The 67,289-nt window shown below is 36.0% G+C and overlaps 7 protein-coding genes and 1 long non-coding RNA gene across 14 annotated transcripts; 3 read left to right on the top strand and 5 right to left on the bottom strand.

The window, feature by feature from the left end:
* Positions 1 to 771: 771 nt before the first annotated feature.
* Positions 772 to 4,932, bottom strand: LOC105974111 (GTP 3',8-cyclase). 5 transcript variants are annotated; one of them, XR_016033460.1, is made up of 9 exons: positions 4,690 to 4,924; positions 4,191 to 4,249; positions 3,959 to 4,080; positions 3,037 to 3,657; positions 2,734 to 2,906; positions 2,426 to 2,617; positions 1,598 to 1,666; positions 1,321 to 1,413; positions 772 to 1,054 (listed from the first exon to the last, which is right to left on the bottom strand). XR_016033460.1 is itself a non-coding variant. In XM_088822922.1 (9 exons), the coding sequence occupies exons 3-8, from the start codon at positions 4,016 to 4,018 to the stop codon at positions 1,330 to 1,332; spliced, it is 1,194 nt and encodes a 397-aa protein (XP_088679048.1). In that variant the 5' UTR covers positions 4,019 to 4,080; positions 4,191 to 4,249; positions 4,690 to 4,932; the 3' UTR covers positions 772 to 1,054; positions 1,321 to 1,329. The 5 variants fall into 5 exon arrangements, 3 of the variants coding, with proteins under 3 accessions (XP_088679048.1, XP_088679049.1, XP_088679050.1); XR_016033461.1 differs by having other exon boundaries at positions 2,426 to 2,601; positions 2,739 to 2,906; XM_088822922.1 differs by having other exon boundaries at positions 2,739 to 2,906; positions 4,690 to 4,932.
* Positions 4,933 to 25,863: 20,931 nt separating this feature from the next.
* Positions 25,864 to 31,853, bottom strand: LOC105974117 (CBS domain-containing protein CBSCBSPB1). Its single transcript, XM_012999182.2, has 15 exons — positions 31,662 to 31,853; positions 31,341 to 31,495; positions 29,930 to 30,098; positions 29,701 to 29,833; positions 29,436 to 29,606; positions 29,186 to 29,264; positions 28,961 to 29,074; positions 28,769 to 28,835; positions 28,473 to 28,578; positions 28,337 to 28,395; positions 27,305 to 27,411; positions 27,086 to 27,219; positions 26,751 to 26,836; positions 26,571 to 26,660; positions 25,864 to 26,363 (listed from the first exon to the last, which is right to left on the bottom strand). The coding sequence occupies exons 2-15, from the start codon at positions 31,493 to 31,495 to the stop codon at positions 26,184 to 26,186; spliced, it is 1,650 nt and encodes a 549-aa protein (XP_012854636.2). The 5' UTR covers positions 31,662 to 31,853; the 3' UTR covers positions 25,864 to 26,183.
* A 4,819-nt stretch (positions 31,854 to 36,672) lies between these two features.
* Positions 36,673 to 39,073, top strand: LOC105974085 (nuclear transcription factor Y subunit C-1). 2 transcript variants are annotated; one of them, XM_012999144.2, is made up of 2 exons: positions 36,673 to 37,494; positions 38,727 to 39,073. In XM_012999144.2, exons 1-2 carry the CDS (start codon positions 36,821 to 36,823, stop codon positions 38,728 to 38,730), a joined length of 678 nt encoding a protein of 225 aa, XP_012854598.2. In that variant the 5' UTR covers positions 36,673 to 36,820; the 3' UTR covers positions 38,731 to 39,073. The 2 variants fall into 2 exon arrangements, with proteins under 2 accessions (XP_012854598.2, XP_088679047.1); XM_088822921.1 differs by lacking the exon at positions 38,727 to 39,073 and having other exon boundaries at positions 36,779 to 37,498.
* Positions 38,972 to 40,148, bottom strand: LOC105973992 (glucuronoxylan 4-O-methyltransferase-like protein (DUF579)). The gene has a single exon (XM_012999036.2). The coding sequence runs from the start codon at positions 40,045 to 40,047 to the stop codon at positions 39,124 to 39,126; it is 924 nt and encodes a 307-aa protein (XP_012854490.1). The 5' UTR covers positions 40,048 to 40,148; the 3' UTR covers positions 38,972 to 39,123.
* Positions 40,149 to 45,451: 5,303 nt separating this feature from the next.
* LOC105974027 (uncharacterized) lies at positions 45,452 to 47,181 on the top strand. 2 transcript variants are annotated; one of them, XM_012999066.2, is made up of 2 exons: positions 45,452 to 45,633; positions 46,403 to 47,181. In XM_012999066.2, exon 2 carries the CDS (start codon positions 46,429 to 46,431, stop codon positions 47,095 to 47,097), a length of 669 nt encoding a protein of 222 aa, XP_012854520.1. In that variant the 5' UTR covers positions 45,452 to 45,633; positions 46,403 to 46,428; the 3' UTR covers positions 47,098 to 47,181. The 2 variants fall into 2 exon arrangements, with proteins under 2 accessions (XP_012854520.1, XP_012854522.1); XM_012999068.2 differs by having other exon boundaries at positions 45,452 to 45,647.
* Positions 47,182 to 50,070: 2,889 nt separating this feature from the next.
* On the bottom strand, positions 50,071 to 50,853 carry LOC148768129 (uncharacterized). Its single transcript, XR_016033459.1, has 2 exons — positions 50,714 to 50,853; positions 50,071 to 50,362 (listed from the first exon to the last, which is right to left on the bottom strand). It is a non-coding gene; the product is annotated as an uncharacterized LOC148768129 (long non-coding RNA).
* Positions 50,128 to 51,694, top strand: LOC105974069 (uncharacterized). Its single transcript, XM_012999121.2, has 3 exons — positions 50,128 to 50,446; positions 50,548 to 50,640; positions 50,753 to 51,694. The coding sequence occupies exons 1-3, from the start codon at positions 50,369 to 50,371 to the stop codon at positions 51,692 to 51,694; spliced, it is 1,113 nt and encodes a 370-aa protein (XP_012854575.2). The 5' UTR covers positions 50,128 to 50,368.
* A 671-nt stretch (positions 51,695 to 52,365) lies between these two features.
* LOC105974068 (acetolactate synthase 2, chloroplastic) lies at positions 52,366 to 54,831 on the bottom strand. Its single transcript, XM_012999120.2, has one exon. The coding sequence runs from the start codon at positions 54,560 to 54,562 to the stop codon at positions 52,586 to 52,588; it is 1,977 nt and encodes a 658-aa protein (XP_012854574.2). The 5' UTR covers positions 54,563 to 54,831; the 3' UTR covers positions 52,366 to 52,585.
* Positions 54,832 to 67,289: the final 12,458 nt, after the last annotated feature.

Here is a 67,289-nt window from a genome sequence, read left to right as displayed (position 1 = left end):
TTCTTCTTCTTCAAATCAACAAAATAAATTTTTAATTAGAAATTAATAGCAAATCAATCAAATAAATTTTAATTAGAAATTAGTAAATTTAAAATATATTACTCCTCCATCATCAATTTGAGGGTGAGGAGAGGATGGTCTGCCTCTACGCCACCAGAAATCGAATCAATTGATGGAAATTTGGGGAAGAGGGATGGAATCATTAATTCTTGTGCGTGTGATGTGCGGAGGAGGGATGTAAATTATACAGTAGAACCTCGATAAATTAATACTCAGTACATTAATAATCTCGCTTAAATAATAATTTCTCCCAGTCCCGAGTTGGTAAAAATGTATTAAATTATTAACTCGATAACTTAATATTCCGCTAAATTAATAAAATTATTAATAAAATTTTGCTAGTCCCGACTGTATTAATTTATAGAGGTTTAACTGTATTTTTTTATGAGAAAGTTTGACTATTAACTATTCTTTTAATTTATATTTTTAGTTGATTATGAAGGGTAGTAAAGTAATTTAAATAAAGTACGATGTGTGTACGAAATATTTTTACTATATCGTACTTTAATTTATTAATTTTCAGGGTTGTACTAGGTCGTACTCAGATCGTACTCAAGATCAACGGCTATAATTATTTAGATAATATTTTCAACGCACCAAATTCAATCGTTTATGGTCCGAGAAGTACAGCCCCCTCGGACCCTAGACAACCCCATGTAAAATACCATTGAAAATTGAATACATTTATAAATAGGGGAGATACTCAAACTATTGAAAAACTGTTTGGCCTTTGGAATAAGTGATCATAACAAGTTACAGTTACATAAACATTACAATGAAAATAATATATGAGAAAATTAAAATTGTAACCATGCAAAATACATTAATGTGATAATATACAACCTTGAGAATAAATGGAAAAAAAAAAACATGGCTTTTGTATCAAATGTCTCTATTTCTTCAGCACTTGCCCTTTTCTCTTTATTCGGTGTGTGTGATGCGACGGTCAACCAAAACTAAAGAACCAAAGCGTACGCTAAAATTAAACTTGCTCCTGACAGAGAGAAAAAAATTACAAAAATTGTGAGTAAAATCTGAGTAATAAGATCGATATTGTGCATGAAGAATAAGGTTGTAGCAGTCGTTTTAATTCAAAGCAGAAGTTCGCCACTAAATGTTACTAATCAGTAAAATTAGTACCTACCCACGCGCGCGATTGAATTTTGTAGGAAGATACTTAAAAAGAAAAAAATATGATTTTACCCCTAAAAGAAAATGCTATTGATAAATGAGTATTGCGTTTTCCGCAAAGGGATATACCGTATATCCCTAGCCACCGATATGAATCATTGGTCTGTTTGGAGTCTTTGCAATGTCGAACATCCCAGCATGAGACGCCTTCTTTCTTTTGACCTGGTTTTATTGGCAATAAATGTTTACAGCTGTAAAATTCCTACGTAGAGCTACACAAATATCCAAAGTGGTAATTCTCGGAATTGTTAAATATAACTCATCCGCCAGTAACATCGAAAAAGGCTGTAAAAAACTGGCGTTTGAAACTGTATTATCAAGAAAATAAGAGCTACGTTGTACATACCGCTGCTCCAATAATCTCCCTAAGCTCGTTATCACCAGCACCACTGCGCAGCGGGTCCCTCAAGCTAACCTGAAATGAACCGCGTATCCTCGTGAGAATGAGATAAAAATGTTTTTATAGTTTATACTTATCATAGAAGTGGAAAAATGCACAAGTTCAATCAGATACTAAAAACAATTTGAAAATGATAATTACACATATTGTGCCATTAACCAAAAAAAAAACTATTTAACTTAATATTCCATTGAGTCCGGTTGTATGTCGATTCAAGTGAAATAATATTAATATATATTTTACTCATTTTGTGCAAAAATGCAGTTTCTGATGCATCACCGCAATCTAATGGGGGTAAAATGAGTACAAACTGGAAAATATTCCACATAATCTAGAAGATTCCACTAAATTTGACACAGCAAGGGTGGACATGTAAGAAGATTCATAGTTGAGGGATGGTTGTAATTATCCAAACACGAGGGGTTTTTTCGTAATTTGACCTTACTTCGGGGTGTGGCCGTAACTAACCCTAAAAACAATGATCAGGCAAACATGACCTTGCATAAATGACTAGCCTAAAAATGGACAAATACTTCTAAATGATTTGGAAGGTTTAAAATAGTTTTGGAAAAAAGGTAAAAAAAAAAAAAAAAAAAATTGGAAATGAAAATGAAAATCAATAGAACTGATAAAATATAAATTGTTAAACAAGCTTCTTTATCAGAATTTATCTCTATCTCAGCCTGTATTTTCTCTAAGAATTAGTGTTTCACCTATGAGTGGGCCTCGTAAGAAATACATTGCCAGTGAGTGATAGCAAAGAGGAAGCTTTACCTCTGAAGGACCGAAAAGGCAAACCTTAAAGTTCCCGTCAGCAAGAAGTCTCAATCTATTACAACCTGCACAAAAATGCTCAGTCATCGATGTAATGAAAGAAACTGTACCGCGATGCCCATCGATCCTAAAATTTTTAGCTGTCTCTGTCGGATCATCCTTAATCCTTTCAAGTCCTGTAAATTGTTTAACCTGCTCAGTAAGATAGTAAAATTGACACACTCAGAGAAATGTATAATAACACATATAGATACATTATATATATATATATATATATTATTATTAAGAAGCCAAATACAGAATTTTACTTTACCACAATATCCATCATTTCAGAGTAAGGTACGAGTTTCTTTACTTTCCAGACATTTCCATCAAAAGGCATGAACTCAATAAACCGTATATTGATCGGCTTCTCACGTGTCAACTCAACAAAATCGTATATTTCATCATCATTGAATCCGCGCATTACAACACAATTTACCTGACACAAATTAAATCCAAGAACATATACTTGATTTTCTCTCTCGTAAAAAAATCTCGACAGTGAAGGAGAAGTAATCAATACTACTCTTATTGAATGTAATAACATAAGTCGTAGGTAAAAAACATACTTTGACGGGATTATAACCCAGCTCTATAGCAGCATCAATGGCTTTCATCACTCTGTCGTGCCCTTTTCGCCTGCTCATAAACTCAAACTTTGCAGGAACCAACGTGTCTAAACTTATATTCAACAAACTAAGTCCGCATTCTTTTAGCCTCGGAAGTTTATTCGCAAGGGTGATTCCGTTAGTAGTCATCGCAAGTGTCTTTAAGCCACTCAAACTCGACAGCTGTAAGCAAATTTCTTCGATATCTTTCCTTATAGTTGGCTCACCACCAGTTAGACGGATTTTACTAACCCCAGAACTGACAAATAGATTTGCCAGTCGAACAATCTCGTTCGGTGACAGAAGTTGAGGAGTGGGAGTAAGCTCTACACCTTCAGCGGGCATACAGTACTGACATCGCAAATTACAGCGTTCAGACAGTGAAATCCTCAAATAAGTATGTTGCCTACCGAATGAATCGAATAGCATATCAGAAACAGGATTGTCTTTATGGGTGTCCGCTGGAGATTTTTCACATGAAGTAGCGTACATCTTCGACATTGTTCTATCCATATGACTGCTACTTAAGTTCGATCCGTTACTGCTTTCGTGTAGAATGAGAGACGTGACTTTGCAATTAGCCTGAAAATTAAATTTGATTTTGTCACTATCGAACTACGACTTAAACTAATTTTGCAGGATTCGATTTTCAATTATAATCTATTAACTAATATCACTCTCTGCTTCACAAATATTTGTACCTCATTTTCAACTCTAATCAAGAACAAACAGTTTCGACTCGAAAAAACAACGAATCGAGCTCAAAGCATATGCTTGTCTGAAGCATGAAAAACATAAATAATCATCAATATTCAAAATTGATAAATCGCAATTACAGATTGAGTTGAACAAATTCCATAAAAAAAATCGAAAAAAAATGTACCGAACTAAAATTCCTCAGACGCGAATGCCATTTGGCAATACTGGATATGCAGGGGTGCATGGTACCCAATTTTTTCTCCGTGAATTGGTGTTCCAAAATAGAATTGGATGCTGAATTTGTATCTGCAAAAATAGTGAATTGGAATAAACGATGTTGAAAGAAACAAAAAGGGGTTCGATTGATTTCCGAACAAGGATTTGACGGCCGGTGATAGAAATTTGTACTGTAATACCACTGGAGAAAGAAAAGGGACCGCCGGTCAACCGCCACGGATAAGGAGAGTTATGCCTCCTACGTTGAGCCAAAGGTCAACACTATAGTCGCTAATTGATTAAAAAAAATACTAGAATCGCTAATTGATTAAAAAAAAAAAAAAAAAAACACTAGAGCCGCAATCTCCATTTTATAATTGAAGAATTAAATTGGGATTGGGATATCCAATTTATCCCAATTTCAATCAGAAAATTCCAATTCTTTATACCTAAAAAAATTATTACTCAATAATATTTTGGAATATATATTTTTTATATTAATTTCCCAAAATTTTATCACAATGGAATTTGTATAAGTATTTTAGTTTCGTAAAATTTTTTTGGATGTTTTCTGAAAGTGTTAATTATCAATCTCTATTTATTATATAATTCATAGTAAATCCCCTATTCGTTTCAATTAGATTTGTCAATTTAAATTTTCAATAAAATATTAAGAAAAAAGATTGAAGGAAGAAAAACCTCAGACTCCGGCAATGGCGCGCTCATCTTGCTTTAATCTCTTGTATCAGATCCACCGTTGTTGAGTCCGGCGCCCCAGCCAGATACACCTTAAAACCTAGACCAAGATTCACGGGACTGTAGATGTAAAAGTAGAGAGAGAAAAAAAGAAGAGAGAGAAAACTCGCGAAGAGTGCGAGCGGAGGAAGATGGTGGAACCGAGGGGAGAGAGAGAATCAAACGCAATTATCTATCTGCTTTTTTATTCATTTTGCCGACGTGTTATATTATTTATTTATTTATTTATTATCATTAGTAGTTTTAATTTCCTCCTCCTATTGTTTATTTATATTTATAAATTGAGTTTTAGAGTTTATTAAAATTAACAATTTACATATGTGAAAGAGTATGTCAATTGAGATTAAAAAAAAATTAAGAAACCTATTATGAAGGTGTTGTTTGCAAAAGCTTTTTAAAAGTGATTATGAGTTTTTTTTCCTCATAATCTTGTTTTATTGTGTTTGTAAAATTAATTTCTGCTTTTGCTTCTCTTAAAATTATCTGCTTTAAGCTATTTTTCTTAAACACACCCATAATCCTACTTTTTCTATTTAAGTTTATTTTCCGAAAAATTTGCATACACCCCCAACTTTTAGAAATAAGCACTTAAAACTGACTTAACTCACAATCACTAACTTCTGATTTTAAATAATCATTTGCAAACACCATCGTAGTAACCTCATCATATAATTTTATTTTATTTTTTGAAAATAATGCATTTAAAATTTTGTAAACTAATTTTATTTATAAAATAATCTAAAATTGGTATGACTTATTTATTTCTTCAAATAAAAATCTATGTAATGTTTTGTAAACTTACTATGTGTTGAACATTTTGATATATTTTCTCTGTATTATGTTTTATTATTGGAATATGTTATTTTGGTTTTGATTTGCACTACTTTGAATTATTTTCCTCGTTTTTGGTTTATATATTTTTCCCACCTTTTCTAATATATATATTTGTCTCATATTATTTTGTGTGAGGGAAAATCGTTCACTTCATTTATTTTGTATTATTGTAATATTGGTTATATATGTACATTTCACCCCTTAAGGCAGTCTACAAATTTTTATTTGTATATATTAAATTATATTTTGATTATTTACTGCAAAATTTAGGTCTATTTACACTTGATCACGGTTCCAATTCCCAACCGCCGAGTCCAGTTTCGATTTTGGAAAAACTGGAACCTAACCGAATATTTATGGTTTGAAACTGTTCGAAAATCGTCAGTTTCCGGTTCCGGTTCTAACCGGCGGTTCAACCGGTTCTGAAACTTTTTTTTTTTTTAAATTCAACCGTTTGAGGCCGCCACTAAATTAGTGTAATCCACTGTTAAATTAGTGTAATCCATTACATGTTCAACCAAAACCACTATTAACAAATGTAGACAAACAACGACATCATTTTGGATGCTCAAGAACCTGAACCAAAGAAGAAGAAAAAAGGTACTTGTCAGTTTAATTCATTCAAAAAATTTATTTCAAAAGCAAGAATTTAAAATCAACTACAAATTCATCGAAATTCACTACATAATTATTTTTATACAATTTTTTACAAAAATTATTGAAAACCACTATAGTTTTTGTACAAATTTTTATAGTGATTTATGTAAATTATTGAAAACCACTATAAAAATTTGTACATAATTATTGAAAACCACTATAAAAATTTGTACATAATTATTGAAAACCACTATAAAATTCTGTAAATAATTATTGAAAACCACTCCACCTTTCGAGTCATTAGTTTCTGCTAGATCTGAGGCTAACACAGACTTGAAACCTCATATTGCTCAATCGATCCAACACAACCCTTTGAGAAAACTTTCGTAATCCCACGGACACAATTGTGATTGGCCAAGAGCTTCGTGCAAAAACGGTACTAATGATTTCACTCTTCCGACAAAGGGGCAGACCGACAACTGGAGAATCTGAAACCGCGTGGCGGCGTCCTTGACCTGCACATAAGCCGCCTCCGCCGCATCGATGGGGGAGGATCACTTGCCACGGCGCAGAGTGACCGCCGATTTTCTGTAACGGAAACGCTACGAAATCGCAATTGAATATGCAGGCTTTGATTTCCGGCAAAGCTCCCGAGAAGTTGGATTTCGTCACTTGCTTCAACAACCATTGTTTGCCGTGGTGGCGGCGGGGCAGCATGTGTATGGTCTGTGTAGAAACGGAAGAATGACAGATCTATGGTTTGGGTATGGAACTTAACACATGAATGGAGAAAAACTGAATATAAAATATAAAATATAAAGAAATGTGATAAGAAAAAATGTTATAATTGCCAAATTATATTAACTTTTATTAATTTTAAATGTTTTGAATTTAACTCAAAAATAAGAAAAATATTTGGACTCATTATAATTACAGGAGGCTAACGAGGGAGTTTGTCAAATTATCCCAATTAAGAAACACTAAAAAGTAAAAACTCACCGACGCAATAAAATGTTGTTCGCTTTTGAAAAAAATCTTGAAACACGTGGATTATTTCCACATTTTGTTTTTAACTTTCTTATTTTCTAACTAAATTTTAGTTATGGAATAAGTAGTGCTTAGTGGGTTAAGTATATGGCTTAGTGGGCTAAGTATATTACTTAGTGGACTAAGTAGTGTTTAGTGGGTTAAATTGTGGATATTATTCTAACTACTAAACTAACCCACTAACCCATGTTCTCGAGTGCTCTTGTAGTTGGTTTTCTTGCAGATCATGGGCTGAGGAGTGGAAGCTTGGAATGTCTATAAATACCGACTTCAAGACTCAAGGAATTTTATCGATTCCAAGAAATAAACACCGAGAGCTGAAAAGAATACATGAGTGTTTTAGTGAGTTTTTAGAATCGGTTGTTTGTACTCCTCATGAGTACAATCTTTGTAGTCTAGATTGTTTAGTATATATGTTTCTAGACTTGGTTGTAAGAATGATCAAGATAGTGATTCATTCATAAGAAAGAAGTTCTTTACGTACTCCTCACGAGTACATTCTTTGAAATCTAGAATTTTTAATATTTATCTTTTTGTTTTCTAGATTTGAATGTAAGAATGATCATGTTAATGATTCATTCATAAGGAAGAAGTTTTCGTACATCTTCTGTTTGTATTCTTGGAATACTGTTTTAATATAATTTTTCCGTCCTGTAAAGGGCAAGTTCACAAGTTATTACTTGTGAACATTTTTAGATCTGAGTATTGTCTTTATATCTTTATATTTCCGCTGCATGTTTTCTCAAGTGTCATAACACTTAAGATAACATCTCTGTATTAAACGAATTCGGGACCATAAATTCTTTCAATTGGCATCATGAGCCAACACTTGACGTATACTAAGTGTTTGTTCCTATTTTTTCAGAAACGAATTCGTGATGGATACTCAGATGACTGCTTCTATGCGACCTCCTGTACTTGATGGCACGAACTACACCTACTAGAAAGTCAAGATGAGGGCGTACATCAAAGCCATTGATGAGAGAGCCTGAAGATCTATTCTTACTGGATGGAAGCCACCAACTATCACAGATGCGGATGGGGATGTATTTCCAACACCAGAATTACGGTGGACAGCAGACGATCTATCAAATGCCAATCAAAACTCGAAGGCGTTAAATACAATCTTTAATTCAGTAGATTTAACAATGTTTAAATTGATTTCAGTGTGCACTTCTGCGAAGGATGCATGGGAGGTTCTTCAGCTACATTGTGAAGAATCAGACAGTGTTAGAAGAACTAAGCTCAGATTACTCTCTTCCAAATTTCAGAGACTAAGGATGGAAGAAACTGAAACAATTTCTCAATACAATGAGAAATTGATTGACTTAGCTAATGAATTTCAATCCTTAGGTGGTCCTTTGAGCAATGAGACATTGGTGAATTAGGTATTGAGAACTCTTCAAAAAAGATTCAGCATGACAGTTACTGCAATTGAGGAGGCCAAAGACACATCATCTCTACGTCTGGACGACCTAATTGGTAGCTTAAAATCTAGAGAGATGAACTTTGAAGATCAAAGAAAGCAGAAAGGTAAGGCTATCTCAAATGCACTCCAGGCAGAACTAGAAAAGGAAGAAGTTGCTACGGAATATGATGATGATGCAGAGGAATGTCTCAACAATGTGGCATTCCAGATTCAGAAATTCAATAAGGCATACAGACGAAGTGGAATCAAGCCCAGACAGTTATTTCCAGATGGCTCTCCACAAAATCAACAAACTCAGCCCCGGAACAGATCTATTCCACATAGAACATTTCCTCAAACATCTTCTCAAAACACTTTAAAAAATTCTTCATTTATTCGTTCAAATTCTGAACCACCTAACTTGGATCATATTAAATGCAGGGCCTATTCAGGATTTGGACATTATGCTAATGAATGTGCAAATACCCTGAGAAGAAGAGGAATGAGTCTGATTTGTGCTGTCAGTGATGAGGAGGAAGAGCAACCTGAACAGACAGAGGAGCAGCAATCCACTAAACAAGCTCTTTCTGTCAGATATATCACTGAAAATTCTTCTGAAACAGAATCACAAGGAGTTTCTCTAGATGCTGCAACACTTTCTGAAACACTTTCAGTAACAGAAATTTCTGAGTTAGATGATAATCATTATACATGTTTAAACTCTATTTCTTTGAATGCAGCAGAATCCAGTAAAGAAGCAGTTAGAGATGAGGAAGAAATGTGTAAGAAATTGTTCAGCGACTTGGAGAAGAAGACTCAAACTTTAGATGCAGCCAACAAAGAAAATTCTTCCCTTCAAGAAACAATCACACATTTGGATGTTGGTATCACCAAGAAGGATCTTGGACTGGCAAAGGTGAAAGATGAACTCAAAGAAGCAACTCTAGCAATCAAGAGGATGAATACCGGCACAACTAAACTCGAAGAGATTGTGTCACTGGAAAAGTACAACAAAAATGAAGGTCTAAGGTTCAAAAAACAAGTGAAGAAACACAAGCCAGTAAAGAAGAAAGAAATTGTCTTTGTAAAAGAGAATGGTTCAAAGGGAAAAGAATCCAGGAATTTCACAGTCACCACTTCAGAGTCCAGAATAAGGGGATACATTTGTCATTACTATTTCTCACCAGGACATATTCGTCCATTTTGTGAAAAACTCAGTAGTGACAAAATGTTGTACAGGATGAATCACAACACTCTAGGGAACACCTCAAAGAAAAAAGGTAGAATTTACCAAAAATGAGTGTAGAATATGTGCAAAGCAGTATACACTTCTTTAAATGCTAACATTTCAGGTTCATGGTACTTTGATAGTGGATGCTCTAGGTACATGACTAAAACTAAAGAATTTCTATCAAACTACCATACACTCAATGGTGGACGTGTAACCTATGGAGGAGGAGCTAAAGGCAAAGTGATTGGACGTGGAACACTCAATATTGAGGGACTTCCAAAACTTTCAAATGTCTTACATGTTGAAGGATTGGGGTCAAATCTCATCAGTATTAGTCAATTGTGTGATGATGATCTACGTGTTAAATTTGATAAGTACTGTTGTTCTGTGTTTGATAATCAAAATAATTGTATAGTGACAGGTTCCAGGTCAATGGATAATTGTTATCAAACAGGTGACACCATCTCATGCAAGAGCTCAAGAGTAAGTGAAGTAGAGTTGTGGCACCAGAAACTAGGGCACACAAACTTCAAAAATCTGAAGCTGCTCAACAAGTACAATGCCATAAGAGGAATTCCAGATCTCAAGATCAAGGACATCCCTATATGTGGAATGTGCCAGAAGGGAAAGCAAACTAGAGTGCCACACAAAGTGTTACAACACGTTGGTATTCATGTTGGAAGAAGTGGAGGATTGAATAAATGTGAATTTGAAGCACTATTGTCTAGATGTATAAACAATTGTCTTTTGATTTTCCTAAGTATTAAATTAGAATTAAAAGAGTTGTTAGTGTATGAGTTATTTTGTAATTTATTAGTAGATTAATGTACTCCTCACTATAAATATGGAGTGCTAGAGATCATTGTAAGCAAGACAAGAAAAACAAAAAGAGAAGTAATTTTTTCATCCACAAAACACTTGTATTTTACTTTCTCTACTCAAAAATATTATTTTTTCAAGTCTTCACAAAATCACTAAAATCCAAAATTCGGGATTAATCATTTTTATCCTATCCTGGTGCCTACAAATTGGCATCAGAGCCATCTTAAAAATGTCCACGAACCTTGCTTCTCTTATACCTCGTTTCAATGGAGAAAAATTCTATTATTGGAGTAATCTTATGAAGCTTTGTCTTGAATCTCAAGACATTTGGAGCGTTGTTGAAGATGGTGTTCAGACTCCCGAAAATGAGGATCAATTGACGAATGCACAAAAGCAAACTTTGAGAACAGAAAGGCAAAAAGATCGAAAAGCTCTTTTCCAAATATATCAAGCCATCGAAATTCCCGTCTATGAAAGACTAACCAAGGCGAGTAGTTCCGTGGAGGCATGGGAAATTCTACAAACAACCTATGCCGGGAAAAATGAAGTAAAGAAGGTTCGTTTGCAATCTTTGAGGGCTGAATTCGAAAAATTGGAGATGAAAGAAAACGAAAAAATTGTTGAATATTTTACAAGAATCACCTCTCTTGTAAATCAAATGGCGACAAATGGCGAAGTCATGGAAACCCAAAGGGTTGTCGAAAAAATTATGCGAAGCTTGCCGGTGAAATTTGATCATGTTGTTGTGGCTATCGAAGAGTCACAAGATCTTTCATCAACGGCATTGGAGAGTCTACAAGGACGATTGGAGGCACACGAAGCAAGGATCCTTCAAAGAAATCCTCAAATTTCTTCTCCGGATCAAGCATTAAAATCCCGAGTTACATTCACGGGAGGCCGTGACTCGTTCCATGGTCGTGGCCGAGGTCGTGGCCAAATAAGAGGAGGAAGAAACTCTTACAACAATTACCGTGGACAAGTCAAATCAAATGATGAGGCGAAAGAGGAGGAGAAATATTTTCCGAACAATTTTCAAAGAGGAAAAGGCCGAGGCCGAGGATCATATAAAGGTACAAGGCCTTACGTTGAGTGTCATTATTGTCATAAACCGGGACACAAAATCAATGATTGTTGGGAAAAATATCCAGAAAAAAGGCAAGAAGTTGGTTATTTGCATGAAAATAAAGTCGAAAATATGGAGACTTTATTGATTGCATCTAACGGTAGCTTTGAAAATACTTGGTATTTGGATAGTGGTGCGAGCAAGTACATGACGGGGAATAAAAAATTATTCTCAAATCTTGTCGAAGCTAGCCATGGGACAGTTACGCTTGGAGATGGATACACCTACGCATTAGAAGGTGTTGGAGAAATTGTCTTCAAAACAAAATCCGGAAAAGTCGAAACAATGTCCGATGTTTACTATGTACCTAACTTGGCAAGTAATTTGCTAAGTGTTGGTCACTTGATGAGGAAAGGTTTCAACATGTTTTTCGACGACTTCACTTGCGTTTTGAAAAAGAAGGATCAACACATTGCAAATATCGGTATGACCGGAAATAATATTTTTCCGATCAAACTTGGTAATTTTGAAGCCTCTTGCCATTTAACTGTGAAGGACGATGTTTCAAAGTTGTGGCATGACCGGTTCGGGCATCTTAATTTCCAAAGTTTGAAGGAGTTATCAAACAAGCAAATTGTTCAAGGATTGCCGAACATGAAAGCCATGGACAAAATTTGTGAAGAATGCCAATTGGGGAAGCAACATCGAGAGCCATTTCCTTCCAAATCAAATTGGAAATCACAATCACCATTGGAGCTCATTCATAGTGACCTTTGTGGACCATTTCAAGTTCCCTCTCTCGGTGGTAATCGGTATTTCTTGTTATTTATTGATGATTTTACAAGAAAAGTTTGGGCTTATTTTGTGAAAGAAAAATCCGAAACTTTTTCATGCTTCAAAGATTTTAAAATCCAAGTTGAGAAATTTTTCGGTTTCAAAATAAAAAATTTGAGGAGTGATCGTGGTGGAGAATATTTATCTTCTTTATTTGAAGAATTTTGTCGAATCCATGGGATTAGACATGAATTGACGGCCCGGTATACACCGCAACAAAATGGCATGGTTGAGCGAAAGAATCGAACAATCATGGATATGGTTCGGTGTATGTTGAAAAAGAAGAATATTCCATCGGAGTTTTGGGCTGAAGCGGTCGCTTGTGCCGTTTATTTGATCAACCGATCACCGACGAAGAGCTTGGAGAATTCTACTCCAAATGAGGTGTGGTATGGTAAGAAGCCAAATGTTAGTCATCTTAAAACATTTGGTTGTCTTGCATATTCACATATTCCAAATGCTATGAGGACCAAACTCGACGATAAAGCCGAAAAATGCATTTTCATTGGGTATAGTGAGAGGTCAAAAGCTTACAAGCTTTACAATCCTCAAACGAAAAAAATTGTGATAAATCGGGATGTTCGTTTTGATGAAAAATCCTCTTATGATTTTTCAAAAAATTCAGAATCATTAACTTGGCCGACCCTTGGAGACGAAGAAGGCTATTCTCAAGCAATGCAACCAAACAATGGTGAAAATGAATCTCCACAAAATTCACCATCACCCCCGCCAAGAAAAACGAGGAGTTTGAGAGAACTCTATGATGAAACGGAGGAGGTGAATGCAACAAATTCTATTTTCTTTGCATTCTTTGCCGGGGAGGATCCAATCTTTTTTGAAGAAGCCTCAAAAGAAGAAAAGTGGAATCAAGCGATGAAAGAAGAAATCAAGGCGATTGAAAAAAATGAAACTTGGGAGCTCACACCTTTACCTTCACACAAATCTCCTATTGGTGTGAAATGGGTGTTCAAAACAAAAATCAATCTTGATGGTTCCATCAACAAATACAAGGCGATGCTTGTTGCCAAAGGATACAAGCAAAAAGAAGGAGAAGACTTCAATGAGGTATTTGCTCCCGTCTCAAGACTTGATACAATTCGCTTAATTATCTCTCTTGCGGAAATTTTCATGAAGCCCCTTGAAGGTCCCATTTTTCTCGAAAAATGTTGAAGGTTTGGGAATCAAAAGTAAATTAAATTTACGGGAGGCAATGTTGGAATAAATTGAATTAATGTGAATTCAATATTGGAATTAGGGGCAATTCAATATTGGAAGAAGTGGACATTCATGTTGGAAGAAGTGGGCATTCATGTTGGAAGAACTGGAGGATTGAATAAATGTGAATTTGAAGCACTATTGTCTAGATGTATAGACAATTGTCTTTTGATTTTCCTAAGTATTAAATTAGAATTAAAAGAGTTGTTAGTGTATGAGTTATTTTGTAATTTATTAGTAGATTAATGTACTCCTCACTATAAATATGGAGTGCTAGAGATCATTGTAAGCAAGACAAGAAAAACAAAAAGAGAAGTAATTTTTTCATCCACAAAACACTTGTATTTTACTTTCTCTACTCAAAAATATTATTTTTTCAAATCTTCACAAAATCACTAAAATCCAAAATTCGGGATTAATCATTTTTATCCTATCCTGGTGCCTACAACTTGTACATATGGATCTTATGGGTCCTATAGAGGTAGAAAGTCTAGGTGGTAAAAAAATATGTATTTGTGTGTGTTGAAACTCTTTATGGTAAGAAACCTAATCTAGAATACATGCATGTGTTTGGATGTGTTTGCTATGTCCTAAATGACAGAGATCATCTAGCTAAATTTGATTCAAAAAGTGATTTGAGTTTATTTGTGGGATACTCTAATAACAGTTATGCATATAGAGTATTATAACTTAAGAACTCGAACCATTGTTGAATCTGTAAATGTGGTATTTGATGATTTTGCTGATCTCCGCAGTAAAACAGCTGAAGTAGATGACCTGATTGCTGAAGGAGAAACAACCGGAGGAGACACTACTGCCACAGATGCTCTAGATATAAACAGTCCAGTTTCAAGAGAAGAGGGTGTTGAGCCAAGTGTTACCACATCTGACTCAATACATCCTACTGAGAGCACATAAGCTGAATTGTAGCCAACTCATGATGTCTGCAGAAAGGAACCATCAAGTAGAATTCAGAAAAATCACCCCTCTACTCAAGTTGTGGGAGATATCTTTGATGGGATAAGGACCAGAAGAAAATAGAGAGTGAATTACAGAGATATGGTAAGATTTGCAAATTTATCTTCTGAATGTGCCCTAACTGGAACTACTTGCTTTATATCTTCAGTCGAACCAAGGAATATTGCAGAAGCACTGAAGGATGAGTTTTGGATTAATGCAATGCATGAAGAGCTGAATCAGTTCATCAGGAATGATGTTTGGTACTTAGTTCCTAGACCAAGTCATGTAAATATGATAGGAACTAAGTGGATCTTCAAAAACAAAACTGATGAAAAAGGTACAGTTGTTAGAAATAAGGCTAGGTTAGTAGCACAAGGTTATACTCAGATTGAAGGTATAGATTTTGATGAAACCTTTGCTCCAGTAGCTAGAATTGAATCTATTAGGTTACTTCTTGCTATAGCCTGTTTTCTTAAAATCAAATTGTATCAGATGGATATCAAAAATGCATTTCTAAATGGTGTTTTAAATGAGGAAGCATATGTAGAGCAACCCAAGGGTTTTGAAGATTCTGCCAAGCCTAATCATGTTTTCAAGCTTAAGAAGGCTCTGTATGGCCTTAAACAAGCTCCTAGAGTTTGGTATCAAAGACTCACTGACTTCTTACTTGAAATACAGTTTAACAGAGGAGAGGCAGACAGAACTCTATTTGTTAGAAGAACAAATAACCATATCATTATTGTACAGATATATGTTGATGATATTGTTTTTGGTTCTACTTGTGCTAACCTTTTACAGTCTTTTGTAGATTCTATGTCTCACACTTTTGAAATGAGCATGGTAGGAGAGTTGAATTACTTCCTAGGACTCCAAATCAAACAGACAGGTGAAGGAATTTTTGTAAATCAAAAGAAGTATGCTCTCAATCTGGTCAAAAGGTTTGAGTTGATGTCAGCCAAGCACATGAAAACTCCAATGGGTTCAAGTCAAAAACTGTCCAAGGACGATGTTGCTGAAGATGTTGACAGCACCCTATACAGAAGCATGATTGGAAGCCTTCTGTATCTAACTGCAAGCAGACCTGATATTATGTTTAGTGTTTTTGTGTGTGCCAGGTATCAAGCTAATCCCAAAGTCACTCATCTTAAAGCTGTGAAGAGGATTATTAGGTATGTTGCAGGTACAGTAGACTTAGGTATTCAGTTTTTCAAAGACACTAATACTAATTTGATAGGTTTTAGTGATTTTGATTGGGCTGGGGATATTAGTGACAGAAAAAGCACATCAGGTGCATGTTTCTTTTTGGGGAATAATATGGTTTCATGGTTTAGTAGAAAACAAAATTGTGTATCACTTTCAACAGCTGAATCAGAATATGTAGCTGCTGGAGGATGTTGTGGTCAACTAATTTGGATGAAACAAATGTTGGGGGATTATGGGTTAACCAATGACACCCTGACCATATATTGTGATAATTCAAGTGCTATTGATATTTCAAAAAATCCTGTTCAACACTCACGAACTAAACACATAGATATTAAACATCATTGTATTCGTGATATAGTTGAGAAAAATATAGTGTGCTTAAAGTACATTCCTACAGAAGATCAGCTGGCTGACATCTTTACAAAGGCATTAGATTATGAGAGGTTTTCTAAACTTAGAAAATCTCTCGGGATGTGTACTCAATAAACATGTCCTGAAATATGTTTCAGCACCTCATCCAATATCTTAAGCTGCAACATAATTTACTGAAGCTTAGCTTCTTTAAATAATCACTTCACTGTGATGGATTATTCTCTAAATAAGTAACTGGAAGTCTTTCACCTTGAAACGTGATCATGCTTCATGTAAACATTCAGAGAACAATTATAATCACATAAGTCAAACTCCTCTATCTGAATAGTCATATCTTAGTAACTGAGGAACTTTCAAACTGAACACTTGATCATGTTCCATGTGAATTGTTTGACTTGAAAATAAGAGTTAAAAAAAACAAATTATATATATATACATGCCTGTTAGCCAATTTTTCTCACACTATTAATCATTAAAAGATGTGTTTATTATTTAAGTGTAAATTTCGTGAGTGCTTTTATTTTTATTACTATTAGTTTTATTATTATTGAATTATCACTATTTATATGGGTCATGGGGTACATGGGTTAGTCTTTTATCTTCCACTGAGTCCACTCCTTATTGTGCCATGTGTCACGTTTTGTTTTAAACTGCCACATAGACCTTTTATTCTCCTTAATCACACTTTCTCCAAGATAAACGCACACCACTTCTTCACCTTCTCCACTTCAATTTTTTTATCTCTGCAAAAATTAGGGCTTATAATTTCTTGCTTCTTTTTTCGAAAATTCACACTCAAAAATCAAAAGCACAAGAAGCAATTTTTTTCTCTCTACTGTACCATGGCATCTCCTCCTAGAAATCCTCTTCCAGCCGTTAGTGATGTCCACAACGATGCTGCACCACCTGAACCAGCAGACCTTAATCTAGCCATCATCGTTCATCCTGTCAACCTTGAAGCTATGCCGATCAGCTTTATTGAGCCCGGAGACGAGCTGAATCCGATTGACCCAGACAACTTCCAGAACCTGGGTCCCTCTTCCACTGCATGAAGGTTTCCTACTCGCCGGTCCAAGCACATGAATCCCTTCCCAGATCTGAATGCTACTGGGTCACAACGTCGAAGGGGAGAAAATTCTCCCAGCAGAGGCGGCAGAGGTGGAAGAAGAGGCGGCAGAGGTGGTCGTACTCCAGTTAGGCCAAACCCACCAAGAGGCCTTCATTTGGTTGATGAAGAAATGGATGATGAAGAAGAAGATCCTACCTTTGCAGAACCAGAAGCCCAAGCTCTCTCCTCAAGCTCCACTGAGTCATCCTCCAAAGACTCGACTCCACCAGCATCAACTCGGGGGGAGACACTTCAGCATAACTCTTCTCAACATCCTGTTTTCCGAAGATGTTGTTGCACATGTTCCTGAAAATGCTGCTGCACCTACTGTCTTAGACAATGCCCCTCAGAGTGCTGCTGAAGATGCTGCTCCACCTGTTGCATCACCTGAGCCAGCATACATCCCAGATGAACTTGAACACTCAGAAGAAGAGGAATCTTCTGAGGAAGAAGAGCTGGACTTGGATGGGAAGGATCTGTCAACTCCTTTTGAGGTAAACAATGCTTTCAGTACTACTTTTTATTTTGAATCTGATTCAAATTTGAGTCCTCAAATCATGAATTGCCAATTCATTGAGGAAAAGAATATTTCCAAGGATGAGTTTGATAGACATAGGATCACTGATTTTCTTGATCAAAGAAAAATCCTTAGTCTAGTTGAGATTGCCTGTCCTTATGATCCCTGTATTGTGAAGGAATTTTATGCCAATTTACAAACCTTTTTTTTTTCTCCAAACTTTGAAAAAGTTTTTGTACGAAATTCCATTTTCTCCGTTTCTCCCAAAATTATCAACTCTCATTTACAAATTCCTACTTCGATTGATGAGGATAATTATGGTGATTTTACTGAGGTTTGTAAGACTCTTTCTGGCAATCGTCTAAAATGTTGGCCTGCTCACCCCAGAAAATTCAAAGTTTCTCAACTCACTGCATTTTATTCTGTCTTGTTCAGACTCACAGTGATGAATTGGATTCCATCCAAAAATGTCTTTGTGGTAACTAAACCTCATGCAGTACTCATGTACAAATTGGGGATGGATTACCAGTTGCTTTTGGCAAACTTTTCTTTAATAATATAGGCCATCTTGCCCAGAAAATTTCATCCTCCACTCATCTTCCTTACCCTTCTCTCATCTACTCCATTTTACTTTCTCAAAATTTGGGCCAAGATGAATCAGAATATCTTCACACTCCACTTGGCATGATCACTGTTTCTCAAAATTTTCTAAAAGCTCCTCATGTCCAGGATCTTCCCTGGAATGGAGATAATTTCCTCTCAACTGAATCAGGTCAAAATAATCTTGGTACTGAAGGTATTGCTCCTCATGTTGACAACATCCCTAACATTCTTGTTTTTGTTCCTAGAGATCTCTTGTTACAACAGCTTACTCACTCCCTAGCTCAGATTACTTATCACTAGTCCATGGTGGATATGCTTCAAAAAGCTCTTTCTGATGAAAAAGGGGGAGAAAAAGCTAGTCATGAAGTTGAAGCAGGAACTTCTCATCCTTTGGATGCCAGAGGCAGAGAGCAAGGAGTTAATGAAGAAGGAGCAAAGAATGAGGGTGAAGCTCAAGGAGCAGAGGAAAGCAGTGGATCCAGTGCTAGTGATGGAGGAACAACAGCTGATACTGATGAGACCTTGGATATTCTACTTTAATTTTTTTTATGAACAATATTCGGTTTTGTTCAGTTTTTATTTTCCCTCTGAACTTTTATGTTAATGTTGGTTGTCAAATTCAGGGGGAGTTCAAGCAATGACTCAGGGGGGGTTAAGCTAAAATTTAGTTTTGATCAGAAAGTTAAAAGGGGGGAGTTTGAAACACGTGGATTGTTTCCACATTTTGTTTTTAACTTTCTTATTTTCTAACTAAATTTTAGTTATGGAATAAGTAGTGCTTAGTGGGTTAAGTATATGGCTTAGTGGGCTAAGTATATTACTTAGTGGACTAAGTAGTGTTTAGTGGGTTAAATACCGACTTCAAGACTCAAGGAATTTTATCGATTCCAAGAAATAAACACTGAGAGCTGAAAAGAATACATGAGTGTTTTAGTGTTTTTTAGAATCGGTTGTTTGTACTCCTCATGAGTACAATCTTTGTAGTCTAGATTGTTTAGTATATATGTTTCTAGACTTGGTTGTAAGAATGATCAAGATAGTGATTCATTCATTAGAAAGAAGTTCTTTACGTACTCCTCACGAGTACATTCTTTGAAATCTAGAATTTTTAGTATTTATCTTTTTGTTTCTAGATTTGAATGTAAGAATGATCATGTTAATGATTCATTCATAAGGAAGAAGTTTTCGTACATCTTCCGTTTATATTCTTGGAATACTGTTTTAATATAATTTTTCCGTCATGTAAAGGGCAAGTTCACAAGTTATTACCTGTGAACATTTTTAGATCTGAGTATTGTCTTTATATCTTTATATTTCCGCTGCATGTTTTCTCAAGTGTCATAACACTTAAGATAACATCTCTGTATTAAACGAATTCTGGACCATAAATTCTTTCAAATCTAATTTCTTCAAAAATAAAAAAACCCATCAAAATCACCCCAAATATTTTAAACCAAATCTAATTTCTGCAATATAAAATCTCTAAAAGTCCTTTTTTAGGGTAAGCTGCATAAAACCACTTCTGTTATGGAAAATCTGCACCAAATCGGTGTAGCATCGCATTAGCCATGCCTGCTGGAAGTTTATTTCTTAAAAAAAAGAAATTATAAAACAACACCTTATCATTTTTCTTTTTTTCTTTTTTTAATCTTTTGTTACAAGACTAGTCCATTTGAATATTTTTTATAGTATTTAATGTGTTTCCTAACAAATATGAGATCAAATGTATATATATAACATTATGTGAGCAATGGTCACCCATGAAGACTCCATCAATTTGCTGACATAGATTAAGGACCTGATAAATGATAAGGTTAGTAAAATGGTGTCGAAGCCTTCTTCAGACTGGGATTAGGTTTACCTAATACTGTTTAAACAAAATTATAAATTAAATAAAAGAAGTAAGTAATAAGAGAGAGAGAGACGCCAACAGTATGGGTCGCTCCTCATGTGATGAAAGAAGCGGTTATTTGAAAAAACTCTCATATTCAAATTTCGTAGAGAGATAGACCTAATTTCAAATTTTATATTTGAGATAATTCTTGGATTGCAAAATACTTATATTATCCTAATTTACTGCCTTTTTATAGATATATATTTTTAATTTTTATTTTATGTTTATATTCAAGTTTTTTTTTTTTTTTTAATTTTATTTCACTTTTTTAATTTTGTATTTTTTTTATAAAATAATTTTATTTTAATTTCGTCTTTAAAACATAAATTTGTTTTTTTAGGGATAACATTCTAGGAGCCCCCTAAGAAAACCTAATTTGGACTAAGCATGTTTGGCTAAGCTTATAAGCTCCTACAAACATCTTATAAGATGTTTAAGAGCTTATAAGTTGTTAAAAGGTGTTTGGTAAAAAATTTGCAAAAGATCTTATTTTTACCAAAAATAAGCTGTTAGGAAGCTTATAAGATGTTTTAAAAAAATATCTCTACCCCACCTTTTTTCTTTAAGATCTTATTTGTTTCTTTACTAAAACACTTAAAATACAAAATTACCCTCAAATACTTTATTATATTACATGAATACTATTAATATTTATATTTTATCAAAACAACGTATTCTTGTAATCAAGATTAATAATTAGTTAAATATAATTATTGTAATTATCATAATAATTGTAAAAAAAATTATTCTCTATTTATATTTTATATGTATATAAAAATACACGAATATTCTTATTATCTCCATAATAAATTATATTTCTTTCATCTAACAAAAATTATATTTCTTTTACAACTTTTATTTTATATTATTATATAATTTTATATTATTATTATTATTTGAAAAAATAATTTATAAATATTATAATAATATTTTAGGAACAAAAGTATTTGAGTCGAATAAATTTAACAATTATACTGGCGTCATGTACTTTTTTGTCATTATAGCAATAAACAGACCTTTTATTTCCAAACACCTGAACAACTTATAAAAACAAAAAGTAACTTATAAGCTACATATCCAAACACCTTAAAAAATAATTTTTAAAATAAGATCTAACAGCTTATCAGCTCCTAAAACATCTTATCAGATGTAGGAACTTATAAGATGTTTTAAATAAGCTTAGCCAAACGGGCTCTAAGAGGGTGTTTGGCTAAGCTTATAAGATGTTAAAAAGAGCTTATAAGATGTTTTAGAGCTTATAAGCTCTTCCAAAGTGTTTGGTAAATTTTTAAGAAAAGATCTTAATTTTTTTAAAAATAAGCTGTTGGAGACCAAATAAGATCTTTTTAAATAAGTACCTCTACCCCACCTTTTTATTTAAGATCTTATAATGAGTAAAAATAGGAAATAAGCTTATTATCCAAACACTCTATAAATTAATCCTAAAAATAAGATGTAACAGCTTATCAGCTCTAAAAACATCTTATCAGATGTAACAGCTTATCAGCTGTTTAAAATAAGCTTAGCCAAACACCCTCTAAAAAACAAGTCTAAGAGGTTGGCTAATCTTATTTTAAACAACGAATAAGCTCTTACGTCTGATAAGATGTTTTAAGAGTTGATAAGTTGTTATATTTTATTGTTATGATTAATTTTTAGAGTGTTTGGATAATGAGTTTATTTCCTATTTTTACTCATTATAAGATATTAAATAAAAAGGTGGGGTAGAGTACTTATTTAAAAAGATCTTATTTGTTCTCCAACAGCTTATTTAAAAAAACAACAAGATCTTTTTCTAAAAAAATACCAAACACTTTGGAAGAGCTTATAAGCTCTAAAACATCTTATAAGCTTAGTCAAACACCCTCTAAATCCAATCTTTAATTAAACCATTTGCTTGAATTAATATATGAGTCACATCCCTAATTTTTTTTAAAATCATATATTGCCCTTATACCCTAAATTACCTAACTTATACATTCACGTTTCTTCAATTTCAAATTTATTTCTCTTTATTTCTATTTTCTCTCGCACGTTCTCTCTCTCTCTCTCTCTCTCTCTCTCTCTCTCTCTCTCTAGTTCTCTCCAGTAGCAGCACGAACGCCGGAAACGGAGAGAGAATGAGCGGGAACGGTGGGTGGAGTCGTGGTGGAGACGTCGGCGACGAGTGAAGTCGTGGTGCAGGTGGCGACGACAGGGATTGTGCAAAGAAGCAGACAAAGTCTGGCTGAAGACTGTAAACTTAGCGCTTCTCAGGAGGCAACCCGGGATTTTTTCGTTTTTTTTTTTTATATTATTTCTTTCTTTTGTTTTATTTTATATAAGCATGCTAGCTAACAAATTAAACATGTTTTTAATTTTTAGGACAAAAAAATTGCAGCTCTGGGAGCTCATACGGCCGTCCCAAACAAGGTAAAGTATCATACGGCCGTCCGAAAAATCTGGGAAGCTACTGCCCAATTTTGGATTGGGGCGCGGCCGCGCAAAAAACACACTATAATTCGCGCGGCCGTGCAAGAAACAGACAGCTACTGTCCACTTTTGGCAATTCGCACGGCCGTGCGGAAAACAGTTCAAAAACTGACACGGCCGTGCTAGATGGATAGAAGCACAATAAAAGCCGAAAATTTCAACAACCCGGAGATGGCCATGTCGACTATGCAGGTGTATTCTATCCTTAAACTTCGTGCTAATTACATTGAGGGCAATGTAAATTTTAAGTTTTGGGGTGGAAAATTGCTTATTTTTATGTGCTTTAATTTTTTAGTTTGCATGCCTTAGGATTTTTTTTTATGTTTAGTTGTTTTGGTTTATTTATTGCTTTCGAAAAAAAAAAATTGAGATAAATGCTTCGATGAATCATGATGATGAAAGATGGTTGATGTTTAATGATAAAATTGCTTGCTTTATCTTGATTGTGATAGAATTTTGGTGAGCTTTTGATTCAAAGTGTCGTAGGAAGGAGTCATTGTTAGGAATCACGAATTATGCCTTGCTTTGGTTGAAAGTTTTGTGTTTTAAAACGTGGAAGTAATTTATGCTATATCATATGCTATTCGGTTTTAGAACTAGCCTTAGGAATTTACAAAGTGAAATATTAAATTGTTGAGCGATTTCGGAAGTGATTTGGGCCATCTTTGAACCATTTGAGCCTTTCAAGCCTATCTTTAAATTTATCATTCGAACCTTGATTGAGCCTTGGAGAAACGGTGTTCTTTCTTTTAGCCAAAATAAAGTGGGTAGATTAGATGGAGATTTCTTGATAAATTTTCCCTTGGAGCTTGGTTGAAAAAAATAATAATAATAAATAAAGATAGAAGGGGGAAGAAAGGACTTGAGAAAACATGTTAAATTATTTAGGTCTCAACTCGGTGAAAACATGTTAAATTATTAACTCGATAGTTTAATGATTCCCTAAATTAATAGAATTTTCCTAATGTCGACTGTATTAATTAATAGAGGTTTAACTGTACGAACTTCAATATCGATTGAAATCGTCATTAGATAATTAAGTTTTAACATCATGTGTGCTTGCATCATACCATACAATATTCGATTGGACCCGCTCCTTAGTCAATGAGGGTTCTTTCGACCCTACACCACCGGGTGGATTTTCTACTTACACGTGTTATATTTAATTATGTATCATGTATTCCTCTACATGAGTTAATCTGTAGGGCTTTTAAAAAAAAATACAAAAAAGTACACGTGTCAGCAGGAGATCCACTCGGTGTTTATCACCGGGAATAGGGTCGAAGGAGCCGTCAACGAGATGCTACATCTGGTGAAAAACACAAAATAATTTCGCACCGTAAATCTATACAAATAATCGTGGTTGTTTAAAAATTATTGTTCTTTCGCCACGCCGCGCAGAACGATTAACCTTTCGGTTATGTGTTCTACCCTCTCGTTGTACAGTAGATTCTTCCCCTTCCACCGGATCCGCAGGAGAACGAATCATAGGCCCCTTCCCTTTTCCCATTTTCAGTTTTTTAATCCAATTAGATATCCTGCAAATATAAGAGATATTGAAATAAGTAAAATTGAAATTATAAAAAAATATATATAGAAATAAGTAAAATTGAAATTATAAAACATAAATAAGTAAAATTGAAATTATAAAAAAATATAGAAATAAGTAAATTTGAAATTAAAAAAATATATAGAAATAAGTAAAATTTAAATTATAAAAAATAATATTGAAATAAGTAAAAATGAAATTATAAAAAAAATATAGAAATAAGTAAAATTGAAATTATATATAAAAAAAAAAGATATTGAAATAAGTAAAATTGAAATTCTAAAAAAAATAGATATTGAAATAAGTAAAATTGAAATTTTAAAAAAGATATTGAAATAAGTAAAATTGACAAAAAAAAAAATAAAAAAAATTACACTGCTGAACGCCCAGACCGGGCGTCCAAACCGGATTCGGACGCCCAAACCGAGCGCCCATTCCCGGACCGGACGCCCATACCGGGCGTGCACACTGTAATTTGAACGCCCAACTCGGGCGTTCACCTGTATTTTTCACGCCCAAACCGGGCGTGAAAAATGCCGGTGAACGCCCGAGTTGGGCGTTCAATGTGCGCAAATTGCACAAATAAACAGCCCTAAATTTCGATTTTTAAGGTTGTTTAACATGCAATTACACCCGAAATTTTCTACCCAATGCAATTAAAACGTTTAGGAGTTGAAAATACCTGAAAATTTGGAAGAATTTGGCTTGATTTTGCTTCAATTTGAATTTTTGGAAATTTTCTTTTTTTTTAGAGCTGATTTTTTTTTTAGAGAGAGAAATGTATTTTTGGGGAATGAGTTGCAAGTAACAATTTTCAGACCCCAAAAAGCATTTCACTAAATATTAAAGGGATGGGCTTATTGGTGAAATAGATATAACCCCTAAACCTAGAATAATAAAGATGCGTGGTTATGGACTTATACACAAAAACCCTTATTATATTGTTTAGTGTAAAATATGATGGAATTGGTTGGAGACCACCAAAAGTAGTGAAATTATAAAATAGTGTGTAAAGGGTGGGAGATAAACCCATTTTTTCACCAACAAAAATAGAATTTGCGTAAAAAATAGTGATTAGGTTGAAAGATGCTCTTTCCAGATGTGTTTGATATCTTATATCAAAGCAACAACTATTTTAATATTTATGTGAGTTATTAAACATGCATAAACTTAAATATTGCAATTTTTTGCTTGACCTAAAAGTTTTAAATTAAATTTACTATGTTTGCATTGTTTAAGGATGAACCAAGATATTTCAATTGGGGGCCGAGAATCCTAAACGATGAAAAATCACTTGACAGGATATTCACGAAAACGGCAAAAAAAAAAAATAATAAATAAATAAATAAAATCAATAAATCCACAAGTAAAAAAAGGAACCAACAAAATGAAAAGATTATTTTCCAATTTCCATAGACAAGAATGGAGATCAATGTCAAGTTGCATGGTCACTTACAATCACAAATTCACATACAGTTTATGAAATGCACCCAATTAAAATCATTTTCTTTTCGTCATAATCACCAATTTAAAAATTTCGTATAACAGGCAAGAAAAATCAAACCTTCCAGTTAATTAGTAAATTTATATCTCCAAATCGAACCCGAAAGATATAGCACACACTCCCGAACCTTCGATCCCAGTCGATCTTCAAGATTCGAAAAACTCCCCAAAGCAAAAGTAATATCTGGAATAAAGTAATGATTTAATTTCCAGATCGCTTCAAGAATGCTAACACGCTTAAACCAGCAACTAATGCAGCTCCTGCTGCTACAGCGCTGTATGCCGAAGCCCAAGCATCTGCTTGAGCATATTCCAGATTCTTTGAGTTGGATCCTTTTCGACGACTAGATGTTCCCGAGTAGTCTAAATGCAATTTCAGTCCCTGTATTTTAAGGTATCGGCACATGTATTAACAATGTTAATAAATATGCAATGATTTCAAGAAATATTTCTATAGTATTAATAAAATACAATTCCTGTTAATTCTGGTTCCGGTAAAACTGAGAAAAGCTAATTAATGCATCTTTAATTCTAACGTGACAGACAAATTGAAAAATAAATATTCTCCAAAGCGACAAATTATTAATACCTTCCAACCAGCTAGTCTCGCATGGTCTACAGCGGCTTGAAGATCGCTATCAGATGCAAGTACAACTTTGTCCTTGTCTTCATCTTCATACTGCAAAATGATGGCACAAGCATAAGATTCGGAACTATGCTGTATTTAATTATTTAAACAGACATGTAAAGCAGAGGTCATAAAATTTACCAGAATTTGTGGAAGGTTATTACGGTCAATTTCATCGCCTACTCTCTGAAGGATTGCTGTTATAAGGTCGGCCAAACTCTGTGTACCTGAACCCAAAAATATATAATAAAATTTAAAAAAAAAATTAAAAGAAAAAAGAAAGAAGTAGAAGAGTTAAGGAGATGCTGAAAGAATTACTAGTATGATTTATAATTAGATGATAAAAAGATACGAGACAGTTTTCCTCGTCTGAATTGATTGAGCAGTATCAACAGTATCAATACCAAACATTTACATACACATGCAAATATATAATGCATGGATAAATATATGCATATATTTGTCCGGATACGAACCACATAAAAATCTATGCATCCTTCCTTTCCGGTCTTGAATTTTGAAAGAAAAGGTACTGGATAAGGTGGAAGAGGGATACGGAACTGATCGACCAGTTTCTCCTCCATCAGAAGCCATCTTCAAGGAATTCTCACTGAGATATCATCCGAAAATTGTAAGAAAATAGTGAGATATATATATACATATATAAAACGATATATTGGTGGTAAATGCACAACCTCCGAGTGTCATCCTCGTCATCTGGAGGTAATTCCATAGCAGAATCCCAGAACTTTTGCATCATGGTATTTGCAGCCTCAGTATTGACTCCAGCAGTACTACCAACCTTAAAAAAAAATTAATCATAAACAGTACCAAGTTCTAGCTAATCTTCACACATATTAATTAGAATTTTTCATATGAAGAAAACAAGAATGCAGAAATAGTCTAAACTTGAATTCACGTGCAGATTTTTCTTCATCTAGGAATATGATGAATGCAGAAATAGTCGCAGTTCTTTAGATTCACATGTGATAGGAACAAAGTTCATCCAATAATAAAGTTGATATGAATTTTGATACACGATCAAACATAAACAAAGTGAGCCTCTTTCCTCACTTTACGATTAAAAAAAAAAACTCCATGCAGATCAAAGATTCATCAAATGCTGCAATTTCTTTCAAATCGCTAGCATATCTACTGATAAGTTGTAAGATGATCGAATCTTTTAGCAGCAAATTTTTTAACATAGTTGCTAAATAATATGCTTCCGCAAGAAAGTTTATCCTTAAATTTACCCAGAGAGTTCTTGCAGTGCTATTTTTCTGCCTTCATGTAAAATTAACTTGCAGTTCAAATACTTTCTGCAATATTGGGATTTACAGGAAGAAAAAAGAATATCTTGATTTATATAGTGAAGAGTAGTGAGATTCTCCAGCTAGATCACATGAATTCTTATAGAACCATCAATGCCTGGAAATGTATTCAATATCCAAAAACAACATCTATATTCAGCCTATGCAATGTACCATAACTAAGTTAACTTACCGATAACCTCTCAGCAAAAATTTCAAACTAATTCAGCTACACCTCTGAAGCTGATATAGTGAATAATATGTTCCAGAATTTTGCATGCATAGTAAAATTTTCAGCTGATACATTATTACTCCGAGTTTATTAAGAGAGTCGTTTTGTCTAATTTTCATGCAGGACTAAATGCCACCCACTTCATTACATTTTACGGTATTTAAGAAGGCTGGAATATCACTTACTGTGGCTATGGCAGCTTGAGTTATATTAAGCACATCAATAACTGCTACAGCCATTCCATCTGTATCATTAACATACAATTAGAAGGATACTATAGTCTTTGAGATCACAACAAAAGTTCCCATAGTAGTAGCACACCTTTATCAATAACTGGAAGGTGTAAGAATTTGCCGTCATGCATAGTATGAAGAGCATCAACAATTGGTGTATCAACTGTTGCACATTCTGGATTTGGAGTCATCACCTGCAGAATTGTTTTTGGGAGAAGAAAAATGCATATTAAATTAATTTCCAATTCACCCAGCCAGCAAAAGGTAAAAAAAAAATACCAATAGAGGCAATCTACATTGCACAACCAAAATATCGATGGAGCAAACTCCATTAACCAATACAAAAAAAAAAACTAGAGAGAGAGAGAGAAGAGGAAGACCTACTTTCTCCACCAGAGTGGATTCTGGAGGAAGATCTTGAGCTATGACTCTCATCAGCATATCTTTCGAACTAAGAAAAACATAGAAGGTACATAAGTATATCATTTTCAAAATCAAGACACAAAAATTTCATAGATAGTGTAGTTATTTATTCCTTTTCAACAATAAATATTTCCAACATAAGGGAAAGCTCACGTTAGTATTCCCCGTGGTTTGTTTTCTACTGTTACGATGGCACAGCTTGCTCGAATTTCAAGCATCTTCTTTGCAGCCACCAGAACAGTGTCGCTTGGGGCAACTGTAACAATCCTAATAAACCAGTGAGGTTAGCTGTATCATCCTATTAATGGCATTATCCTCTTATGTTCATAAGATTCATATTCAGAATGAAGTTAATAGCAAACAGAAGGTATTACCTACTTTGAGTTCTCGGAGATTATAGTGGACAAGGATGGTCGAAACATTCGCTCTCGAAGTGTCTCTATGAATGTGTTAGGGCCTACATATCAAGTTAAAACTGAATCAACAAAAACAGCCGGATAACTGTTCCTCCGAACATACGAAATGATTATTCCGAGTCGTCAAATGAGAGAAAATACAAGAAAATGTTGAAGGCAAATCCGCTAGGAAAAAAGTAGACAAACATTGGAAGGAAACTACGTTCACCAACCAGACACTGTCGTCCCCCAGTGTTTCTCAACACCTTCAACAGCAGCTGCAATGGCTTTTCCCTTCTCAGCTGCCCTCTCCATACGAGCGATAGCATCGTACAAACATTTTGCTATGTCAAGTAAAGCAATCACCTCTCCATTCTCAACAACCGGTAGATGTCTGAACTTTCCTGTGGAAAAGAATATCATGTTAAAAAAGGTGATCGCAGGTTCTAGAACAAGATTTATCGAGTTCCGAATCATGTCGTTTGAGATGAAACAGACCTTGAACCATTTTTTGCAAGGCTTCTACAGCAAGTGTTTCGGAAAGCACAAATACCGGGTTCCTTGTCATAACCTTTGAAACAGGAGTTTCCTCGAGATTAACCTCACGAGCAATGACTCTTGTAGCTATATCCTTGAATGAGAGGAAGGAAACATAGAACAACTTTCATCATTATCAATGAACCAAATGAGCTTAAGTATATATCATATATATTCATTTCACCTGTACCTTATCCGTCAAGATTCCGCACAATAGCGCATTTGAATCAGTCAGCAATAAAGCATCAACCCTACGCGCAGCCATCCGACGACAAGCTTCATTGATAGTTGTAGTTTCAGGTACTGTCAAGGCTTTTGATAGCCTCAACCGCTTGACTGTTCGTTCTCCTGTCAGTCCCCTGTTGCAAAACACGAGGGGAAACTGATTCACAGAGCTAATAACTTCCAATGCATGTTATTAGTTAAAGACATCCCCTTATGTATTCTAGGTGTCTTTAATGTAAAACTAACTGAGATTCAACCGGTTCCCATTCAAAGCTAGTAAACACTAACTGAGATTTGAACAAATCTTCTTATGCTGCAATAAGTTAACTTTCTCAATGAGTGAACATGTCTTCAAGTCTAATTTCTACTCATATGTTTGGACAGAACGGTCATTTGATTAGTGGAAAACCGCATAGGAAAAGTGAAAACTGGAAACATACATCACGAAATGCTCACGATTCCCACATTTACTCCAAATTAGTGAAGCGAACAGCAAATAATATTGACATAACCGAAAGAAAATCAAAACATGGTACTAGCCGAAAGCAAGATCAAGAATTCGGAGATGTTTTTGGTTTTAGAGTAATTTTATTACTAACCTATACTGAACACATTATTTAACATTACGCATAATAAAAATTTCCTAGAGCTAGCTTCTAATTCGAGTGCCTAATTCTATTGTCTTGAACTATGTACTCACTACCAGTCCGCTCTTACTTATTTGACTTACACAGTATAGGTGTGGTAATTGACAGAAACTCAATGAGAGCGACTGAATTCTCATCGGAGATTTTAATATGATACAAGTCCTTAGTTGCAGTTATCTACCTTTCAAAACAACCTGCCTTTGCAGTAGTAATTCAACTCTCATCTTCTACGATATAAAGAAGAAGAAAAAAAAATTGAAAAGGTGTAACAATTCCAAACATAAGCCTAATTAACCAAAACTAAAACTTGGTGCCAACTGAACAGAACAAAATAATTGAATAAGGAAGATGATGGAAACACATCATTTCGTAAAGGCATTGCCTATGGCTTGCAGCAATAATCAACATGAGAGAGATGATCAATCAAATTACTTGTTATTTTCGTTAATGGTGCTTATCAAAGCATATCCTTTTTCTTAACAGAAGTTACTTTGAATTTCATTTACCATAACTGCATTACAGAACAAAAAGCCTCAAGCATGTATTTAAACTCCCCCAATTTTTATCTTTTCAAACAAAATTTACCGCAAATTTATTTATATATCCGTAATTTTCAACACAGCTTCTGTCTATAACAGCTCAAATGACATATGAAGTATGAACTATGTAATTCGAAAATTTAATTGCATAATTAAGAAATGGAAATATGCCCAATTTGTACTAACGTACATGGAGCGGGAAGCGGACATAGACTTGCGGTGGAGAGAGGACGAATTTCCAAGTCCACCGCCACCACCGCCGCCGCCGCCGCCGTTGTCGGCGGAGGCTCTCCTGGTCAACGTGACGCTGCGTCTCATCGATGATCCCCCTTGATTCGTCGTCATCTATTCGATCAAACAAAAATTCACCAGCAATAAATCACTAATTATTCAGCAAATTCACAAATAAAAATCACGATTAGAAAAACAATCATTCCCAAAAAAAAAAAAAACAAACTCAGGAAAATCAGAGAGGAGTGTCAGTTAAAAACTGAATAACGAAGATTTTTACCTTAGTGTTATTACAGTTCAACCAATCAGAGAGGATTTGTGTGAATTTTGGGGGAATTGGGGAAAAGGCGAAAATCCCCGCGTGATAAATGGAAGGGTGAGGATTTTTGCCGTTGTTTATTGCACGAAATCGTATAATCTTTGATTCGTCAGAAATGACGTGTCGTGGGGGATTGTGGAATGTGGGCCCACACTACTTGTTTGAGAATTAAGATTAACTTTTATTTATAAATCTTTTCTTTTATCATTATAAATCTTTTCAAATGTATTTGATATTTAGATTTGAAGTCAGCAATTAAAAATGAACTCGAAATTTTTTATTTTTATTTTTTTTGAAAAGAAAAAAAAAAACCATAATATTATTGGGTAATCTATGCAAAGTTAACAGGAAGAAAGTTCATTCTATCACGTGGAGTTAGATGTTACACCTGATTATTTACACGGGATGAATTTGAACTGTAGATTAGATTAAAATATTAAATAACTACTCGCTAAGCACATATACACATGGGTGGTGTGCGTGATTATGTGTAAATCTACAGTTCAAATCCACTAATGTAAATAACCAGGTGTAGCATCTAATTTTCCATTTCATAGTATCTACACCCTCAAGTTGAGCAAGTGAGCGTGCAAGGCTATTCCCGGCAAGCTTAACAAAATGCCAACGAACATAAATCAAAACAATTAACAAAAGTCCGACATTCCTCTATTAAAGCACCAAAAGATGCAAAATTAACTTCCGAGCACCCGAGTGCATTGAGCACCGGTAAACAATCTCCCTCGAAGACCACTGACAACCATTCCTTTTCTTTAGCTAGTGTTGTCACATAGAGGGCCACTCGAGCTTCCTTCTCCATCGATTGGTTCGGGCCGCCGATAAAATTTCTTGCAGATCAACCATATGCGGGACCCATTTGAATCTCTCGCCACCCTAAGGTAGTCTTCACCCCTTGGAAAAGCCGCATCGAAGTTCACCTTAATCGTGCCATCATCCGGCGGTTCGCAACTCTCATGTAAAGGCCTCGGTTGTCCAATCGCAGCCCCGCATTTAGCCTTCTTGTAGTCTGCCAGTTCATAACCCATGACAACATTCCCCGTTTGTTGTGTTGGTAATATATCGTTACAATCCCGCCACTCAAATATGCGAACCTTCGGTGGTAGCTCCCAATGAAACTCCATTCTATCAACTCGACTCCTCGAGCATTTTAGTCCACAATCCATACTATGCAAAATTGAAAAAGAATTTATGGTAGCATGATCAAACACTAAAGAATCCATTCCGAGAGTAGAGCCACACATATCGACCATCCGCTTCACAATCGCCAATAGCAATTTCCGTTGTACGATCTTTATCAACCCTTCGAAGACTTCATTTATGAGTTGAGGACTCCACACCCTTCCACTAAAGTCTATCAGATCAGCAACTTTATTCGGAAAAGCTGAGCGAATCGGCCTTTATGTAAAAATCTTGAAAGCGCCATTTGTATGTAATCAAGCTTCACCCCAAATTGCCGTTGATTCAATGTTACCAATTATTTTCCTTAAACCAATCTCCAAAAAGGGTCTCCCGAAAAGAATGCTTCTCCACGTTGATGATGCACGCATCTCCGCAGTTGCCCTACAAAAATATGTTTTCGGAAAATGCCGCTCCTTAAGTAACCGAGCAACCAGTGATTCCGGGTAAATAATAATTCGCCCCCCTTGTTTTGCTCAAAGGGCTAAGTTAAAACTCTTTAGATCGCGGAAACCCATGTCTCCCGTATTTTTCGGAGCACATAAACGGCTCCATGCCATCCAATTCATCTTTCCCAACCAAAATCTTCGGATCGCGGCCACAATATCTCTAATCAACGAAAAAGGTATTGTGAAACAGCTCGTTATGCACATCGGATAGATTGGATTTGTTCGACCCTACACCCGGTGATAAACACCGGGTGGGTCTTTCTGCTGCCACGTATCTCTTTTTTGTATTTTATTAGGGTTTCCCTTTAGGAGTTTTAGAAAAATAAAAAAAAAGGATACGTGGCAGCAGAAGACCCACCCAGTATTTATTACCGGGTGTAGGGTCGAAGGAGCCGACCCACCCGGTATTTATCACCGGGTGTAGGGTCGAAGGAGCCGACCCACCCAGTATTTATCACCGGGTGTAGGATCGAAGGAGCCGATAGATTGTAGAACGGCTTTAATAAGTGTCTCATTCCCCGCTTTCGATAGTTGTTTTTCGCCCATCTTCAATTTTGGCCCATACTCCATCTAGAAGACAACTAAATAATTTTTTTTGTGCGACCCACCATCGCCGGCATCCCCAAATATTTAACCAAAAATACATACATAGTAGGAATTTGTGACAAAAACATTTCTCTTATATATAGAGAATGCATCATAGTAGACACGGCCATAGGCCGGTTTTGGGACCGGCCCGAACCGGCCTGTCATCCTTGGGACGGGCCCGATTCTATGAATTGGTGAACCGTGAACTGACGGGCCGGCCCGGTGGTTCACCCGGATTTAAGAAAAAAAAAGGAAAGAAAAAAAAATTCAAAAAAAAAATAGCAAATAACGGCCGGTGAACCGGCCTGGTGAACCGGCCCAGTGAACCGACCCGGTGAACCGGCCGTTATTTGCTATTTTTTGAATTTTTCCCCCCCTTAATTTATTCTTATAAATACCCTCACATCCCATTTTTTCCTATAAAATTAAGTTAAAGTCCTTTTATTTATTTTCTTTTGTTTTTTTCCTATTTAAAAGTTGGGCGAATGGCAAAAAGGCCCATCACATGGGACTTAAATGCATTTTGGTCCACAAAAAAAACAGTCTCTCAATTAAGCTCATCCCCATGTCTTTAGTCTAAAATACCCTCAATAATATAATTCTTATCAATTCCACCCATTATGCTCTAACTTCCTTAATATTACACATTGATCCCGTATTTAAACAAATATATCACATTAACCCCCAAAACTTTTTTTTTTCAGAAAATAATTTTTTTCTGAAATATTCAGATTCCGGCCAGATTCCGGCGTTGACTTTTTTTTTTTTTTGAATTTTTTTGAATTTTTTTTCTTAGAAGAAAAAAATATTTTAATTAATATTACTGTTTTAGCTACTAAATTACTGTCTCATACAGTAATATTACTGTTTGGGACAATAATATTATGAATATTATTTTTCCGAACAGTAATATTATGAATATTATTTTTCCGAACAGTAATATTATGAATATTATTTTTCCGAACAGTAATATTATTAATATTATTGTCTAAGACAGTTAAATTACTGTTGAAGACAGTAATTTAACATCTAAGGCAGTACTATTAATTAATATTTCTTTTTATGAAAAAAAATAAAAAAAAGTCAATTAACAGTTAAATTACTGCTGGAGACAGTAATTTAGCAAACGAATACAGTAATATTAATTAAAAATATTTTTTTTAAGAATAAAAAAGTCAATTAACAGTTAAATCACTGTCTCCAACAGTTAAATAACTGCTGGAGACAGTAATTTAGCAAGATACAGTAATATTAATTAAAATATTTTTGAAGAAAAAAAAAAGTCAATTAATACTGTCTCCGGCAGTTAAATAACTGCCAGAGACAGTAATTTAGCAGCCAAGACAGTAATATTAATTAAAAAAAAATTAAGAAAAAACAAAATTATAAAAAAAAAAGAAAAAAAAGTCAACGCCGGAGACCGGCGGTCAACGCCGGAATCTGGCCGGAAAAAAAACATTTTTGAAAAAAAAATATTTTCTGAAAAAAAAATTTAGGGGGTTAATGTGATATATTTGTTTAAATCCGGGGTCAATGTGTAATATTAAGGAAGTTAGAGCATAATGGGTTGAATTGATAAGAATTAGGGTTAAAATTGGGGTCAAAATTGAAATTAGGGTTAAAATTGGTTAATTGATGAAATTGGACTAAATTAGGGTGTAAATCATGAATGTAGTTGAATTGGGTTTCAATGAATTGGGGGTAATTTTCGTATATATGAAAGGATTTTCCTTATTTGCAAATAAGTTTGGATGGGTTGGATTTATTTGAAAGACAAAAAAATTGGATATCCCTCTTTTAATTAAGTGCGCTTGTCATGACCCTATTTGGCATTACCCCTTAAAAGTAATTATTTTAATTTATTTATCCATTAAGTATTTTTTTTAAAACATAAATAAATATAATTTTCCAGGCCAACCCGGAACCGGATTGAACCGGCGGGCCCGCCGAACCGTGCATATTACGGGCCGGTTCCGGAAAAAGTGAACCGTGAACCGACCCGGAATCGGCCCGAGCCGGCCATGGCGTGTCTACATCATAGATGAAAATAAAATAAATAGAAGTTGACAAGTCATTTTATATGTTCGCGTTGAAATGGTATCAACTATCAACTATCAAACATAAAATAGAATTAGAAAGGGCTGCCCTTTCAATAACCTCTCGTGTTTGAAGTCAAGGTATACGCGGAGTGAAAATCGAATGGATCGTATCCAAGTTACCAGTTTTGGGAAAAAAAATAATATGTTTTTTAAAATTGAAAAAACTAATTACAAATTACAAAGTGTTGTAAAAATTCGAAAAGCTTCGATTTGGAATGAAATCTTGCTCTAAATCCGGTAAATTTTAAATTAAAACCGGCACAAGAATGATTCATATATTTTTTTCTTATATCAACCTTTAATATAAAAAATACATAGTAACTTTAATTTTGTAAATATCCAATTGTGAAATAAAATGAAATTTTCCCAAAAGTCAAATTTATTTCGAATTTAGTATAAAAAGTTATTCCAAAATTGAAAAAAATTAAGATTTAAAATCGACTTAATTAGAAAATTATAGTCCAATTTTCAACCCATGTAAATGTCAACATCAATCTGTCGCCCTCACACTAAGAAGGGAGAGGGGCTGCTCCACAAAACTTATCCAATCAGAATCAAGAGAAACAGATAGGACAATTACCATTGGCCCAAATTACCGAATTTATCTGTACCCTCACCACACCATATCAATTTCCTCTCCCCACCCTCCCTAAAACACTATCGCCACTCCACCCTCGCATCACTGACTTGTACCTTACCCTCTGGGAATTGTACATTGTGTTCATACCATTCCCCATAAATATTCACGCTCTCTCGTCTTCTCCAATTTTCATCTTTCAGCAAAAAAACGATGGAACAACAAAACAACCAGCCCCAAGGCGCGGCGGCGGCTCCGCCGCCGCAGGCGGCGGCGTACCCGCCGTACCAGCAGCTCCTCCAGCAGCAGCAGCAGCAGCTCCAGATGTTCTGGAACTACCAGCGGCAGGAGATCGAGCAGGCGAACGATTTCAAGAACCACCAGCTCCCGCTGGCCCGCATCAAGAAGATCATGAAGGCCGACGAGGACGTGCGTATGATATCGGCGGAGGCGCCGATCCTCTTCGCGAAGGCGTGCGAGCTCTTCATCCTCGAGCTCACGATCCGGTCGTGGCTCCACGCCGAGGAGAACAAGCGCCGCACCCTCCAGAAGAACGACATCGCCGCCGCCATCACGCGGACCGACATATTCGATTTCCTCGTCGACATCGTCCCCAGGGACGAGCTGAAGGACGAGGCCGCCGCCCTAGGCGGGATTGTCGGGGCGCCGGTGGTGGGCGCCGCCGGGGTTACGGGCGTGCCCTACTACTACCCGCCTATGGGGCATCCGATGATGGGTAGACCCGCCGTGCCTGGGGTGGATCCGGGTGTTTATGGGCAGCCCTCTCTTGCGTGGCAGTCCGTGTGGCAAACCTCCGCCGCGGAGGATGGGTCGTACGGCAGCGGCGGCGGCGGCGGCAGTGGTCAGGGAAACCTCGACGGACAAGGGTAATTCTGCCGTTACATTCTCTCTTCTTCGTTTCCGTATCTTAAAGATTGGATTTTTACTTGATTCTAATTAATTCTAGGGCTTTTCTATTTACAATTCGGCTTCTTTATACAAAATGGGAAGGATTTATGTGTATTACGAGTAATTAGCATGATAAAATTAGATAGATGTATTTGGGAATATTCGGATTCAATAAAAATGTTTCAATCTCCCGATTACGAAATGAATGCGTGTCGGGATTAGGAATTTTGTTTTCTTCTCTCGGCACAAGTCCAAGAGATTTTGTTTTAGTCTCTTAGATTGAGACGAAGTTCGTTAACATACGTAATGAAGGCACGTGGAGAAATCCCGACAAAATCGAATCATGATTCTAGTTTCTTGAGCCGTAAAATTTGTTTGCCAGCACTTTAAGTTGCTTTTGCAAGTAGTTGTAATTATAACCAAATAAACGTGTAGATTAAATTAAATGGTTTCGATTGTATGTTGAACAATGATTAGCTGGAACTTTGTAACTAATTTAAGGGCACAATTCAGGAGAATGAGTTTGTTGAGGTTAACGTGTGTTTTTTACGTGCTTTTGTTTCTTTCTTTTATGGTTTTTATATTATGCGAGTTTATATTTGTGACACGTGTTTCGGAGTCTGGATATTGTGTAGGGTTTTTATGTATATATTTATTTTATCCCGTTGGCGCTTGTTTTCTTAATTTTTTTCGTACCGAAAGTAGAAAGCTTGATGGCTAAAACATGCCATATAGTTAGTTGCGTGCATGTCAAGCTATTTTACAGACTGAATCGGATTTTACTGAGACGTAAGGAAATAGCGCTAATGAAGATGAGATAGTAAAGAATGTCGTTTAGTGCTGCAACGCCAAATATATGGCTTAATTGCGCCTTTTCTCTCTCTCTCTCTCTCTCTCTCTCTCTCTCTCTCTCTCTCTCTCTCTCTCTCTCTCTCTCTCTCTCTCTCTCTCTCTCTCTCTCTCTCTCTCTCTCTCTCTCTCTCTCTCTCTCTCTTATAAATACAGTTCATAAAAACGTGATGAAATGGAAACTTTTAATATCCATTGTTTTCAAAACATGTCGATATAATACGTTTTTTCTTGAACGTGTGCCCTTCTATTGTTTCCTTCTTTTTTATCGTCAAGCAACTCGCTTAAGTTTGACTTGTGGTCTTCGATTTCACTCGGTAAAAGCTGCGGATTTAATTTACATGACTTTGTGATTTTGCAGTTGAAACAACGGGCATGCTGGCTTGAGATAGGGAGTGGCGCAATCGATAGTCCCCAGCTTTGCTACATGGAAAATTATTCGTCGACTATAAACGGGATTCATTGCACATATCCGTTAATGTTTGTTCTCTTTATGTAATCCTTCTAGACTTTGTTTAAAACTCAAATTTCGTATTAGCTGCTACAATTTTATTTTACCTCCGTTGGCGCATCGTTTTCCCTGTGTTACGATCGACTCAAGTCAACTATGGTATTAGAACTGTCTTTCATCTGATTACTTTTTTACAGTTTGATTTCTCTCATCTTTCTTTCTTTATTTAATAAATTCAAACTTATTTTCGAATACAATTCTACGAGACTACGCGTTGTGGGCTATATCTATAGACAGATCATATATTCTACGTTGTGCAAAACGTGGTTGTGTTATTAGTTGCTCCAGGTATCCGAAAATGCCAGAATCTGCCTTTGGAAGCGACAAGATTCTCCTCGCACAAGTACTCCCACGAGTACCACTTCTCCACCGTCCGATCAACATCGTGCACTATAACATGGCTCGTGTTTCCCCTTCTTGCCAAAACGCCCGCCGTGTAGATGGAGCCCATCCTACCAGGTGAATCGGGCCGGGCCCCACTTGGCCCGTCCACCACCACCATATCCCACACCGTACCGTACACTTCCCGAGGCAGGTTTGTCAGCACCAGCTGGCACTTCGCCAAGTCATCATCAGAAGACAAACTCGGCCGGCAGTCAGGATTCTCCCTCGCTTCTCTGAGCAGCTGGTAAGCGTTGGATGCTAATGTGTTGTACGTGATTCTGCGAACTCGCGTATTATTATTGTTAATGGCGATTTTTATTGTGGTCGTTTTTTGTAGAATGTCCTCGATGAAGAGGGTGGTCCCACCATGGTTGAGTGATGCTAAACTCGAGTACTTGTACTCGTGTCCGAAAACGAGCAGATTGCAGGGGACCGTGCTGCGGAAGAATTCCAAGAGAAACTGCATTTCCTTATCTGTTGGGCGGTTGCTTTCGGAGGGATCTTGATCTTGGATATTCTGTGCACAGACCGAAGAAGACGAAGAAGAACAATCGAGGTGGTGGATGGGAGAATTAATAGTGCTTCTGATCATACTTATATTGAGAAATCTGAAGATTGAAGCACCGAATAAAATGAAAACAAGAAGTGGGATTAGCTTCTTTTTTGTGAATTTCATTCTATTTTGTCGATACTTTTGACGCAGAATCTGCTTAAGACGCGAATTTGGTGAGAGCAACAGAGTTTTGTGGGAGGCGGAAGATTGGCAATACGATACTTGTGGTGGCATTCTTGATCCTTCTGCACCACTACAGTTACCATGTCATTCTCATCATAGAACTTTCTTTTGATATATAGTTTTTTTGGTGATAACTCATGTATCTGTATATATACGTGTGTATATATATATATATATATATATATATATATATATATATATATATATATATATATATATTGGTGGGTTCGGATTTTTTCTTGAGTGAGGAAGAAGGGATGTTTAGGATTTCCTTTGGTTTGAAGTTTGATTTATGAAATGTCACTATATCACTATATTGTTGACTCATTGGTAGATTCATGAATTAGTTGTATTTTTTATTTCATTTTTTAATGTTTGCAAGTTGAAGTTGTAACTTATAATCATATTTGGGATGGAATTGGTTAAAATGAGTTGGTGGAGGAGTACTTTCAATCGGTTGAATCATCTTCAAGGCTTGAGGTATGTGACCCTACATGTATTGGCATTAGCGGTGGAAGTCGGAATGAAATTTTTGAATTTCCGCCAATTCCAATCCAATAATATCCTAATTGGAATTGTATCTTTCATTCCGATATTCAAAGTTCCCCTTTTCAATTTCTCGAATTTATTTGGAACAAAATCAGAACGATATATAAAATTACTGGAAATTTCGATTTCCGATCCGACTTTTAGTTATTGCAACTTGTAGAATTCTCTTTTGGATTATGTTTTTTTTTATGTAAAATTTCGAAAAAGATTGTTCTCATGGTGTTCTAACTCGGCGAGTAACGAAAACTCCGAAAAATAAACCTCGGACGAAGGAAAAAAAGTACAACATGACGTCAGAGTATCTTTTGGATATTGAGTACCTATATGGTACTCCCCATGATGTGTATACGGCCATTTTTTTTAAAATTTTTTTAGATGGGTATGAAGTTTTTTTCATTAATATATGTATAAATCACCGAAAGTTACAAGGAGAAGTTACAAATGGATGTTCCATGGAAGTTATTTCCTTCACCCATCATGAAACTAAGATGTGGGAAGTTTACACTAGTGAGAGGTTGAGAAAATCCTCAAAGTTGGTTAAATTAAGAAACCCTATATTCTAGATTATTTACAACACTCTCCCTTGGGAATTCCTATCAAACCACTATTGTGTTTTTCGTTTTGCCTCGTCAAAACCTTTCGAGTTATAAAATCCAATTGGAAAAATAATCTCTATTAAGAAAAAAAGTACAATGCACAATCATTTCAAATATCAACATATGTTGCCTTGTTAAAACATTGGCGAATAACGAAAACCCCGTGGGAAAAATAAACCTCACACAAAGGAAAAAGACTACAATATGATGCCATGGTATCTTTTGGATACTGAGTACCTACACGGTACTTTCCCTCAAGTTAATTCCCCCTGATGTGTACAAAGGATCAGGTTCGGATAATCTACGCAGGTCAATAATCTAAATATGCTTTTCAAAAGTGATTTTTAGGTAAAACTTAGTAAATAAGTCGTCGTAGTTATTCCGGCTCATGATCTGCTGGATCATTATTGTTTGAGCTCTTGTTGTTGATTGAAGAAAACTTCATAACTATGTTCTTGGACTTGTCACAAATAAATGAAGGACATCTTCATTTCTCCCAATGCACATACCATTACAGTCAAATACAATCTCATAGAATCTTCTGTGTTAGCCAATTTACAGGAATCTCGAACATGCTCAGTTATTGCTTTAGGCCATGTGCATTCACTCACTATCTTTTGAAGCAAATATCATACATGATTTGACCTAGTGACAACTAAGGTACATATCATTGACCCCCAAGACATGGCTATTTTTCCAAAACTAAAGCATAGACTGGGAACAAGCTTAATTATATGATATGACTTCTAAGAAATTTTACAAGAAAATTGTGTTTTTTGGTGGAGTTCTCCATGAGTTTTAATAGACTAAACTTGGTAATGGGGTTGAGATCATGGTGTTCTAACTTCTATGATGTCCCCCCTCCCCTACTTCTCCTTGTAATGGGCTTGAATTTACTCAAAAAAAAAAATCTATGATGAGTTAGTCGGTGGTTAGAGTGGAGAAGGAAGATCCAAAAAAAATTAGAAACACGGTAATAGAAAAATATTACCACTACACAAAATAATAGGGAAAAAAAATAGAAACATGGTAATTAGAGTGGAGTGGAATTATACCACTACTCAAAATGATAGGAAAATATTACCATTTAAATATTAAATGTTCTTAAATAAGAGATTTATTAATTTACAAAATCGCCCCTAAATTTTGGTCTAGGTTTTAGTTGAAAATATATTTCTTTTATATATAAGATATCCCTACATATGCATAATTCAAAAAAAAAAAAAATCTTAAAAATTGAAGAACTTTTTATAAAAAATGGGTTTTTGTGCATGTGATATTTGCAGTAGCAATTTTTACAAATACGGGTTTAAAATAATTCACTCTTTACCGTTCTTTCTCTCTCTAGAAATATATTTTCTCAAACTTTCCTAGTAAAACTCGTCCCGAACCCATCTTATTGTAGCGATTTACAAAAAAAATGAGTACATCGGATGAGAATCGAGATACACAACCCAATGACCTAAAATTTGTTCGTTTTTGTTTTATAAATCGAAAAAACGTAGCTCACGACCAATATGGGCGCTGAAAAATAATTTTAACGCCCAAACTGGGCGCGTAAACGCCTGATTCACGCTCAAATCGGGCGCCCATTTGAGTTTTCCGCGCCCGATTTCGGCGCCTAAATCTCATTTTCGCGCCCAGTTTGAGCGCCCAAACAATTAATAATTTTTTTTAAATATAATGCGTTATTCCCATACTCAAACCCGGGTTTGATGGGCAAAATTCGAGTATCCTGACCAACAAGACTAAGACGAATTTCATACTCTAACACTTATTTAGTTATTTTGATTTGTTGCATTTATCGCGGGCAAAAATAATTTATTATCCCGTTGTTGCGGCTTCCCGGATCGCTCAGGTGCGGGTTGAGTAACTTAACCAACTAGACTACAACAAATTTAATCATTTAAATCTTTCTTTTATTTTATTGTTTACGTATAACTTAATAAAAAAAAAAAAAAACCGCACGATCGGTCCAAGTGCCAGTACAATTACAGTCAGCGACAATATTATTATTTTTTGGCTCTTTTTTTTTTTTGATTTGTTGACAAGTCAACGTAATTATATTATTGTTGTTGACGGTAAAAACACTGTAAACGGAATAATATTAGTGTCAACCACATCAATATTATTTTTTGTTGGCCTTTTTGTTTTGATTGAGTTGTTGACGGGTTAACGTAATAAAATTACTGTCTACTATAGTAATATTACTGTAAACACAATAATATTACCGTGATTGACGGTAATATTACTATGGACAACAGTAATATTACTGTCAAACACATCAATATTAATTCTTTAAGCTTTTTATTATGTTTACCTTTGTTGAACGACCAGCATATTAATATTACTCTATTACATAATAATAATGATTTTTGTTGTGTTAATATTATAGTGCTAGAGATTAATATATCTATAATTACTGCGAACTGTAGTATAGTTAAAATTATTGTGTTTGACATTAATATAGTTAATATGACCGTCAACCACAGCAACATTGCTGTTTAAACGGGGTAAAAAAATGTTAAAGAAAAAAAAAAAGTCAACGCCGGTCAGCGGCGACAAAAAAGAAATCGAAAAAGTTAACACCGGAGACTGGCTGAAAAATCAGGAAGAAAAAAAAATCAACGCCGGAGACCGACGGTCAACGGCAGTGACGGGCGAAATTGTACTCAAAATTGAGTTTTTGATCAAAATTGAATAATTTGTAAAATTTGGGGTCAAATTGATGTTATATTAAATTAAATGCTCAAAATTAAAATATGATGGACTATTTTAACCTTTTACAAAACTCTAGACAATGTGTGAACTTTTTTATAAATATATTTTTATCTGGAACCCTTTTATGAATAATTATCAATTAATGGACTTATTTGTAATAACAAATAAGTTCTTACAAGAATTACAATAATCTTGTCTTAATTTAGAAAATTGGAGAACCCTAATAAAATTAAGGGTTAATATGCTAGAGGTCCCTAGTTGGAAACATAATTAGATATGGAATACAAGCCTAATATTTTTTTCTTAACTAAATCCTTTTTACCAAAATAAATATGACCTACATCCTTTACCTTTTTTTTATCCCAAATTTGCCCTCAACTTAAATTCATAAATCCATAAATTCTACACGTTTTCTCCCAGATCTATTTTTCTTATTTTCTTCCCTCTTCTCTCTCGTTCTTCCCCTCTCCTGTTCTCCCTCTCTCGCTCGTTCTCGTCTCTCACGTTCTCCCTTTCTCTTCTTTCTCTCCCTCTCTCGTCTCTCTTTAATTTCTGTCAATCTCCCTCTCCATCACTTCTCACGCGATGGCTATGGCGCAACATTGCGGCGTTGGAGGCGGCGTTAAGGGGAGGTTTATGGAGACAAGAGGCGACGACGGCTATAGAGGGGGTGCGTATATAGAGGCGGTGCGTATTCGGTGGGGTTTGTTATGGCGGCGGCCATGGAGGTTGCGGGTACGGTGGAGATAGTTATGGAGGCGGTTACAGGTGGTGGTGGTGGTCGCAATGAAGGGGGCTGGTGGTGGCGGCTATGTTGACGGTTTTGTAAATCTAGGTTTTTATTTTTAGCGGCTATGATTATGGTGGTTGTAGATCTAGGGTTTTATTTTTGGATGACTATGGATTTTTGTGGGTGTCTATGGTTGTCTACATGGTTTGTTGGCGGCTAGGGTTCAAAGATGGAGTTAGGATTTTCGTGGTGGAGCGGATCTAGGGTTTGGTGGGGGAAATTCAAGTTTTTTCGATTTAGATGTCTACAGATGCCTATGAGTGTCTATGGGTGTCTATGGTGTCTGATGGCTAGGGTTTCTGAAATGAGTTAGGGTTTCAAGATGTCTATGGTCTACTACGGATTACTACGGTTTCTACAGATTTCTGTAGATGTCTACGGCAATTTTTTTTTTTTTAAATCATAATTTTCAATTTATCTAGAAAAATAGGGGAATAAAAATAGATTTTATATACTGAAAAAATGCGAAAAATGAAAAACAAAAAGAAAAAAAAAAAACCATAATTTTTAATTTTATGTAGAAAAGGGGAAAAATAGATTTTTATATAATGAAAAAATATGAAAAAAAATGTGTTCCACGAAAATTAAAAAAACGGTAGATGCAAAATAAAAAAAATGTTAAATAATACCATAATTCATCATAATATATTTATAATTTACTGTAATTTTGAATTTGTAAATAGATGGGCATTTTTGGAATAAATTTAATAAAGGATGTGAAACAAATTTTAATTAGACTTGTCATTTAGTTCTAATACGGTTTGTCACCAGGGACTTATATCTTAAGACCCCTAAAATTAAAACCTCGATGAGGGTTTTAAGTTTTAACCCTCCACACAAGAAATCCTGCTTCATATTTCGCACAACTCTCTACCAAACGTTTTCAATTTAAATTATTCCAATTCTTCTTCCCCAATCCCAATCCCAATCCCAATCCCAATCAAACGCAGCTTGGGAGGATAACCTAATGCTTTAAATCAGGTAATAATTCATGGGTATGTATTTTTACAGTCAATTTCTGTGTGTATAGCTTCGCCGATGCGCTGTCTCATGTTTAATTTGTATAAAGATCATCTTTTTTTTTTTTTTTTTTTTTTATATGATTTTTATTAATGTTTTTGCATTTATTTTTTGTAATTTGTTTGAGTTCATAATAGGCTGTAGGTGCTTGATTCAGAATCTGATAAAATTTCGAAAGTGCCATTCAAGTTTAGAACTTGGTAATTTGTTCATAGGAAATTGTGTGCCCTACACCATTGCTTATCATCTCATTCAGTAATCGATACTCCCTCCGTTTCTTTTCAAGTGTCGATTTAGCCGTGTAATCTTTTTCCCCGTTTTGATCGTTTGGAACAACTCGATGAATTTAGTAGATCGTTTTAGGAGGTCCTAATCAAATGACTATAGATCGAACCTAACCAATTTTTTTACAGTACAATGGTTGGCTATTCACAGTCTAGCTGTACCTGCCGTCTTATTTTTTTTTTTATGGTCAATATCCGCAATGCAGTTCATCCAACGGTAGTGTTACTTTCGAGTTTCAAGGCATAATTATTTTTTTTTTCCAATTTTACCCCAACATTAATGATCGATTAACGACACGAGAAATAAAAGATGAAAAAACACAAAGGGGTAATTTGATCAAATAAGGACGCCCCCCACAACTCAAGACTATTTAATAATTTTCTTACTTAGTGTGCATCGGGAGTACATGTTCATCGAAAACCACATAAATCTTTTGTTTTTCTAGGTTGACAAATCTGATATCGTTCGAGCATGGAGTGTAATAAAGACGAAGCTTTCAGGGCGAAAGCAATCGCCGAGAAGAAGTTAATAAGAGGCGACATAAAAGGAGCCAAGAAATTCGCGTCGAAGGCTCAAAGAATGTTCCCCAAGCTCGACGGCCTGTCTCAATTCCTTGCAATTATTGATGTTTACGTCGCCCACGAAAATAAAATAAACGGGCACTCAGACTATTACGGGATCTTTGGCTTAGATCGTTTTGCCGATGAACAAACACTGAAGAAGCAGTACAAAAGAATGGCTCTCTCTCTCCACCCCGATAAAAACCGGGCAGTTGGGGCAGATGGAGCGTTCAAGATTATGTCTGAAGCGTGGTGTGTGCTCTCGGACAAGGGTAAGAGAAGTGCTTATAACTCGAAACTGGAAATAAAAGCATCGAAGCAGACTACGTATACCGTTAAAACTCAGAGTGTACGACGTACTCAGAGACAAACTCAAGGTACTGGTACTAATGCGCAGAGTACAACTGCTCGAGACGGTGAAGGTAAAAAACCGAAGAGTGAAACGAGTAGTGAGGGGAGTTTTTGGAGCTGGAGAAGAGTTGTGAAGTACAAGGAGTTATCTTTGTCTCTGTTTCTCTTTGCGTCTCTTCTCACTTTCTGTATTTCTTCGAATCCCGGAAAGAAGATTATGGCACAATGATTAAAATTTGATTTGGGATGTTAATGATTATAATATAATGTTTTGCTTAGTGATTTCGTGAAACGTAGGTATTCTATTTGGTTATGGTCTTGTTGGCTTGCTTTTCTCTGTGAATTCGTTTCAAGATTGCTCATTAAGCGTTGGCAATTTGGGGTTCGAACTTGGGTCAGATGACTCGATAATATGTAAGTCGGTAATTTTGTGAAACTCGAAAAATCCCGGGTCGATTGGTTTTTTTTTTTAAGAAAATAAAATTAATAAGGGCCAAGTCAATTCATGGGGAAAAAAAAAAAGTAGTTGAAAAGGAAAATTGAGGAGTATCTATAAAATAATGGGAGTTGATATTTGATAACAAAGTTTAGAGCATCGATGACTCGTTCTCTTGGTCTGAGTTTCGATTCTCATACAGCTGCTGGAATTTGAATTTTCCAGGAACCTGCCTATTTGTCAATGTAGAACCGCGTTTCCCCATTTCACGCTTCCGTTTTCTCTTACTATATATATATATATATATATATATATATATATATATATATATATATATATATATATATATATATATATATATATATATATATATATATAACAAGCACGCTTAGGTTGTTCGACCCTACCTTCTTATATGCTTGGTTTTCTCAAAAAAAAAAAAAAACGATTTTTTTTCTTTTTTTACGTTTCTACTTCTGCACAAGCATCCATCGGTTTATGGGGGTCGATGATAAAGAGGTACAGTGGCATGATGTGTAATTAATGCTGGTTGTTTAGCATAACTTTGATCTAATTGGAAGGTTAATTATCCGTAGGCCAAATCCTGGACGTTCATTATGAAACTCCCATCACCATCAATGTATACTACGACAGCATTTGGAGCTGCGTATGTTGCAAGACTAGATGCTATCGTAGTAGACATTGATGGTGATGGGAGTTTTATGATGAACGTCCAGGATTTGGCCTTTGGCCACTATCTTCCGGGTGGGGCGATGCTTTTCGAAGATGTTTGTTTATATATTGAGATCATTGTTATGTTAAATAACCGAATATTTATACCACTTCAACAAGTAGATATTTATATTGTTTGCTTTTCGATGCAAATTGATTCGGTGTAAATTGTAATCGATTGTTTTAGTGTTGCATACGCGTAATTTATTTTGTTATTGTATTTGATAAGTTTGGAAATCGAATAATACAAAAACTATATGGTCTATTTGTTGTTTTTTTGATGCAATTTGAATCAGTATAGTCGGCGTTCGTATGAGAAAGTTATATGCAACTCGAAACTCACAAAAAAAAAAAAAAAAAAAAAAAAAAGAACCACCCAAATGGGATGAAATCCATGACGAGAACCTACGAGAGAGATGTATGTTTTTCATGGTTTGAATTTCAAAATATGGTTATCCAAAATTTAGTTTAAGTGAAGGGGCAAAGATCTAACTGAGTTTAAGCCTCTTGAGTTGACTCGGTGCAAAAGTTAGAACCACGAACAAATTAAAAGTTCCAACTTTTATTAAGATGGTCGAACAAATTATCGAACACATCGGGTAATTCTACACTATAAATACTGATTATAATCACACACACGTACATCAAACCGACTCAAGTTCTCGTCGTTAGAGGGAAGCCAGTGAAGGGCCGGGGTCTGTGGCCCCACCTCAAATTTTAATTTTCTTTACCACTATATATGTATATATAATTTATTATTTTTTATTGTACTCCTATAGTTTTTAACAATTTAGTTTTATTTTAAAAATAAAATTAATTATTTTTAATTAAAGAAAACAAAGAATAATAAATAAATGTAACAAGTTGGATAAAAAAGTTACGAATTGTGGCTCGAAACCGGGGGCGACTCCACTCACAATTGAAAAATATTCTACTATGTTGTCATTAATCTTTCTATATTATTTTTTAATGTATATTTCGGTCCCCGGTGATAAAATTCTGATTTCGCCACTGGTCATCGTGTCATCATTTTATATTAATGACATCACCATATAAATTTTCAATAACTAATGTTTCTATTTGAATAAATGTATAATTGCCTCCAGCGATAAAATTCTAGCTTCGCCATTGATCGCCGTTTCATCATTTTATTTTAATGACATCATCATATATATTTTCAACAACTCATGTTTCTATTTGAACAATATTCAAGTTTTGTCGCATGTAATTTCTCATGATGTAATAAGGTGTACTTTCTTATTCATAAAGAATAGCAGAAAGAAGTCATTTTCTAATACTTTTCACACTTGGACAATCAAATATGCTTGAAATATTCCTGCTTGTTTGGTACTACTATTTATTTCTTATAATTAAAATATGGTAAATTACAGCTACACCCCTGAGTTATACTAAAATAAAAATTAAGGTCCCTATAGTATTGGTAATTACAGACACACCCCTAAAACAATTACCAGAGCCAAGATTTCATTTTCTGGGGATCGATATGCACTATGGTAGTTTCCCACGGGGCCGTTAATGCTACCATAGACGAAAATTTATAAATCTTATATAAAATAATCAAGATTTAAGAAATGTTAGGAGAACCATGTCACCCCGTAGCCCATATAAAATAACTTATCCAATGCATTATTCAGTGAGGGTTTCTAACATTTTTTTAGGGGTGGTTATAATTACCGATACTACAGGGACCTTAAGGTATTTTAACATACTTCAGGGGTGTAGGTGTGATTTACCCAATAAAATAAATATTGCACCATCCTCAATTAGTCATCTCCTTTCATCAGTCCCTTTCTGCTACATATATTTAAATCCAAATGACAACATCTAATCTTAAATTAAACATACATGTCACTTTCTTTTGCTGCATATTTTACTTGACAGACCTATTACAGAATTCCGGAAGCCCCTCTTGTCGATAAACCGCGTTTGAGGTCGTTGTTCAAACTTAACATAGAGAATTTTATAATCACAGTCCACTCATTTAGGTTTCTCTTAACTAAATAATGCAAATGATTATGTGCAGAAATAATGATATTGTTTAAATAATACATCGTTGTTGTTGTCGTTGATATTGAGAAATAGCAACACTTTGTTGGCACTCGACCAAACGAAAAACTTATTTGTTTGTTCTATTGGTTTTCTTTCACCTATTGACTTTCGTTCGCAACCTGGTTTATCGATCGACACATAACAAGTAGTGTATAGCAAAGAATCTAGCCAACGTACCTTCTTTCTTGTCATTTGATTTAATTTGCCTTGGTTTCATCTCCCAAACTTCAAGAAAGGTATATTCTCCTCTTTGATTCTGTTTATGGGCGGTGACGAAAGATTAGTGACGATCATGGAAAAGAACAAAGAGAAACACGAGATCCTGTCCCAAGGAATCAAGGTAAGAAAATAAGATCCTTTCTGAAAATAGTCATAGAAAAAACATAACGATTCTTGAGAGAAAACATATCCGACAGTATTCGTGTCTGTTTATTGAATCAGATAACTAAAGAAGAAGATCTGAGAAAAACCCTTTTCAGCTCATCGGCAAAATCACCGACTGAAAACGGCAGACCAAGCAGCATGGTTTTTAAGGTAAGACCAAACATTTTATTACCCCTTCTACCCGAAAAAAAAGTGATCTTGGGTAAAATTTTTATTTTTTTACCATAAACTGATTACTATTTCTGTTCTCTTCAATTGACAGAAAGCCCCGAGGGTAATTCCAGCTCATATAGTAGCCGAAGCCATATCGACACTCCACGGACTAGACCTAAGATGGTCGGGCCCCATAACTCCAGCCGAAATGCAATACGTAGAACAGTACGTAGTAGCCAAATACCCAGAGTACTCAAACGCCCTCATAGAAGGAGGCGAAAAGACCGATTTGTACGATCTCTGCGTAAAAGAAAGTCTCACAGACCCTCAAATGATAACCGACATCGAAAAAACTAGAAAATCGCCTCGAGGCTCGTTCACCACCCCTTCTTTTGGAACCACCCACCCCGATCTTGAAAACACACATCTCGAGCCGTCGAGATTACTTAACATCCTCACCAAAAAATCATCATTCATAGGCAGCTTCATTTCGATACCCGAAATCCAAGCTCGAAATAAAGTCCTGAAACACTGCGGATTACAAGACGATGAATATCTTGTCCTTTTCACGCAGAGTTATAAAGATGCGATGATGTTGGTCGGAGAGAGCTACCCTTTTTTTAAAGGGAACTATTATTTGACAAGTGTCGGTGAAGAATATGATTGTGTGAGAGAGTTTGCGAGCTATAAAGAATCGAGGGTGATTTTAGCTCCCGAGTCTTGGTTGGATTTGAGGATAAAGGGTTCGCAACTGAGCCATTATTTTAGGAGGAAATGTAAGCATACTCCAAAGGGTTTGTTCTCTTATCCAGTTGAGGTGAGTGGGACCCGCTATTCGATGCATTGGGTTTCGGAGGCGCATCGAAACTCGTGGCATGTATTGCTCGATGCTACTGCTTTGGTTGTGGGGGAGGATCAGTTGAATCTTGCTCTGCATAGGCCGGATTTTGTGATGTGCAGTATTGATAATACGAATGCTCAGTCTTCAAAGGTTACGTGCCTTTTGGTGAGAAAGAAGTCGTTCGACATGTCAGCATCTTCAACTGCATAGAATGAGTGAAGGGGTTTTTTTTCTGTAAACCTGTAAGAATATAGAAGTTTATATCGGGTTTAAAGAATCAAACTGAAATGGATAATCTCACTTGTTCAAGGCAGCATTCTCATTTTCTGCATAAAATAAAAACAGAATCTTGATGAGAGGAATAAGATTCTTCTTTCTTGATTAAAAACTAAATAAAAATTAAAATGCCGAGAAGCACAGTTACCTGGGCCGAACATAGCTGATTTCTTGATACTTTGAGAAATTTGCATTTGTATTATTAGAATGGGGCTAAAGGTATAAAGCCCCCTGCTTCTTAGATGTATCAGAACGACATTTGAATCTCAATGTGTTTTACTAAACTCTGCCAAAAACGATTCATATTACTCAATCGTATATTTAACTGTTTATACAGTCGAAATTAATTCGGTTTGAGAAATGGAGTACCTAAATTACTCAAGATACAAGATTGTCTCGTCAAATCTTCGTCCACCTATTTCATCAAACCTATTTCTAACCTGAACTTTCACTAATCCCTGCTCAGATGTAATCTTTTGTAGCTCATCCTTTAAATATAAACAAAAATGTTCTGCATATCATGCTTTTCATACTCTAGATACAGCAAAATGCATAAATGTAACGACATAGCTATTTCAAATTTCAAAGACATGAATCCAGCCAAGAATCACCAACATCAACTTTTATTATAACATTCAACATAAGGTGATATTCGTACCAAAGGTATTCTTTAGAGATACCAATAACTACAAAACGAAAAAAAAATAACACAATTAAACCTTGCAAACTATCAAAAACACGAGACGCAAACTAACTTACAGCCCAAAACTTGTTTAGCTGAAACCTAACTTCGACAACGAAAATCCTGCCTTGCCGTTTTTCACATCAGTACTTAGTTCTTCCATCACCTTCAGTGATCACATCTTTAAAGGCACCCCCACTCGGAATCATAGGCAAGACATGCTCTTGATGCGGTACTATCACATCCAATAGATACGGGCCAGGTGTATCCAACATCTTTTGTATAGCCGCCCTAAGATCATCCTTCTTCGTCACACGAGCTGCAGGTATACCACAAGCCTCGGCAAATTTCAACATATTAGGAAAAATCTCCGACTCGTCAGAAGGGTTCCCGAGAAAAGTGTGGGCCCGGTTCGCCTTGTAGAACCGGTCCTCCCACTGAATCACCATACCCAAATGCTGGTTATTCAAAATCATGATTTTAACAGGCAGATTCTCCACACGAACAGTGGCTAACTCCTGCACGTTCATTATGAAACTCCCATCACCATCAATGTCAACCACAACTGCATCTGGTCTTGCTACAGCTGCTCCGATGGCGGCAGGTAGTCCAAAGCCCATCGCACCTAAACCGCTCGAAGTCAGCCACTGCCTTGGCTTATTGTACTTGTAGAATTGTGCCGACCACATTTGGTGCTGCCCTACACCGGTGCTGATAATTGCATTGCCACCTGTCAGTTCATCAAGAACCTGAATTGCATACTGTGGAGGAATGGCATCTCCAAATGTCTTGAAAGTCAACGGGAAATTCGTCTTCTGCTCTTTTAGCTCTCGCCTCCATGCCGAGAAGTCGAGGCTGATTTTGCCCCCGTTGCTTCTATCTTCCAATATCGAGTTCAAACCATCCAGGGCTAATTTGATGTCAGCACAGATGGATACATGTGGCTGCTTGTTCTTCCCAATTTCAGCAGAATCGATATCGATGTGCACAATCTTTGCTCGGCTGGCAAATGCCTCCAACTTCCCTGTCACACGGTCGTCAAATCTCACCCCAAAGGCGAGCAATAAATCGCTCTTGTCAACTGAATAGTTTGCACAGACAGTTCCATGCATTCCCAGCATTTGCAACGAGATTTCTTCATCCGAGCAAGGATAAGAACCGAGGCCCATAAGTGTGCTCGCTACAGGAATTCCAGTGAGCTCCACAAACCTCTTCAACTCCTTGCTCGAATTCAAACACCCACCGCCGACATAAAGAACCGGTTTTTTCGACTCGGATATCAACCTAACAATTTGTTCTAACAGCACTCCACTAGGAGGCCTAGGCAACCTAGACAAATAACTACCTAATCTCATTGGCTGATCCCAGTTTGGAACCACCATTTGCTGTTGAACATCTTTAGGAATGTCAATCAAAACCGGGCCGGGTCGGCCCGACCGTGCCAGAAAGAAGGCTTCTTTGACGATTCGGGGAATATCTTCGACGTCTAAAACGAGATAATTATGCTTCGTAATCGACCTGGTTACCTCAACAATTGGGGTTTCTTGAAAGGCATCAGTGCCTATCATGCGGCGGGGGACTTGGCCTGTGATTGCCACGAGCGGAATGCTGTCGAGCAGAGCATCGGCAAGGCCGGAGACCAGATTGGTGGCTCCGGGGCCGGATGTGGCAATGCACACGCCGGGGAGGCCGGAGGCGCGTGCGTAGCCCTCGGCGGCGAAGATACCACCCTGCTCGTGACGGGGCAACACGTTGCGGATGGTACTGGAGCGCGTGAGGGCTTGGTGGATCTCCATCGACGCGCCTCCAGGGTAGGCGAACACGTTGGTGACGCCTTCCCGTTCGAGCGCCTCCACTAAGACGTCGCTGCCCTTCCGTGGCTCGTCGGGGGCAAATCGGGAAACGAACGTCTCCTCGCGCTGGATTTTTTTGTTGGGGGAAGATATCACATTTGAGATTTGGAGATTCCGGCGGTGGGAGATGGCGGCGGCGGCGGCGTTCGGCTTCTGGGGATTGCGAGGGAATGGGAGGGTGAACTTGGAATGAAGCTTCGGCAAATTGGCGAAAGAGTGGGGCTTCGAGACTAAGGAGGAGGTGGGGGTTGGAGCTGCGGCCGCCATTTAAGACGGTGGGAGAGATAACGTTAAGCAGCGGCGGCGGCGGCGACGGCGGGGGTTTCCACTCAGTTAGGGCTTTTCTCTGGCGAAAGGTGTAACGAGGAAGGGAAATGTTATTTAGGCGCCAGTTGGATGAATTGACGAAAATGCCCTTGCATGCTCTTCCTTTACTCTTTGTGGGTACTGAATTTGTGTGGTATTGAGGAATTGGTGATGAGGTGAGTGACTCACTACGTTTTGTCCCTTTATTGACGAGTTGCCTAAAGAGCTTGCAAGTGTGTAGAGTGGTCCTTGTAGTTATAATTACGATTTGTTCCACCCTACACCCGGTGATAAACACCGGGTGGGTCTTCTGCTGTCATGTGTCTCTTTTTTGTATTTTATAATAGATTCCACGTTAGGATTTACCTTTAGCGGTTTTAGAAAAAATAAAAAAAAGAACACGTGACAGCAGAAGACCCACCCGGTGTTTATCACTGGCAATTGGCCATGTGAGCCGATATTTGGTCTTCAAACTCAAATACTATAGAGTTTTACGATTATAAATTCATATTTATATACTACAACTGAAATCGTAAAACCGAAACTTAATTGAAACTCGATTTTTATAGTTTAGTTTTATATATTATTTTCGGCTTTTGATTTATATCAAGGTCGAATCGGATTTATAAAACTAATATGTATTAATCATTATTGATAAAACTTAAGGACTAGTTAAATACATATAAATTGACTATTTTTGTACTTAATATACGATAATATATAAATTTTATGTATGTACTCCATAGTATAAACTATTACATAAAATAAATCGAATGCGGATTGTGATAACACTAAGTTCTAATCTATTGCCTTCAAATAAGATAAATGATTCAAATCGATGAAAAATGTTTCTTATGTTGAAAAGAATGAGTTCTTTAACTTTACATATAAGTTTGACAAGAACTTCAATCAATGAATGATGGTAAGTTCAAATCTCATTCATTGTACTAATATTTCTATACACTAGTAATATTTGTATAAAAAATGATATAAAATATAAATTTAATAAATAATTGAATTAATTCATTTAATTAATCGGTCTTAATTATGGTTGAACAACGGGAGTTCAAAGTCGGCTCATAATTTCAGGCTTAGAGCTCATATCAAGCCAGTTCACAATTAATTAGGTTCGACATTGTATTCATCGACCTTCAGGTTGACTGGACTCAATTCATAATCCTAGTAAGGATCATATTGGAAAGTACAAGTGTTAAGTGTATATTTATACACTTAACTATACCTTTTAATTGGAGCTTTTGGTGTGTTTTTACGATAATTGGTGCTTAATATGGTTATTAATTGTATTTTAGGTGCAAATTGAAGAATTGACAACTTTTGGGGTGAAAACTGCAATTTCGGAGAAAAAGTGGGCCAAAAGTGAAAAAAGCAGAATTCTGGAGAATTAAAGGACCGCGCGGCCGTGCGGATTTTAGGCATAAATCTCACACGGCCGTCCGGATGGTCGAATTGGCGCAGTGAAGGAATCCTAATTACACAAGGAAACCCGCCCTATTATAGTTTTGCACCCTATTTAAAGGTCACAAGCACACAATTAGATATATCTTTTTTACCTTTTATCGTTGTTATTAGTTTTTAGTTTTTTATCTTTTCTACACGCAATCAAGGAGCAAGAGAACGAAGACGAAGACTTGACGACTCTTCATCCTAGTTTTCCTTTTTCCTTTTCTTTTCTGATTTTTATGAATTTTCGTATTTTTATTATGCTTTTCGTAACGAACATGAGTAGCTAAGTTTTTAATCTAGGATTTTGTTGGAACCCTATGTGGGGATTGTGAACCCGTTTTCTTGAGATTATGCAATTATGATTTTATGATTATTTCTTATACTTGTTATGATTGTTAGTGCATGAACTTGATCAATTTATGTGCTTTATCTGTGATTATTGGGATTGACTTGACAGAGCTATTTTGATAATTAGACGGTAAGTATAAGAGCCTTCGAGTAGTTTTCACCGGATGAGTGTGTCAATTGCATGTGGTGTCGTAGACATACAGATATCACCTTAGGTAGCCATTTACGAGACTTGTGAGTTAATGCTTTATTTATAATTGGTTTGCATAGACATATAGTGAATCGTTTATGAATAATAGACTCATAATACACGCGACAGCGGGTTATGAGTAAATTAGTGTCTCGGGTTAATAATCATGAATCATATATTTCATAATTGAGGGGTTTTGGGTGAGCAATTCTTGCATAGGGGGAAGATAAAATTCTAGATCCGTTTCATATTGATATTTTCTCGTAATTAATTGTTTTCTTAATTAGTTTAATTTATTTAGTTAATTAATTTGACAACCTTGCGTAGGCTGGATAAAAATCGTAATTGTTAAAATTTGGTACTTAGGATTAAATAATTTGCGTATTCCCTGTGGGATCGACCTCCGACTCTCACGAGTCTACTTTACTACTTGTTTGCGATACGTACACTTGCGTGTGGGTATTTAGCACCCAACAAGTTTTTGGCGCCGTTGCCGGGGAATACGGCTAAATTATTTATTTATCCTAATATTAAATTTGAGCAATTTTTCTTACTTCAGCCAATTTTTTTATTTTTTTTTAATTTTTATTTTATTTTTTTTAGGTACTTTTTTTTATGCGAAGAGGACACGACACGAGCCTGCTACCTCTTGACCCCGAAATTGAGCGAACGTTTAGGCAAGACAGGAGAAATCAACGGTTAGCCCAAACCACTCCAGCAACGATGGAAGACGAGAATAATCGTGGAGAAGGTGACCAAAGGCGCCCACCGAATGTGGCGAGAGAAATCGTCAACGAGCAAGAGCAACGCCAGCTGATTAATCCACCGCCTCGTCAACGAGCACTGCATGAGTACACCGTTCCAACGCTCAATGGGTTTCAATCAAGCATCCAGCAACCCCCCATTGAAGCCAACAATTTCGAGATTCGAGCGGGACTCCTCACGATGCTTCAAAACAATGGTTTATTCAGCGGATTGGCTCATGAAGACCCACACCTCCACTTGGTCAACTTCCTCGAGACGTGTGACTCGCACAAGATGAACGGAGTAACACCCGAAGCACTGCAACTCCGCCTGTTCAAGCACTCCCTACAAGGAGCAGCCCGAGAATGGTTGCAAACTCGCGCACCGCACTCCATCTCGTCTTGGGCCCAGCTAGCGCAACTTTTCATGAACACATACAACTCCCCAACAAAAACTGAGAGAATCCGGAGAGAAATTCAAAATTTCATACAAGAAGCCGGTGAAGCATTATTCGAGACGTGGGAGCGGTTCAAGCAGCTAGTAAGGAGGTGCCCGAATCACGGACTTCAAGAGTGGCGCCAATTGCAAATATTTTACGATGGATTGCAAGACAACTCGAGAACCGTGCTTGATTCGGCAGCTGGAGGTATGTACATGAGTTTGACCTACGACGAAGCATACGAGCTCTTGGAACGAATCGCTAGGAATAAATACATGCAAGCATCGGACCGGTCGAATAGCGGAGCAGTCAAGACGGGCGGAATTTTGGAGTTAGATGGAGTCACCGCAATCACGGCCCAATTGGAGAAGCTATCGAAGCAAGTAGCGGCTTTGCAGGCTCAGCAAGTCCACGCAGTCCAAGTTCCCGACCAACGCATAGAAGAAACGGAGTCTCTGAATTATGTGCATGACACCAACCGACAACAGAGGAACCCGTACCCCAACACGTACAATCCCGGATGGAAGGATCACCCCAACTTTGGATGGGGAGGAAATCAGCAAGGACAAAGGCAAGCACCACCTCAAGCTCCACCCCAAGGAGTTGACCTCGCTGATATCTTAGCAAAATTCATGACGGCGACTCAAGCATCCATTCGGAACCTTGAGACACAAATGGGGCAACTTGCAACCCAACTAAACGCGAGGCCGTCGGGAGCACTGCCGTCGAATACGGAAGATCCTCGAAAGAGCAACATCGAGCAGTGCAATGCTGTGAGTTTGCGAAATGGGAGGCAATTAGAAGAAGTTCCTAAAAAGTCCGTTGCACCACCGCCTATTGTAGAGGAGCCCAAGGAAAAAACCGAGGTCGGGCCAAGCAACACAAAGATCACAGTAAGTGAACCTACTCCCAAGGTACCTTTCCCTCAACGTTTTCAAAACTCTAAGCTTGATATGCAATTTCAGTCATTTTTGGATTATCTTAAAAAATTGCATGTTAATATTCCTTTTGTTGAGGCACTTAAGCATATGCCGAATTGGGTTAAGTTTATAAAGGAACTTGTATCGAAGAAGATGAGGCTTCCGGAGTGTGCAGCAATCATAGACCTCAATGAGCAAAGTAGTGCTATCCTTGCAAATAAAATTCCACCGAAGCTTAGAGATCCGGGCAGTTGTACCATTCCATGCACAATAGGTACTAAGTATTTTGGGCGGGCGTTGTGTGATCAAGGGGCGAGCGTAAATTTAATGCCTTTATCAATTTATGAGAAATTGAACTTAGGAGAAATTAAGCCCACTTCTGTGACCTTGCAGCTAGCCGATAGATCTTTTACTCACCCTTTAGGTATAGTGGAGGATGTATTGGTCAAGGTAGATAAGTTCATACTCCCGGCCGATTTTCTGGTACTAGACATAGAGGAAGATGAAAATATTCCCCTTATCTTAGGACGCCCCTTCTTAGCAACCGGTAGGTCAATTATTGATGTAGGAAAGAGAGAGCTAAGAATGAGTGTGGGGGAAGAAACAGTGATCTTCAAGGTGTACCGGGTGGATGAAAAGCCTATTACGGCTAATGGATGTTATCTTCTTGATGAGGTAAGTGATTCTAAACTTTTTCCTGTTAAATTACATGATTTAAATTTTTTTGTGGATACTAATGTGCATGTAGGAGAACATAAGAAAAAGGTTGAGTTGGTTACAACACCTACTCAAAACACCGTGATAAAAGACGATGTTGGCAAGCCTCATGACATCAAGAAAAATAAATTCAAGGGCAGTCCTAAGCGAACCAGTCGAAAGAAGAATCGGATCAACCCATTTATTCAAGACTTTCTCCAAAAGGAAGTTAGGAGATGGGTTCAAAAGCTAAGGAATTGAAGAAGAGGAACAACGTCTGGCTGAAGACTATAAACTTAGCGCTTCTCGGGAGGCAACCCGAGCTTTTTTTTTTTTTATTGTATGTTATTTTAAATTTTTAGTTTGGCTTTTATTTTATTTTATTTTTCCAAAAAAAAAAAAAAAAAAAAAAAAAAAAGTTTTGGGGGCACTAATAGGAAGTTTTTATTTTGCAGGGACCTAATTGCAATTATTCACACGGCCGTGCAAGAAAAGGGCAGGAATCTCACACGGCCGTGTGAGATTTCGGGGAAGCTACTGCCCAAAATTGGAAAATGGCACGGCCGTGCGGATTTTACATCTAAATTTCGCACGGCCGTGCGAAATTTGAAGAGGCTACTGCCCTATTATGAGAAATGGCACGGCCGTGCGGATTTTTCACCTAAATTTCGCACGGCCGTGCGAATCAAAAAAAAAAAAAAAAAAAAAAAAAAATTCCATAATTCCCAAATCCCCTCTCTCCCCCAATTCGAACCCTCGCCTTCCTTTTTCGAAATTTTCCCTTTTCTTTGACAAATTTAACCGAAAATTTACCAACTATACACATATACTACGTAATCAAGGTGGTTTGTTGTTGATTTGCGCAGGGAGATTCAAGAACGGTGCAATTTTCTCGAAAAAAAAAAACCCATTCCACCAAGAACGCCCACAAGGTGTTCGACGATTTTCCCGCACCGATTCTTGAGCCGGTACCCGAGCTATTGGAGGATAACGAGGAGGATGATGCTCATGCACATGGTGGAGTTGGTGAGCAATCCCGACGATGGTCCCGACATTTAAAACAGGTGTTTTCTATCCTTAAACTCCGGGCGAATCACATTGAGGGCAATGTGAATTTTAAGTTTGGGGGTGGTTAACTATGTGTTTTCGTTTATGTGCGCTTTAATTGTGTTTTATTTTTTTATGCTGTAGTTTTTGTTTTAGTTGCCGTTTTTGTTTTTCGTTTTTATTATTAAAAATATATATATATATATATATATATATATATATATATATATATATATATATATATATATATATATATATATATATATATATATATATATATATATATATATATATTTTCCGATGCATCGATGAATTATGATGATGATAGATGGTCAATGTTTGATGATGAAACTACTTGTTTTATGTTGATAAGGAGTATGTATTTGTTTAGCTTTCGATTCAACGGAACGTAGAAGTGAATTTTTACTAGGAATCACACCTTGTGCATTGCTTTGGTTGAATGTTTTGCATTTTAAATTTGGAATTTATTTGTCCTCAATCATGCTTTGTTCGGTTTTAAATCTCACCTTAGGACATTTATGATACGAAGTGTTGATAATAAGTGATTTGGGATATGATTTGGGCCTTCTTTGAACCGTTTGAGCCTTTCAAGCCTACCATTTTTGTCAAATTATCCTTAGAACCTTGATTTGAGCCTCGGGGAAAAGGTGTTCTTTCTTTTAGCCAATTTTTAGAAGGTGGAAAAGTGGAGATTTTTGAATAATTATCCCTTGGAGTTCGGTCGAAATGTTTTATTAGATCTTTCTTCTTCTTCGAAAAAAAAAAAAAAAAAAAAAAAAAAGAGAAAAAAGCTATGGATATATATATGTGCATCTTTATATATATATCTAAATTCTTCGATAAAAAAAAAAAAAAAAAAAAAAAAAAAAAAAAAAAAATAGAAGAAGAAGAAGAAGAATAGATTATAAGGGAGAAATAAGGACTAGTTGTTGAATTGTGTTGAAAATTCGATCCATTGCCTAAAAGGCAAAAGTGTTGACGTGTGAATTTTGGAGAATCGAGTTTATTTAAGTCCCTAGAGGTGAATTCATTGTTTCAAACGCCTATCTTTCAATTTTTGGCGTAATCACCTCAATTCAAGAAAATTAGCCACACATTCCCATATTACCTACCTCGGACCAAAGAGCCTAACAATTGAAAGCCACAAAGTCCCAATGATCCCAATAGCTTATTGTTCAATATTAGTTGAGTAAAATAATTTGGTGAGTATTTGGAGTCAAATATATGCATGTAAGTATAAATTCTTTCTATCTTTAACTTGCAAATATTGGATACTTGAAGCAATTGTATGATTTGTGGTTTTTGGTAATAGTGAGTGACTAAGTGCCGTTGAATGTTAAGCTTGCGAATACCTATGAATTGTCATCATAATTGCAAGTTCTGAAAACGCGAAGTTGACCCATCGATCTATGTAATGAGATGTAAAGTTTTGTTTTGTGCTATTAATTTGATTTTACTTGAGGACAAGCAAAAGTTCAAGTTTGGGGGTGTGTTAAGTGTATATTTATACACTTAACTATACCTTTTAATTGGAGCTTTTGGTGTGTTTTTACGATAATTGGTGCTTAATATGGTTATTAATTGTATTTTAGGTGCAAATTGAAGAATTGACAACTTTTGGGGTGAAAACTGCAATTTCGGAGAAAAAGTGGGCCAAAAGTGAAAAAAGCAGAATTCTGGAGAATTAAAGGACCGCGCGGCCGTGCGGATTTTAGGCATAAATCTCACACGGCCGTCCGGATGGTCGAATTGGCGCAGTGAAGGAATCCTAATTACACAAGGAAACCCGCCCTATTATAGTTTTGCACCCTATTTAAAGGTCACAAGCACACAATTAGATATATCTTTTTTACCTTTTATCGTTGTTATTAGTTTTTAGTTTTTTATCTTTTCTACACGCAATCAAGGAGCAAGAGAACGAAGACGAAGACTTGACGACTCTTCATCCTAGTTTTCCTTTTTCCTTTTCTTTTCTGATTTTTATGAATTTTCGTATTTTTATTATGCTTTTCGTAACGAACATGAGTAGCTAAGTTTTTAATCTAGGATTTTGTTGGAACCCTATGTGGGGATTGTGAACCCGTTTTCTTGAGATTATGCAATTATGATTTTATGATTATTTCTTATACTTGTTATGATTGTTAGTGCATGAACTTGATCAATTTATGTGCTTTATCTGTGATTATTGGGATTGACTTGACAGAGCTATTTTGATAATTAGACGGTAAGTATAAGAGCCTTCGAGTAGTTTTCACCGGATGAGTGTGTCAATTGCATGTGGTGTCGTAGACATACAGATATCACCTTAGGTAGCCATTTACGAGACTTGTGAGTTAATGCTTTATTTATAATTGGTTTGCATAGACATATAGTGAATCGTTTATGAATAATAGACTCATAATACACGCGACAGCGGGTTATGAGTAAATTAGTGTCTCGGGTTAATAATCATGAATCATATATTTCATAATTGAGGGGTTTTGGGTGAGCAATTCTTGCATAGGGGGAAGATAAAATTCTAGATCCGTTTCATATTGATATTTTCTCGTAATTAATTGTTTTCTTAATTAGTTTAATTTATTTAGTTAATTAATTTGACAACCTTGCGTAGGCTGGATAAAAATCGTAATTGTTAAAATTTGGTACTTAGGATTAAATAATTTGCGTATTCCCTGTGGGATCGACCTCCGACTCTCACGAGTCTACTTTACTACTTGTTTGCGATACGTACACTTGCGTGTGGGTATTTAGCACCCAACAGCAATGTTTTGAATGTTGTGAAACTTATTTTGGTTTTGTATTGGACAATAATCTCTTTTTGAAAGATAATAACGATTGTTTATGTTATGGAACGAGACCAAACATATAGTAGTAGCAGTTCACAATCACGCTCAAATGTGTTGAATAAAAAATAAATAAAATTGAAACGAAATCATATAATGTAGTAGTTAAATCATGTTTGCAGAGAATTATTTTTTAATATTTTGGGAATAATAGGGGAAATGGAACGATAATTTCGGATTTTTTATAACCAGACGCGGTTTCGAAGTTTTTCAAAAACCGTCTTTACTTCAAAAAAATAAATTTGATTTTGTTTTTCAAAGTTGGGCCAAAGTTCAAGTTAATAAATGATAATTAAGATGTAGCATAAAATCTATAGATGAAAATTGCACAAATAGTTTGTATGTGTCACATTTAGCCTATGTTGTGGCTACATTGTGACTTATTAATTTGGGAAATTTAGCTTTTTTATTTATGGCGCCGCTAGGTGGTCTAAACTAGGGGTGATTTTTGTATCGGTTATTGTACCAAATCTCTCACACCATTATTGTTATTAATTTTTTAGTGTAATAAAATTTATTATTATTGTTCTGCCAATTTTTTTAGTACATCATAAATCATAATAGTAAAGTTTATTAATACTTTCTTACCAATTTATAGTAAGGAAATTATTTAAACACCCAGCAACTCTATAAATTAAACATCTATCATTTTTATTAACAATAATAACAATGATAATAATAATAATAAAAGTTTTTCAAAACAAGAAAAAGTCAATGGTGATGACGGTTAAAATTAGGGTAAATGTCAAAATTGATTAATTTGTGAAATTTAGGCTAAATTTGGGTTTAAATCATGAAAGTAGTGTTAAATTTGGGTTTTAAAGAGAGAGGTGGGTAATTTTGGTTTATATCATAGTTTTCATGAGTAGCAAATAAGTGCATATAGGGGTGTTCATACGGTAAAACCGTACCGTACCGTACAGTAATTTCGATACATCGAAATTTATGTGCTTCAAAATTTTGTAGTGATATGTCTAATTGAACCAACTCAATGGGCCTGCGGTTTCTTTATATAATGAGCCACGAGCCCAATTCTGAAAATAATTACAACGAATGCCCAATTACCTTCAAATAAGGTTTGGCCCGACAACCTCAATTAATTAACTTCAGCCCAATGAACGAGGTATAAATAAAGATTTTAACTCATTTGTTAAGGTACGTTCTATTCAAGATCAAGACAACTTCAAGCATTCTCTCTACGACTTTTACCATCCACACGCCTGACTTGAGTGTCAGAGGATTATATTTCTGTTGGATCAACCCCAACTTAGTATATGTGTTCTTTGATCAACAAGTATCTAGGGAACATCAAGCTCGAGTCAATGATCCACCTTGCTCTTCCAGCTCATCCTACCTCAACTACTTTAGGTGATCTATCTTTAGCATTATCACGTACCGTTTACCGAACCGAACTATTCGATTAGTGCCGTACGGCTCGGTACCGGTAAAACCGAAATATATTCTCTTATTTTAGAAAAGTAAACAAAAAGATAATTTAAACGAAATAATTCTTGAATTTAACATTCAAATTTCACCCTAACAAAAAAAATAATAATTATCAATAGAGGTTAAATATTTCGGCATTCAGTAAGGTATACCGTGCATCAATACCGTATATTGTACCAAATACCGGGATTCAAAAAATAAATTACCGAACACCGATCCCGAATTTTCGATTTGATACAGTTCGGTCGATTTATCGACCGAATGAACACCCATAAGTGCATGTATAGATATATACTTGCAAGACAAAAAAAAATAGAATATCTATTTTTTGATTAAGTTGCCTTGTCATGCATTTTTTTTGAAGATGTCCTTTAATTTGCAACGTTCTGCACATTGTTTGTTACTAATTAACAAGCATACTATGGTTTTGATTTCAGCTGGTAATGAAATGGAGCTAAATTCATCTCTAAAAGCTAATCTAGCGACTTCATGTATGCTGCACTATTACCATTTCTTCGAACATGCTTCGGCTGAGGTTGCCGAATACGAATAGATTCCCATCCCACACACTCGCCAACATGGTTCCTAGCGATAATGCCGACACCGGCTCACAGTTCGATCCATTGAATTAACAGCTGCATCGAAATTGATCTTAATGCCGACACCCACAGTTCGTATCAACCGTCTGTTTCGTAGCATGGGTTGTGAGAACTTTGGCCGACGGGTGCCTTAAAGCTGCTACAAATTGATTTGCGAACCGGCTCACGCTCGATCATTGCATACACTTCATCGCTTTCAAAGAATAAGCTTGTTAGATAAAACCAAATGGCCCAACACATCACCATTGTACACACTGAATCTCATTAATGAATTGAATTTCTTCTAAAAAAAAAAAAAAAAAAAAAAAAAAAAAACTAGCATACTTGGGAGTGAATTTAGGGTTTAGTCTCTGATTTGGGAATGAAAAATCAGAATTAATTAGGTTCTAATTCATTAATTATTTTTTGTATTTTAATAGCCACTAATAAATCGGAAAACATAAAAATAAAAATTAAAAATTAAAAATAAAGCGTACTCCAGAAGAGGTTTATACTCATTAGAAGTACTATATAAATAATTTACTAGTTATATTATAATACAAAGATTGAGGATTCACGTGATTAATTAATTCGCACTATTTAAATACCCAAACCTAGTAACCTAATTACCTCAAAATTATTTATTTTTTCTTTTTTCTTTTCATCTCTTTCCATGGCGACAGAAGCCCTGGATTCGAAGAACGAAGAAGATTTCCCCGGTTCCGAAAAGAAGACAGAAGCCCTGGATTCGTGCAAGAAGACGAAGAACGAAGAAGATTTCCCCGGTTCCGAAAAGAAGAGAAAGTTAGAAGGCTGCGATATTAGGGTCTTTTCCAGCCCCGATCAAAGAGAAGGTGGTGTTCGATGTGATGATGAGGATGAGTCTGCAATCAAGAAAACGAGAAACGAAGATTCCGGTACTTCTATACTAGGTTGCAATAATAATGATAATCAGATGATGATTATTGTACATGTGAGCAATAATCAGACGCAACGAAAATCTTTTGGGAGATTGAAAAGGACGGCGCGTTGCCGAGTGTTACCGACACATAAGATAAGAATCATCAGAGGCACGAGTTACGACGAATCGGATGATGAATTGTAATAGACGAATTTCAAATTTGAGATATATATAGTACTGCGTATTGCGAAAATTTGTTATGTTCGATAATTTTCTCTACTTTTTGTTCTTGGGATCATAGTTCGATCGAAAATCACCTATAGATAATTTTCTCTACTTTTTTTTTGGAAATAAGATTTTGTCCATTGTTTTTCACATAATCTGATTAGATGAATGGCTGGATTTGGGCGAAAAAAATTGGCATGGTTATTTTATCACATGAGGCCTCCGATTCGTATTCGTGTTGTTCATTCCCAGAGAAGAAGGGGGTGGGTGGGGGCGGCGGGAGACAGGGGGTATGGTAAGGATTTTCATTAAGTTTGAACAATTGTTATTTAATCCCTTAACTTTCTACATTTTTTAGAAATTCAATTTAGTCCCTTAAATTCAAAAGTTACTCTGTTTTGAGGGTTGGAGATTTTTTTATTGTGAAAAAACTCGAGGGTATTTTTGTCTATTCACGGCGGTATTAACTTTCGTGAATAGACAAAAATACCCTCGAGTTTTATTAAATAGCACAAACACTAGCGAAAACACCCCCAATTATCGCCGCCGTGAATAGACAATTGAAACCTCGAGTGTGCTATTTAAAAAAAATTCATGGGGTGTTTTTGCTAGTTTTTCTGCTATTTAATACAACTTGAGGGTATTTTTGTCTATTTGCGAAAGTTAATACCGCCGTGAATAGACAAAAATACTCTAGAGTTTTTTCACGATAAAAAAATCTCCAACCCTCAAACAAAGTAACTTTTGAATTTAAGGGACTAAATTGGATTTCTAAAAAAATGCAGAAAGTTAAGGGATTAAATAATAGTTGTTCAAACTTAATTAA

Source organism: Erythranthe guttata, chromosome 9, assembly GCF_056151865.1.
Source record: "Erythranthe guttata isolate IM_541 chromosome 9, IM_541, whole genome shotgun sequence".
Classification (NCBI taxonomy): domain Eukaryota; kingdom Viridiplantae; phylum Streptophyta; class Magnoliopsida; order Lamiales; family Phrymaceae; genus Erythranthe; species Erythranthe guttata.
The sequence above is the reverse complement of the archived record's forward strand: the minus strand, read 5'-3'. Positions and strand labels throughout refer to the sequence as shown.

Coding starts and splice junctions, on each gene's coding strand:
- LOC105974117 (XM_012999182.2), bottom strand. CDS start 31,495: ATGACGACGAATCAAGGGGGATCATCGATGAGACGCAGCGTCACGTTG. Junction 28,396..28,472: donor CCTTCCAGTTATTGATAAAG/GTGTGCTACTAC, acceptor TTAATGATACAG/ATGGAATGGCTGTAGCAGTT. Junction 27,412..28,336: donor CTCAAGCTGCCATAGCCACA/GTAAGTGATATT, acceptor TTTTTTTTTAAG/GTTGGTAGTACTGCTGGAGT.
- LOC105974069 (XM_012999121.2), top strand. CDS start 50,369: ATGGGCGGTGACGAAAGATTAGTGACGATCATGGAAAAGAACAAAGAG. Junction 50,447..50,547: donor TCCTGTCCCAAGGAATCAAG/GTAAGAAAATAA, acceptor TTATTGAATCAG/ATAACTAAAGAAGAAGATCT. Junction 50,641..50,752: donor CAAGCAGCATGGTTTTTAAG/GTAAGACCAAAC, acceptor TTCAATTGACAG/AAAGCCCCGAGGGTAATTCC.
- LOC105974085 (XM_012999144.2), top strand. CDS start 36,821: ATGGAACAACAAAACAACCAGCCCCAAGGCGCGGCGGCGGCTCCGCCG.
- LOC105974111 (XM_088822922.1), bottom strand. CDS start 4,018: ATGCACCCCTGCATATCCAGTATTGCCAAATGGCATTCGCGTCTGAGG. Junction 3,658..3,958: donor GTCTGAGGAATTTTAGTTCG/GTACATTTTTTT, acceptor TTTAATTTTCAG/GCTAATTGCAAAGTCACGTC. Junction 2,907..3,036: donor TGGGTTATAATCCCGTCAAA/GTATGTTTTTTA, acceptor AATTTGTGTCAG/GTAAATTGTGTTGTAATGCG.
- LOC105973992 (XM_012999036.2), bottom strand. CDS start 40,047: ATGCCACCACAAGTATCGTATTGCCAATCTTCCGCCTCCCACAAAACT.
- LOC105974027 (XM_012999066.2), top strand. CDS start 46,429: ATGGAGTGTAATAAAGACGAAGCTTTCAGGGCGAAAGCAATCGCCGAG.
- LOC105974068 (XM_012999120.2), bottom strand. CDS start 54,562: ATGGCGGCCGCAGCTCCAACCCCCACCTCCTCCTTAGTCTCGAAGCCC.